At 43.3% G+C, this 72,089-nt stretch overlaps 1 protein-coding gene across 5 annotated transcripts; it reads right to left on the minus strand.

Annotated features, from left to right (window-relative positions):
• Window positions 1-15,730: 15,730 nt before the first annotated feature.
• Window positions 15,731-38,326, minus strand: INO80C (INO80 complex subunit C). 5 transcript variants are annotated; one of them, XM_075585999.1, is made up of 6 exons: window positions 38,241-38,326; window positions 36,820-36,983; window positions 34,497-34,607; window positions 29,253-29,364; window positions 25,666-25,733; window positions 15,731-16,088 (listed from the first exon to the last, which is right to left on the minus strand). In XM_075585999.1, the coding sequence occupies exons 3-6, from the start codon at window positions 34,587-34,589 to the stop codon at window positions 15,957-15,959; spliced, it is 405 nt and encodes a 134-aa protein (XP_075442114.1). In that variant the 5' UTR covers window positions 34,590-34,607; window positions 36,820-36,983; window positions 38,241-38,326; the 3' UTR covers window positions 15,731-15,956. The 5 variants fall into 5 exon arrangements, with proteins under 5 accessions (XP_075442114.1, XP_075442113.1, XP_075442115.1 ...); XM_075585998.1 differs by lacking the exon at window positions 36,820-36,983; XM_075586000.1 differs by lacking the exon at window positions 36,820-36,983 and having other exon boundaries at window positions 38,249-38,289.
• Between the last annotated feature and the right edge of the window lie 33,763 nt (window positions 38,327-72,089).

Raw genomic sequence — 72,089 nt, forward strand, 5'->3', positions numbered from 1 at the left:
CTTAGGTACATGCAAGCTTGCTGGAATCTGTACGCGAAATCCGGCTCAGGCTGCAGGTATCCGGGCGGGGAGACAGCAAGGGTTGCCGGTCACCAGGTTTTCACTGACGGTCGGACCATTATTGGAAGCCGGTGCTGGCGCATTGCTTGCCTGCGACTGACGTTTCTTAGATGGTTTTAACATGACCTTTCGCCATTTGAAGTCTCATGATCATAGATACAGGAAAAATCTGGTGATACACACCAATACCCTCCAATAACACCGGGATCAATACGAAAAAAACACGGATCGATACATAACTTTTTACTTATTGCACACTTCCACACATGAGCATCTGGTGAAAATTTGTAAAAGTCATAGTTTTTCATAAAAAAACTGATAAATTTGACCAACTGTTGCCATCTTATCATCTGTTGCATTAATCGCGGCCCAAGCGTACGTTCTGTCGGATTTTTGGAACACGGACTGCGGTGGTGCACTCATGTCGGGACTCTCAGGACAACAAAACACCAGACACTGTGCATGTATTTTTTAATATGAAAAGCCTAAATTGATACATTATTGTAACTTCTTCAGTACCAAGGCCAATTTACAATGGACCACTGTGGTATTCTTTTAAACACCTGCAAGTCGACACATAACTGAAGCGCATGCACATTACAATTCATGAATATCTGCCACCTGGCGGATACGCAAAGAATTGCAACCAATGAAATCTGAACCATTATCAATAAACACATCAATAAAACACATCAACAGCGGGTGACGCCGGCATAAATGCAACATGAATGCGGTATGAATGCGGCATGAACGTGGTAAAGTGCGGTGAAGTGCGTGGCATTCGGGGATGTTGGAGAATAAACGGGGCCGCGGCTGTATTCCTTTATATTTGTTTGTCCAACAAAGCAACAAATTGACTAATTATAGTAGTGCAGCTGGGCTACAGTCTCCTTTATGCCAAGTTCCCATTGGAAATGGAAAATATCCATTACTTTCTGCAGCTGTGGTGAATTATGTCAAATCATTACTGGTGGGTTTCCTTTTAATTTCTATTCCTCCATGCATGGTTGGCAAAGTCTAGAAGATGATGATTGAAAGACACAAATGACTTGGAACACCATGACATTCTTAAGGTGCTGATTCGTAAATTTCACTGAATAAGCACAGATTTGTTGTAGGTTGGGATATATTTAATTGACAGAGGTTTTTTTGAGGAATAAATTATAGTATACTGTACAGAGCTTTGAACCTTACAGACCACTTCTGTTAAAAGGATTGTCTCTAGGAATATAGAACTTAGAACACTAGATGTTAGTTATTGGTAAACTAGATTTTCTGGATCCCAATTATCAAATAACTGAGAACATCATACAAATATTATTTTGTTTTTTCAGCACAAAAAATAATAATAATCTCATAGCATAATCACAGGGACAGATTTAATTAACCTCATGGATTTTGCTAACTGTAGCACACATACAGATAAAGCACAATATACTGTCCCGGGGTCGCGGAATGAAAATGAAAAGGCCGCGGGGCTCTGGGGACAGTAAATGTCATGAATGCCAATGTGGAGGGGGCCTTGGATTGAAGTCTGTTCGTTCGAATGGGACCACCAGCGGAGAGATTTCTCACTGCCAGTAGATGCCACAATTAGGGTTTTGGCAGGAGAGTGAACTAGCTGGCTAGATCTGTAGCAATTGGCTTGGGTAAAGAGATTCTGTTGAAAACTTAGATATACCCAACAAGAGGATGCCATTATATATTTGAAAATTATATTGAAGAGATAGCATAAAATGACAACAAATATAAGATTTTCGGTTGGGCGTGGGTAGCAGCTGAACAGAGCGGACGCACGGTTACTGAGCTCTGGGCAAGATCGCATCATTTTGGGCCACTCACCCTTCTGAAAAATATTACAAAATAAAGGATTAAACTATCCCAACGACTGCAGTCCACCCCCGATGTTTTAACAACCTGCAACCTTACCTTAGTAAAGAGCTGAGGGCTAGGGTTGCATTCAACAGGACAAAAGGGTGCATAGCCTCACTTGAATTACAGTATCTTAGACTGCGAGGAGCGCTGTGGCAGAGAAGAGACATCCCTCACTGGAAAGGACGCTAATCACGCCTTCGGCCGGGCTGGAGAGACTTTGCCGAGACCGCCCCCTCATAGAAAGGAGCTGCCACGCGTTAGTGGGGGAACTGGGAGAAGCGAATGGCCATTTTGTTTTGGTGCAATGCCAAGGTGCTGCAGGAGCGATCGGGCCTGTTCTCCCCCTTGACCCAAAGATAGCTGCTCCCACTGTGCTGTGGGAAATCTGTGGTGACCCCCCATGTTGAGAGGCACTTGAAGTGGGTGGAGACACAAGTCGTTGCTGCGGGAAAGTGAGAGAGGAGTGGTCATTTTGCTTAGGCGCTATACCCCACAGTGCTGCCGGAGTGTGTGGGCCAGCTTCTCTCACACCCCCCCCCCCCCCGCTCCTCAGACCACCATACGGATCAGAGGGAGATCAAGATCCCGGTATCACTAAAAAACGACCTAGACAACTTACTAGACAGCCTAATACACAGAATGATGGGTACATTTCAAACTGAGCTGCAGAAAGCTGTGTCTAAGCTCAAACAAGAAATGGCAGTGATCAGTGCAAAAGCATCAGTGCTGAATGAAAGAAATGGAGGACGCAATGAAGGGGCAGACACATAAAAAGGAGACCTGGGCTGGGATGACAGAGGGCCTCTTGGAGCTACAGGAATCAGTAGAGGATCCGGAAAACAGAAAACGCACACAGAATCTGTGAATCAGAAACATACCAGAGACTGCGACCATTGAAGAGCTCCGGGAATACCTTAAGAGTCTTTTTAAATCACTAGTCCACAACCTAACAGAACAGGACATGCATAAGGATAGAGCTCACAAAGCAAACTGATCCTGGATAAAGAGACGTAATAATAAAATGCCACCATGTCACTACAAAAGTGCATATAATCAATGCAAGCAAAAACAAAGGAAGGGTAGGCTGCAATTATAGAGACGCAATTGCAAATCTTTCATGACCTCTCAAGATCTACCATTTTAAAAAGAAGGATAATGTAACCTCTGAGTGTAACCTCTGAGGGTCTGCTTAGGGAAAAGGGGATTAAATATAGAGAGGGATTTCCCTTCAAGCTATCAGCCCTTGACAATAGACAGATACACATAAAATCAACGGAGAAGCAGATCAATTCCTGAAGATACTTGGCTTGAGCTGGCCACAACAGAAAAGAGGATCTGGAGAAAAGGGAGGAAGGAATTCTGAACCCTGCTCGCGTGGGGAAGATGGAGGGACCCCATCGTTAGAACGTCAGCAGAAAAATTCACTTGGTGAATTTACTGACATTGAGATTCAGTCTGGCTCCCCCCCCCCCCTGTTTCCCTTTTCTTCTCCGCCCTCTCTCAGCAGGCCTATAAACTACTGCAGATACTGAGATCCAGAGGTTATTCTCCAAACAGACCTGTGGGGGAGAGGGAGAGCTAATTACAATGTCTAGTAAATGTCATGTGTCCACACACAGTAGAAGGGGAGTGGAGGGATCAATGTATACCTGAATCTATCATTGTGGGTTGGTGGGTGGGGATTGCACGGGGCATGGGGGGGGTGGTAGGAGGGGCGATGGGAGGGCTAAAAAGGGAGCTCTCTAGGGAGAACAGCTGGGAAAGGAGAGTAGGAGAAAAACAACTAATTCTAGGAAAAAGGCAGATGTTCCCCTGTGAACAAAAGGCTCCTGGGTTGTTTTAGACATTCATTATGTTCGATTAGTTAAATGGTTTTCAGGATTGTTTGGTTAATCTCCGACATACAGTACAGTAGGTCAATATAAGAGGGTAAATACCATTGTCAAAAATTAAAAGACTAGTTTAGCCGACAGGTCAACAGAAGAAAAGATGGTAAACCTCAAAAATGAAGAGACTAGTTTCCATGGCTAAAGGCTAAAACAAAGTTCATAAAAACAAAGTTTGGGTTAATAACAATTTAAATACAGATTAGATGATGAGAAGGGGGTGGGACTAGATATCGTTAGAACAAACATCACAAGGTTTAGAGTAGGACTGCTCGGGTCCCACCCCTTCCATGACAGACTTTATAAAAATTATAATAGGTGACATTGTCTCACAAATCCAGATCATACGGGTTGTGGAAGTTAATTGAAACTGGGGTGTCAAATCCAATACACCCCACTTCCTCCCCATTACCATCCACCCTAATTTATTATTTATCCCTAAGACCTGCACAAATGCACACAACACTTGGTACAGCTCAAACAAAGCTAAAAAAAAAAAAAAACAGCCCGAGCAAGCCCACCCAAAATCTCCAATGGCTAATCAAACACAAATAAGAATGGTATCCCTAAATGTGAAGAGATTACATGATATATATGAGAAAACTAGCCATGAAATAATTTAGGAAGCTAAAAAGAGATGTCTTTATACAAGAAACACACTACAGAAAACAAGACCCCCTGAAAACCTTTGTAAGGGAATACCCACAGGTGTATTACTCATCATAGAGTAAAAAAAAGAGGAGTAGTGATACCAATTAAAAAAGGAATTCCCTTCCAGGCACAGAAATAAATTAGAGACACCTTAGATTAGATTAGATTAGATACATTATATTACATACTGTACCAGGAAGGACAGCCACTCTAGTCAACATCTATGCCTCCAATGAACCGCAACTTGACTTCCTGAGAGAGATAATGGATAAACATGCCACTCTCCCACTGAATTCTATCATCTAGGGATAAGATTTTAACATAGTTCAATATCCAGATATTGATAAATCCAATTCACAGAGACAGCTACACCCGTTGGAAAGTAGCCAGAAATTTTAGAAATATGACAAAGATATCCTCTAATTGATGCAGGGAGAGTACTAAAAATAATACCAGAGACTATACTTTCTATTCGCCTCCCCATGAATCTTATTCAAGGATAGACTACTTTTTGGTAAGCCCCGAAATAATGGCAGATATGGTTTAGGCTACAGTTGGACCATGCTCCAGTTACAATAAAACTTAACATATCCCGTACGATTCTAAGGCTGTTGTGTTCAATGACTCAATGACTCAATGACTCGCTGCTAAACTGCCCAGAAACAAATTAAAGAATACAAAATACCATCTCAGAATATTTTTAAAATAAATACAGGTAGGGTAACTTTTCCATCCACCTTCTGGGAGGCACATAAAGCGACACTTAGGGGGACGCTCGTTTCGATCGCCTCCCACAGGAAAAAATAAAAAATAAGGAAAACAGAGGCACTAGAGAAGACAATAAAATTGTTAGATCACATAAAACTAATCCATCAAAACATATACATTTAAAAGGTACCAAACCAAAACGAATTAAAATCTATCCAAATAGAAGACTGTCAGGATCGGGGCTAGGGTTCGCCTCTCAGACGCATCACGCGCCGTCATGATAGAGGCGCGTGGACGTCCGTCTGCTTGCACACGCCACGCTGCCAGCAAGCGGATTTCTGGTAGGGATGTTTCAGGGTCCTCGCTCCCGTGGCGTAATCTCGGGGGACAGTCTCGCTGGCAATGCTGTCGCCGCGCGCCACATCCCACCTGCACGCGCACGCCGCACTGCAGGTAATGACAGGATAAATCTCAGCCGCTTCTCAGTTAGTACTTATTCAGGTTCCGCCTATAAGCTCACAGCCTACATTTAATCTTCTCACTCCCCGCTACCTTCCCATTGGTTCCTGCTCCCTTAAATACCCAGTTAGCCCTGTGCTGATTGCTGAGCATAAACTACTGTTTATGTACCGTGCTTGCTACAAGCTGCTGTGTTGTGCCATTGCCTTGTTCTCTTCGTTGTGACCTCAGCTCGTGCCCAGACCTGTCTTCTCGTACCTGGACTACTGCTCTCTCCTCGACCACGGCTACGGATTACAACTACTCTTCTCTCTCCAACCACCGACTATGGCAAGTACCTCGATCTACCCAAACTCTCCCACCCTTACCCAGCTACACGACCCTGACTCTGCAATCCGGACCTGGTCTCGTGGTTGTAGGTCGGCGGTTATCTGTATCCCCACCTCAGCCCGGCGGTTATCTGTATCCCCACCTCAGCCCTGCGGTTTAAGTTCTGTTTGTGGTGAGCACCGTTACAAATAAATTGAAAAATCGCTGAAATGGAACAAGCAATTATTCTATGAAAAAGGCAATAAGGCTGATAGGATACTAGCTAATAAACTAAAGGGAATGAGAAACAGATCCACCATCACAGCAATAAAATTGAAAAATGGACAAATAGCCTATGACCCAAAATTAATAGCAAGAGAATTTAAATATTTCTATAACACACTATATAATCTAAATGTTAACAGAATGTCAGGCAAAAATAAACAGATATCTGCACAAATGCAATCTTCCAAGGCTAGACCAAGAGGAGCTTAAAACCTTCAATGTAGCAATCACCAATACTGAGCTTACAGAGGTAGCCAGATCCCTAAAAACCTCAAAAGCACCAGGCCTTGATGGGCACATAAATTTATATTATGAAAAATACGTGGAAATTCTAGCTCCGACAATGCTTCTAATGTTCAACTCATTCCTAGAGGGTGCCCAAATTCCAGATCAAATGTCTAAGGTCTCAATAACGGTCATACACAAAGATGGGAAAGACCCGATGAGATGTGAAAGCTATAGGCCGATCTCGCTTCTAAATTCGGATATTAAAATATATAGTAAAATAATTGCCATTAGACTCCAAAAGGTACTTCACAAACTTATAAACGCAGACCAAGTGGGCTTCATAAACAAGAGACAAGCCTCAGACAATACCAGAAAGGTTATAAACATAGCAGAACAAATACATACAGGCATACCCCGCATTAAAGTACGCAATGGGCCCAGAGCATGTATGTAAAGCGAAAATGTACTTAAAGTGAAGCACTACCTTTTTTCCACTTATCGAAGCATGTACTGTACTGCAATCGTCATATACTGTACGTATGTGCATAACTGATTAAAATAACGCATGTATAACAGGCTCTATAGTCTCCCCGCTTCTGCACAGCTTTGGTACAGGTAGGGAGCCGGTATTGCTGTTCAGGACATGCTAACAGGCGCATGCGCGAGCTGCCGTTTGCCTATTGAGCGATATGTCCTTACTCGCGAGTGTACTTAAAGTGAGTGTCCTTAAACCGGGGTATGCCTGTACTATAAACAAGAAAAAGAAAGCGATGGTATTAAGTCTAGATCCAGAAAAAGCATTTGATCGGATTGATTGGCAATTTATGAGAGGAGCATTAAAAACATTTGGGTTCAGAGGACCGATTGAGGCTGGGATAAAGGCACTCTACCAATCCCCCACAGCAACTTTAAAACTTCCAGGTGGAGATGAAGAGACAATAAATAACAAATGGGACAAGACAGGAATGTCCGTTGTCCCTGTTGCTGTTTGCCCTAACAATTGAGCTCCTGGCATGTATTATTAGGCAAAATGTTAATATCAAGTGAATTAAAATAGGGGATGATACCTACAAGATTTCTCTCTTCGCAAATGATATCATACTGACGTTAGCAAACCCAATTACCACGCTCCCCAACCTGCAGGCTGCCCTCTCAGAATTTGGACACATTTCCAATTTTAAAATAAACACAGACAAATCCGAGGCCCTAAATATTTCCCTTCCTAAACACGAAGTCAAATTACTCCAACTAAATTTTAATTGCACGAACAAACAATGTTGCATGGTGCTCTAAGACAAAAAATACAGCAAAAATTGTAATAACAGCTAAGATTTAAAGTGGAGTACCCCTCCAAAGACAGCAATGAATAAGGCTAGGATATAATACTCCCACAGGCCTGAGTAGATGTGTAACTGGAAATAAAGTCCCACAGGCAATGAGGTAAGGACAATATACACCTGCTGGTGTCCAGCATCAGAACAACATCATGGCAATAACATGGGGCATTTGAACAATAATCCTTGCAGCCCCTTGCAGGAAAAGGAGAGTGGAAAGGACTCCATTGAAATGTAACTCACGTGGTTGAAGAGCCTTAAAGTCCACTTTTCCTGGGGTATACTGTGCCTCCGTTCATGTAGATCAATATGCAGGAAAGGAGAGAGAAACGAAGCACTGGTTCCACTATTAGCTTGAAACAACACAGAGGTGCGTTCCCATAATAAAAAAGTTTAATGGATCAAAAACATGAAGCAAACAGAACACCTACGCGTTTCGGGCTTGTGGCCCTTTATCAAGCTGAATAAAACAGCTTACCGGAGTGTATTTAAATACCTGATCCTCACGCTGCTGTAACCAATCCCCCGTCACTTCCTGGTTTGAAAAAAGCGACGCGGGACGTGTGACGTCAGCGCGTTGGAGCCGGTGCAATACAACAAACTTTAATAAAACAGGAAAAAATTGACACTCCGCAAATAAATAAGAAAACGTTGAATAGACATTAAAACAAAGTTAAAAAACAAATAAAGAACCAATAGAGCAACTACTTCAATGAATGAGAGCAAGTAAATGCCTAATTCGTAGGTTAAGCATGTTCTATATCTGTTGGACAACCACAGTAAGAGTTCAATTGGAATTGTATTAGTAAAATTGAAAAAACGGACATATACTGTACATATACAAATAACATTGCGAGAGCAATAATCATGAGTAATAAGTAAAACTAAATATGAAAATATACATTAGTCACTCAGTATAATTATAAATTGCCACTCACAATAGAATTAGTAATATCCAAATTTAAACAAATACTATCCACAACCATTTAAAGTATTCATAATGAAATGAGAAAAAATAATCCTCATCATAAAAATATAAAGTAATGTTTTTTAACGAAATGAAAGACAATCCCAACAACACATCTGACAGAAAGCCATTGATAATGGGTTAGAAATATATATTATTCAAAATTCAATTGAAATGTATATTTTCATATTTAGTTTTACTTATTACTCATGATTATTGCTCTCGCAATGTTATTTGTATATGTATATGTCCGTTTTTTTCAATTTTACTAATACAATTCCAATTGAACTCTAACTGTGGTTGTCCAACAGATATAGAACATGCTTAACCTACGAATTAGGCATTTACTTGCTCTCATTCATTGAAGTAGTTACTCTATTGTTTCTTTATTTGTTTTTTAACTTTGTTTTAATGTCTATTCAACGTTTTCTTATTTATTTGCGGAGTGTCAATTTTTTTCTATTTTAATAGTTTGTTGTATTGAACCGGGTCCAACACGCTGACGTCACACGTCCCGCGTCGCTTTTTTCAAACCAGGAAGTGACGGGGGATTGGTTACAGCAGTGCGAGGATCAGGTATTTAAATACACTCCGGTAAGCTGTTTTATTCACCTTGATAAAGGGCCACAAGCCCGAAACGCGTAGGTGTTCTGTTTGCTTCATGTTTTTGATCCATTAAACTTTTTTATTATGGGAACGCACCTCTGTGTTTTTTCAAGCTAATAGTGGAACCAGTGCTTCGTTTCTCTCTCCTTTCCTGCATAGATTTTAATTGCAAATGGAAAAAAAATTATATCAAATATTTAGGATTAATATTACAAAAACATACCAATCTCTTTATACCCATAACTACCCAAACTTAACAACACAAATCAAAAAGGAATTAACGTCATGGAATAGTAACAAGGTATCCTGGTTGGAACGTATGGCTTCGGTATAGATGAACATACTCCCGCGGCTGTTATAATATTTTCAGACACTGGCACTAGCAGCTCCACAACCAGTGATAAAAGAATTACAAAATAAAATATTCAGATTTATATGGCAACATAAAGTCCCAAGAGTTGCAAGATCAGTGCTGCTAGCACCAAGAGAAGGTGGAGGTCTAGCAGTACCAGATCTTAAAAAATACAACCAAGCAGCCCATAAAAAGGGGGTATACTATACAATTAAGAGGATGTATTTAAGCGACGGAACCTATTTATACTAATTGTTACATCTCTATAAAAATATGTAAAAATGATGTGTGCGGCGATGATGCTGTGTCTTCATCCTCCCCATCCTTTTATTTTCTGTAATCCCACGTTTCCCCCCTCCCCCCAAATCTGTATTTTCAAGGTACAAACCTAATAAAAACATTAGTGAGAAAAAAAAATAAGATTTTCATTAGTTAGATATTTAAATGTTGTCACTAAAGATATCTGTAATACATTACAGTGCCATGTGTTGCAGGCCACTCTCAACTGAAAACCTTTGCAGAACCATTAAAAAGTTAAGGTTTAGAATTGAAAATGGCATTGCCAGTGCAGGGTAGACCACAAAAATGAGGTAGATGTTGAAATTAATAATGTAATAACTTATATTATGTCAGTTATAGATTGATCAAGTTAGTACTGTAACCGATTATATCCCAAAAAAAAAAATTCTTAACGTTTATTGTCTACAAATAATGCATATTGATATATGAAAAATGTTTTCTAGGCATTTATTAAATATAGTATTCTTTTGCTAATAGACAGCTAGAGCATAGCACTACTCATCTATTAGACATTATGGGCCAAATGTACTTATGGGTTTATAAGGCACCTCAAGGTAATCTACAGTTTCGTAAGCACACAAATTTAACCGAGGTCAAGATTTCAATTGAATGGTCTTCAACTGAAGAATCATTATAGCAGAGGAAATAAATAAGTACAGCTAGCATTTGCTCATGCATTCCAGTGACAATACAATTTACATGATTTGTGGAGGCCATTTCTTTCAGATAAATACTCCAAGTTTTATAATAACCAAGCAGGTTTTGCTTAACACCCTTATCTTGGGAATGTGATAAACAATTCAAATAAAAATGTACATTTTGGAGTTAGTTTGAGTTCTTAGAATAATCATCTGAGTAGAGACGGCCTGACCAATCATTATCTTGTGTTCAAATTGACATTAATCTGTTGATTTTACCCATTAGTATTCATTGTCCTTGTAATTGTACGTTAATACATTATAAATAAATAGTAATATCACATCAATTGTAAATCATATAAACACCACATCACGTGACCCTGCTTCTAAATGAGAAAACCTTACCAGTCACGTTATTTGAATTAGACCATTATTGGACCAACGTGGTGATTGTTGACCAGTACTTCCCCAACCGAATATTGAACAACATATATAATTCCAATAGAGAAAATAAGCCAATACTCAAAAGTTTAATACTTAGGTCCAGATCACTAAAGCTCGGATATCAACTAAACATTATTTTATCGGATATGAGACACACACAAGACTGTAAAAAGTAATATATAATCTATATTCTATTTGCATGCAATTTAGGCCTGCATTTGGATACAGTATGTGTTTATTTTCGGAGTACTAAAAACTGTCCCTCATACGACTGCTTTACATTATTTTGCATGTTATATATATATGTTGCCAGGTAGTAATGTAATTTGAATACACCCAATGCTTGACCTTCCATAATATTAAAATGATCTCCTATTGTAGCTACATAGGAAGAGTCAATGTACTGTACACAGCAACATAGTTAAGAAGATAATGTGCATATATACCAAGTTCAAATACATCAATCTAGAAATCAACTCTCTTCAATGAATCTGTGGATTCAGTAATAATGCCCGCAATGTACAGTAAGCACAAGGAGAAACTGATTTAAATAAGTAAAGAGAAAACAGCCACTTGCTAGGTAATTATCAACAGAAATATATGTGAGCTTTTAAAAGGCCAATTTCAAATGTATTATTTATGAGTTTGCAAAGGGAATTGGTAATAAATGTCACAATCAAAAATGCTACTAGTAAAGTAGGACTGAATCTGTAATACATTTCCATCCTTCCTATTTGTTTAGACCACTCAGTCTAATATTTTTCCCCATTGTGCAGAGTCTTATATCAATATTCAGCATCAAGTAGGGAGTGCAGTGCTATATTTATCAGAAAATATAATATTGGGATAAATATGTAAAGATGGTCAAAAGTATTGTGATCAACAAGCAAAATTCAACTATACAGTATGTAATATACATAGATTTGCTACTATTCTGTACATATAAATGCATAAGCACTAGAGCAGAACATAACCAGCAACTAATCAAATATTGAATAAAAGTTTCCACTGAAATTAGTTTTAAAAAGAGCAGTTCTCTTTTTAGTATATACATTGTTTATATAAAGTTCCACTCCTACATTGTGTGTTGCTTATTATTAATGATCCAAAAACACCAACCTTTTATGAGAACATAATTAGCAACATAACCGACAATTATCACAGCCACATTCACATAATCCAATAATGATACAATACAAAAAAACGGTTCTCTTGTTAACATAAGAACAATATCTGAAGGATGCGAAATGTTTGCTAAAGGACTATTGATTAAATGTTATTTAGTTCCATTATTTATAACACGCTCACTTTATACATTAAAAATGACTGGATGCTGTTCTCCAACATCATGTTTGAGCATGCATCACACTAAAGTAAATGAATAGAAAAGGGAGACATATTGTTCGTTATACTTTTTGACTTGTGCTTCTGGTATTTCAGTTGTAATGTTTTACCACATTCTTGCCTATTGTTTAGATCCCCCCGTGTAGCAGCTCGTGTTTAAAGTCGCCCGTTTTATGTAGCATGCAGTGTGGAGTTTAAAAGGGAGTTGAGAAGAATATTGGATTATTGGATTACCGAACTGATCTTTTTTTTTTTGCTCAAGGATGTCTTCTCTCTACCCCTTTTGTATCTAAAGCCCTCACCCGCCTTAAACCTTTGTCACAGACTACCCCACACCTATGGAATGCCGTTGTGGGATTAATGTATGGGGTCTGGGTGGGTTCTAGGACATCTCCCAGACAACTCTTCATAGTCACCGCCAGACCACATTCCAACTAGGGGTTATTCATTGTTTGGCTCCCTCACTAATCATTTAAGTGGATTCATGCCCTGCAGCGCTGGTTAATTGAGGGGACCTCAAAACCTCAAAAAAAAATAATCTCAATCTACTATGTAACCTGAAGTTAATAGGCATTTTCACCTGGCCTTAGCAATAAAGGAATTCAACTTTTTTTTTAAAATATTTTATTCCAGAACAGAAAAATCTGTTTCCACTTGCTAAAATACTACGGTTGGCACCCAAGTCTTTAAAAAAACATTTCCCCAGAAACGTATAATTGAGCCTTCCTTAAACTTCCATGTGTTTTACATCAATAAAAATTATCTAGCAAGGAGAAAAAAAAAATTAAAGTATTACCTAGCACTGAAAAAAGCCTTTTCACTAGAAAATCCCAGCAATATTATTTATATGGTTATGGGTCTCACCGCTGTCGCTACTTCAACCTAAAATCTATAAATCGCTCAGGTTTCCATTTAGCCATCTAGTTAAATCAGGAAATTGAATTGAGGTCCCTGTCTTTAGCATACAGTACATAGCAGTCATCTTCAAGCCCCTTCCCATGCATCCTTTTTCATCTACATGAAATTGAAAGACTTTCTATTCTATTTCTATTGGATATTTTGCACAATTCTGTTAAACACCTACATACACATTGTAAGGAAAAGCATCCCAAACTGTGACATATTTTGGGTTATCTTGTTCTGGTTACTTCTATATAAGTTGTGACTTCTCGCTTGAGTATTATTATAGCATACTGTACAGTGCAGAAGGATGCGTTTTAAAAACAGAATAAAAATGGAAGGTTCTTTAAGCCAGATTTCCTTAATTGAAGAGTGTTCATGTGCATAGAGGTACTCTGTCGTAAAGTGCACCATGCTTAGTTTTTAAGAGGCGAGGTCTTTTCTTCATTGAACAGGAACTACTGCTCTAAGAAAAATAAAATATAATGTATGACCTCTGTAGGTGGATCTCACAACATATATTATTCTAAGGGAGTTATATATTAAGTAGAAATAATGCCAAGCAGGGCAAAATCACATGGAATCGCTCATTGACATCGATCACAGTATAATGAAGAACCTCCTACAGCTCTTATATTGTGATGAGCTCTGGCAAGCACAGTTTACTTAATGTCCCTTTTACATAATTAAACTAATGAGAAAAGTATGCAGGACTGTCCAAAGCATTATCAATTATCAGTCAATCAAATAAATTGAAATGTTCATAAAAAGTTGTCCAATTTTGTTAATGGGTTTCCAATTTATACTCCAACAACAGACAATCACATTTGTATTATAAAAAAGTGCACTATCTGTGGCCTACGTTTTTTCACAGGTACTTGACCAATATTCTACCAATCTTCCAAAACACAATCATTTTATAAATGCTTCGTATGGATTTTTCCCCAAACATATTTGCTGGATTCTGTTTAAAAATAAATATTTTTCTAAGTACTGAAACTAAGTAGTCGTATACTGTTAAAATTATGGAGAGTAAGGGCTTTGATTTAGACTAACCAAGGGCACCATACTCCTAGCAAACAGCAAAAAAATAAACATTTATGAAGAGTAACCCCTTACTATATGTGAACGAAATATCATGGCTGTGTACTCCAAGTGTGGTGGAAAATCACCTCAATTCCTGAATTAGTTGCTTATTCAGATCCTCTAGGAGCTCTGGGGTCCAACATACACGTACATGCCAAAGCCTGGAGCCTGTTTTATTTCTAAATAAGATGTTTACCTCAGAATTGACGAACATCCAATATGTGTTATAGCACCCTGATTCAGAGTTTTCTGCCATTGACCTGTAATCGAGGTTAGTGAAACCACTCCTTAGGGAGGAAGGTGAAGATGTAGCAGCAGCAACTTGTATAAAAGTTTTCCATTTTATGCAACAATATTAAGGTATTTGATGTAAAAGATTGCATGGACAATATTAATTGCTTTGACAAATTGCTTACAAATATCCTTGAAGCACCTTACGGTACCAATAAAATGTACAGAAGTTTGCTAATACGCAGGGGACAAAAATGAACATAAACTGAAGTTGGACATTTATGTAGATTCAAATCCTAGAAGCTTTTAATCATAAGACGTTCTGGTGTGACTTGTAAATGATAGTGATACCCGTTTTCATTCCTCATTCAACCAAAAGTATTGGGGACACCTAATAGCAATGTAACGGTTTTGAATTAACTCGATGGACATGTCTTTTTTCAACCTCATCTACTATATTGCTAGGCATCTTATACAGAATTTACATTGTGATTTTGCTCAAGGACGAAACGCTTTGGCCCATCTGTTTAGGCTAGGCTAATGTTAAGGATAGCGTAGCAGAGGGTATGTAAGGAGAAAGCCGTGGCAGAGAACCAGACCATCTAGTGGCTTGAGTCGGTGAAGCAAGGGCGGGCTTTTCAAAGTTGCTCTGTTGCGAATAGCAGAGCAACTGGCTTCATTTTTGGAGTTAAGAAAGCCTGCCAGCAGAGACTAAGTCAGACACGAGGACCAAGCTCTCAGAATAGAACGTAGTGGTCGCGGTCAGGTATTCTACCCGGAAAGAGAGTGCCAGGAAGCTCGGGACTAAATCCCGGTCAGGGTAAGCCTTCCGAAGCAGGCACCCTGCACCTTTTGAGGCTAAATTTTGACCTCAGACCCCCAGTAAGTGTGTATGTTACCTGTATTTTGTATATCATTGTGTGTACCTGAATAAACTACATTTTATTCCACTACCTTGTTTTGCCTAGTGAATTCATCCCAGGAGGTATAAAAGTGTTAAAAGTCCTAGTCTCCCATGACAATCAAATCCATGAGATAATGTAAAAAATCAAGCAAATTAAAAAAGGTAGAAAATAGACCATATTTATTTACACATAAATAATCCTTGTTGTGATAACAGTTGAGTAGGTGTTTATTCCAGCTAGTTATTGTTCCATAGATGCTGCGTTTCCTCACATACTGTAGACCCTTATTCAATATGCTGTGAAGCAGCTTTCCTATGCCCGAGGAGAGTTTAATCTAATTCTTATGAAAGGAACTGAACTCTTCTGTAGCACTGGAGGCCATGGTTTACTATTGTACTATGCTTGTTGCTTTCCTTAGGGTCAGATATCCAGTAACAACATCAGTGGGGAGCATCCTGATATAGTTGAACTCCTCAATTGTGCTGAATCTTAGCTTGCTTTGAGGGTCAGTATAATTTGCCTACAAAACAAACAAACAAACAAAAAAAAAATCAGATTTAGCAATGAAAAAAAAAAAAAAACCTGTTAATGAGATTGCTTGTTGAACCATCACAACAGTTTTGCACCCAGGAGTTTATAAAATTGTGTTAAATAGTAAAGGAAAAATAAGTTTCCATCCCATGACAAAGGAAAACTAACTTGTGATACAAATACAATGAAAAACTTTTGTTTTATTGCTTTAAACTTTCTATAGATCAGCAATGATTAATCTTAATGATGTGAAGACTATTTACCAAAGATTTGCAGCCAGAAAACAGAGATACTGTTGCACCACATTTAAGAAACAATTTTTTTTATTAAACGTGATGGGATTTCCTTAAATTGTTTAATGTTCCCACATGTGACTTAGTTTGACTCAGTTTTGCAAAACTGGATCTTTGATAAGCGACACTGAAATGTTTAACAAATAAAAAAAAAAAATCACAAAATATGTAAAAAAAAAAAAAAAATGTTTAAATAAATTGGTGTACAATATATCACATTGTTAAACTCAGCAACACAAATATTAGACAATACATAATGTTCACTGTCAGAAATATTAAACACACAAAAAGTAGAAACCACCAGCAGTAGCACCATTCTCTACGCTATCTAAAAAAAATAGTTACTGCAGGTACAGCTCAACCCCGTTATAGTGCGAAAATTTGCACACACTCATTGCACACTCACAGCACACTGCACACTGCACACTGCACATACTCATAGCACATACTCACAGCACACTGCACACCCTCACAGCACACTGCACACACTCACAGCACACTGCACACACTCACAGCACACTGCACACACTCACAGCACACAGTCTCACACAGTCAAATACACACACACACAGTCTCTTTAAGGGAGCTTGCTCTTGCAAGACGGAAGCAGAAGCAGGAAGCAGAGACAGGGAGAAGAGCTGCCAGATGCCGGGTAAGTGCTGTGTGCTGTTGCCGCTGCCCCACGGGGTCTGGGAACTCTGGGAGAGTTCTCAGCTTTCCCCCTCCAGCAGACACGGTACCACCACATAAATTTAAAAAAAAAAATAAATAAATAATAATAATTTTTTCGGCGGCCATTTTTTTCCGCGACCCCGTTTATAACGCGGTGGTTGCGGGCGGCCCCCGAGGACCGCGCTATAACGTGTTAAGCTGTAACAAGATTTTGTGTACTGATTTCTAAGGTTAGACAGAACAGTCTTGAAGTTTCAATTACATTTTTTGGTAGCAAGGGAAAAGAGAGGATGGGAAGGAGAGGGTTTACTCAGCTACAACCACAATATAAACAACTGTATATATAAACACCTTCAGCCCTTATCGAGTGACTGCTGGATGCAGGCTACCCCAATGATCTTCCAGGTACTGCGGTTGCAAGCATCTCTTCTTCCTTTCCATCCAACAAATGTTATGATTTCATCCTCCCATCTTACTTTTGGTTGTTGTCTTTGTCTCTTAATCTCTCTTGGAATTCAGTCGAGTACAATCTTTGTTCAATGATTGTCATTACTTCTAGCAATATGTCCAGCTCACTACCATTTTAATTTCTTCACCCGTGTGCTGTCAAGACTTTTGTTTGGTTTCAAACCCATTTATTCTTTTTGTGTGTCTCTCTTTGGGTAATATCCAGCATACATATGTCCATACTTCGAGTTGTCTGAAGCTTCTGAATTATCTTTTGCATTTGGGGTCCTAGTTTCACATCCATACGTGGGCATAGGCAGAATAAACTGGTCAGAAACTTTCCCCGAGGCACAGTGGAAGGTTCCCTTGAAAGATTGTCTTGTTTATTTCAAATGTGTTCCATCCCATCTTCATTCTTCTATTGGATTTAATTCAAAATATTCTCATCCATTGTTACTTGCCCACCAAGGTACTGTAGATATAGTCTTCAACTTTTACACCATTTATTTTGAACGTTGTAGAGTTGACACATTTGTTGAACATCACTTTCGTCTTGCAGAGATTCATATGGAGGCCCACGTTCTTACTTGCTTTGGCGAGATTTGTTGCTGGTGGTCTTCTGGACTTGTGCAAAAATGTTATCTGCAAATAGTAGGTATCTCAAGTATTCATCGTTGATTTAATTCCTTTTGTTTTTACACCCAATTAAACGTATTGAACAATAATTCAAGTGTTGCTATGAAAATCTTTGGTTACATGGTGTCTACCAGTCGCACTCCCTTGCTTATATCTTCATGTAATTTAATGGTTAATGTGGCATTCTTGTAAATGTTCCTTATAATATCAATAAATGTTTAATTAACACTGTCTTCTTAATGCATTTCAAAACCACTGGAGGTGTAGACTGAATCAAATGCTTTTTCGTAATCTACGAATCCTAAAGAGTGGTACATCATATTCATTACTTCAGGAAATCCCTTCTTGTATGACTTGGACATGATCCACAATATTGAAAGTGATTGGAAGTAGACAGATTGGTCTGTGGTTCTTGAGGTATTCTTTGTCTCATTTCTTGTGGAAGAGAGAACTACTGTATGGTATTTCTCCTTTATTCAGGAATTTCTGTTAAAGCATGGGTTTTGCAAGGATTTTCACTACTTCTTCCCCAGCTTTTCAAGATTTCAGTTGTAATTCTATTTTCCTTAGGAACCTTCCCATTAATCACAGATTTCATTGCCTTTCCCACTTCTTCTGGAAGGATGCATGGTACATTATTGGTGGTTTCTTCTCGCTCTTCCTCTTCTGTATTATGTCCTGACATGTGTCCATGTACAATTTCATGTAGAAGTCCTCAACTCCCTTTTATTATTGATCCATCATCTTGTTTGAGTGCAATGATTTGCTTCTTCCCAATCATAAATCGCTGCTTTAGATTCTTTAAGCTTTAATTCTCTTCAATAGTCTTCCTCACCATAATACAGTAAAAAGCTTACGTCTTCAATTATATGTTTGTGGGCCATTTTATACAGGTCTACATATTCAATTCTTGTTCTTGCTTCATTTTTTGTCTCCTCCTCAGTAAATGCTTTGTCTCATTTGATATTTCTTATTCAGTTTTTTTCCTAGTGAAATTTGTAGGAAGCCAAATTGCGGTTTGAATTACAACTTTTGTTTATGATCCAGGGAGTATTAACACCCTCTGCCTTCATCCATAACGCTGTCAAGCGCAGGGACAATCCAGCCTCCTGAGAATGAAGGCTGTTGCTTTTTAGTGTATTCCATATTTAGGGATTGAGGCCTTACTTGCTATGCCAGCTTCATTTGGATATTGGCAAGTACTTTTCCCACTTTAGCCAGGTATGTTATTCAAGCTTTCATAGTATGGTTGAATATACCAGCACAAGTGCCACTATATCTTCTTGAACACCCATAGCCCCCTTCCAGTCACTTTGAGGCCAACCCCAAAGTTGAATAAAACATTCAGTTTATTAGATTTTATGATTTAAGTGAGCAGAGATGATTTAATTTAAGCAACATCTGACCAGTTTGACTACTGGTGTCTTCTCTATAATAAACAGTCAGTTTCAGCTGGGATAACACCATTTCATAAAACAGGACAGTGTCGCTTGCTGTTGATGATTGGCAATCACTCACCAGGTTTTAATTATCTTTAGTAATAATTAACCACATCATCATAACTTTGCTGAATTGAATGTTTTCATCCAATTCAACACTTTCCCAAAATTCAAAACTAACAAACCCCCTCTAGGTAAATAAAATCAAATTACAAAAATAGTAAAGGAAGAACAACTTAAACCAAAACACCTGGGCCAGTAAATATCAGTCAGCATTTAGCCAAAACTTAGTTAACAATAAACACATGTTCATAAGGTTACAAACTCACCAAATGGCATTTTATTTTGGCCCTTAATACCCAAACCTCACGGCTTTCAGTTTTATTTTCAAGCCAAGTAAATTGTTTTTGTGCATTGAAAAAAATCCTGATTTTGTAAATGATATCTCAAAGGCATTTATATTGCAAATACATTTGAACCAAGGTGCGTTCCCATATAGTACTATAGCTTGGAATAATTTTTTTTAAGAAAAAGGTATTATCTCTTATGGCCACTAGGTGCATCCGGACTGCAGTAATTTTGCATGGACCAAGTTTGAGGTGCAATAACTTCCAAACCGATTGCTCCTTTAGTGTAGCACTGTTGTGTTTTTATAGTAGGAGAAAACCAGTAAAAATAATAACAATTCTTCGAGTATTTATGAAACTTTCTTATCTGTCCCCTTGGCATAGAAACAAAAGCACTATGGTTCTTATTCAAGCACAGTTTGCCACTATTATGCTCTGGTTGAGGTTGATATACCAAGATAAATCTTAAGTGATGATGCAAGATGGTGAGAAGAGTAATATCCCAGAGTTCAGTGTGGATGAGTAACAGCGGTCTATCAAGGTATATTACAATTATGTAGAACTAGTTATTTATGAGAGATGTACAGTTGTTTAATTTGTTTTTCACATGTGATGGTCAGTGTTTAGAGTTTCACTTGCATTAGCTGAACCAGGAAACTTTCAGATAATTAGAACAGCCGCGGGATTGATGTCATATTTACTATAAGTATAGATTTTGATGATATATTTAATGTATACATAAATTCAATTTTACATCCACTAGCTCAGAAAAATCGTTAGCAGAAGAAATTGTTCAATGCTATTGCACAAATATACATGCATATGCACACAGGCATATAAAATGGTAAGATGTGTATAGCAATAACATCTTAATGATTCTCAACATGACTAATTTTCTTATCAAATTATGACGGCTATGGATTCAAAAACAGTTGCATACTGCATTTAGCACAGTGAAGTTACGGATACATTAGCTAAATGCTCATATAATTACAAAATGGCAAATCTAAGAAATAAAATGCCCTTGGCTATAACTTGAAGAGACAGGTTCATTCCCAAAGGATATGTATTTTAGTGTCAGATTTGAAATAAATCATATTTACTTCTCATTAAAATGTCTGTGCAGTACAAACAGGATATATACAGCCTTCAAATGGATTTACACCATAACTTCACAACATTTTGATCTTCCTCTATGTTTGTTTATCTGAAGTCATAAGGGTTTAGAACCCATCTTTTGATGCTCACATAAATAATATTTTACTTATTCTGAAGCTTAAATAACTCCAACAGTCTTTCATTTCAGATTTTAATAAATCAGACAGAAGACCTGCAAAGTAATGTGCTGGCATTTGGTATGCTAAAAGAGGAACTTATTCCTTACAAAGGAAAATTGCGGTCGTGAAAGAATAGCATAGCCTCATCAGAATAAGAAAAGGGTAAATAAAATGCATTAGGCAAAAAGCAGCACTGCAAGCCAAAAAAAGTGGGAAGATGCATGTCATTATCTCACCTGGTTAATGAGAAAAGCAAAGAGGCCATGCCATTTGCCATGTGAAATGGCTGCAATTAGTTTTACTTTTCTTGCAAAACAATATTCGCTAAACTAAACAACTATTGAAGATGTGATGCCTTTCTTGAGATTGATAGTTAAGTAAAATGTTGAACTTATGGATGGCAAACCTGGAAAAGTATTTTTAAAATAATGACTTTATTAGAAACTCTTTGCACTACTTTGTGACAACGAGCAATAGGCAAAATTGCAATCAATTTGGTTCAGTTTTAATTAAATGTTGCTTGGTTTTAGTTTTATAATAAAATATTTTTTATTTTAATCTGTATCAAACTGTAGGCAGCGTGCAGAATCAGAACCAAAAGTGTCAGAAATACGTCGATTGGTTCATTTAGAATACACTTCAGTCAAGTTTGAGTAAAGAAAACAAAAAAAACTATAAAAACATTCACTGCATTAAATATACAGCTGAACACCGTTATAACGCGGCCTTGGGGGCCACAGAATCAGACCGTGTTATAACCGGAATCGCGTTAAAATTTCACCTTTAACCGGCATCTAGATCTCTCTCAACCATGTGCTCTCTTGTAGCGGATCGCGCTATAACGGGGCTGAGCTGTAATTTGCAAATGATGATAATAGCATAGCAAGGACACATTGAGGATAAAAAAATAAAAAAAACAACAACATTGCACCTTTCCCTTTTTAAGCCAGGGATATAGATATATATATATATACACAGGTAAACCCCGTTATAACGCGGTCCTCGGGGTCCACCCCGAGACCACGCGTTAGTAACGGGGTCGCGCAAAAAAAAAATGGCCGCCGTCATCATCCACCCCCCCGCAGCACCTTTCACCCCGCGGGGCAGGAGATGGGAGCGGGGATGTCCCTCCGGTCCCCGCTTCCCCCTGTCACCGCGTGACAGCCCGCGGGGCAGGAGATTGGAGCGGGGATGTCCCTCCGGTCCCCGCTTCCCCCTGTCACCGCGTGACAGCCCGCGGGGCAGGAGATGAGAGCGGGGATGTCCCTCAGTTCCCCGCTTACCTCTGAACCCCCCACGTGCCCGGTGCTCCCGCTGCCTGCATGGAGGTGGTAGCGGGGGGGTTTCTTCTCCCCACCGCTGTCCCCGGCGCTCCCGCTGCCTGCGCGGGAGGAGGGGGGGGGGCGGGTGGTGGTGCTGGTCACGGCCTTTCCTCTGTTCCGACCCCCCCCGTCTGTGTAGAGTGAGCAGTGTGTGCCGTAAGCAGTGTGTGCAGTGAGAGTGTGAGCAGTGAGTGCAGTGAGCAGTGAGTGCAGTGAGCAGTGAGTGCAGTGAGCAGTGTGTGCAGTGAGCAGTGTGTGCAGTGAGCAGTGTGTGCAGTGAGCAGTGTGTGCAGTGAGCAGTGTGTGCAGTGAGCAGTGTGTGCAGTGAGCAGTGTGTGCAGTGAGCAGTGTGTGCAGTGAGCAGTGTGTGCAGTGAGCAGTGTGTGCAGTGAGCAGTGTGTGCAGTGAGCAGTGTGTGCAGTGAGCAGTGTGAGCAGTGTGTGCAGGGAGTGTGTGCAGTGTGTGCAGTAAGAGTGTGTGCAGTAAGAGTGTGTGCAGTGAGAGTGTGTGCAGTGAGAGTGTGTGCAGTGAGCAGTGTGTGCAGTGAGAGTGTGTGCTGTGAGCAGTGTGTGCAGTGAGCAGTGTGTGCAGTGAGCAGTGTGTGCAGTGAGCGCTGTGAGCAGTGTGTGCAGTGAGCAGTATGTGCAGTGAGCGCTGTGAGCAGTGTGTGCAGTGAGCAGTATGTGCAGTGTGTGCAGTGAGCTGTGTGTGCAGTGAAAGTGTGTGATGTGTGCAGTGCGCAGTGTGTGCAGTGTGCAGTGTGTGCAGTGTGTGCAGTGAGCAGTGTGTGCAGTGAGCAGTGTGTGCAGTGAGCAGTGTGTGCAGTGTGTGCAGTGAGTGTGTGCAGTGAGCAGTGTGTGCAGTGGGCAGTGTGTGCAGTGTGCAAAAAAAATAAATAAGCGTTATAACCGATTCGCGTTATAACGGGTCGCACCTGTACACTGGCGACACACTTTATTCGAGCTCGGCTAGTCCCACGAATTCGCGTATACTCGGGTGTATTGAGGTTTGTGACTGTTTTCTGCCCGAGTGCATTGAGGTATTTTCCAGGCAGGGATTGAAGCATTTTATTCCCGCTGGCTGCAATACTGCACAGTATATATATATATATATATATATACACTGCATTACAATTCATGAATTTATGCCATCTGGTAGACACGCGAAGCATTGCAGCCTATTAAATCCTAATCATTATCATTTAACAGATCAGCCGCCCGTCAGTCAGGCATGAACCCAGGCTGGGAAGGCAAACGCAACGGGGCTGGTCAGAGGTGAGGAGCGGCGCATTCCAGGTATCTGCCAGGTACATACTGGGTATTTGCTCGAATAAAGTGTGTCGGTGCAGTATATCCTGGCTATAGACTGGAGAGATCTAGATAATAATGATCTATAGCTTAACATTTTATTTATTCCCTAATAGACTTTTGTATCTCTACTGACAAACAGATACTGGTTAATTTCGCCAGTGCCAATTAAAGTCAGTGCAAATAGATGAAAGTTGAGCTGACATAACAGAGTTCAAGAGTTGCTAGTATTGTACAAGCAGTTGTAAAAATAAATAAATATATATTTTAAAATGATCTACAGTTCTTACTGCATAATAGAAAATGTTTCTTTTGATGTGCTTCTTGAATATGCCATCTTCTTAATCAGTAATGAGATATTGGAAGCCAAAAGAAGGTGTGAGCTGTCTCGGTCAGTAAGACCCAGCAGGCCACTATGTGTAATATACAGTAGCAATTATGAATGAACAAAAAGGCATCAAACCCCAGTGGGCAATTTGCAGCTTTCAAGAGGTGAACCTATGGTCTTTGATTTTGTTTAAAATATTGTATCAAGTTTTAATACAGTTTCCTTTGTACAAATATCATCCGTTTTCTGTTATCTAAAATGTCTATTTAGCTGGCAGCTGGCTCTATAGCTTCCTCCTTCTCCCTTAATCGGCAATGATTTTCTACAAGATAATTAGGACTTCGACAGCATGGGTAAAAGTTAGGATTAGAGTTAAATGAAGGGTTAATATTGTATTTCCTCTGCTGCCAGTTCAACAATTATTTATCTAGCTGCTAGTTAAAAAGGCTAAACAAGTGCAATTTATTATCAATAACAATTATCAATTATTTATCTAGCTGCTAGTTAAAAAGGCTAAACAAGTGCAATTTATTTAAAGGTCCCCTCATCACATGGGTGACACCGGGTGATGTCACAGCTTGGCCCGCAAGGAACGGGAGCTTTTAAAAGTGGCCATTACGTGATTCATGTTAGCCGAGCAGCTACCGGCACCTACTTCAGAGGTAAGTATCTCTGGAAGCAAAGGTCCCCGAAGCGGAAATTAACGGGATTCGGCTCCAGAGAACTCCTGCTTCAATTCCCTTTTGGGGGGGAAGAGGGTGCTTTTCAATAAGCACCTGACATAAACCTGTCACATTATAGCCATTCACTGTACCGGAAGGAGTTTTATGGAACAGCACTGCTTAACAAAGTGGGCCACAATGCCAGCACTTAAGGAAGGAACTAAATGAATTGAAACACTAGGAAGGTCATTTTAAAATCTTTTTTTTTTTTTAATTAATTTTTAAGAAACAGTAATTGTAAGTGGTAACATCAATTTCATGTATCTACTTTGATGTTCTGTGAATAAGCTGCAGGAAGAGAAAAAGCTGGGCAATCCTTTGAGCCAAAGTTTTGAAATGGCAAGATAAAGGATCCCATGGTGCTTAAAAGTTGTGTAACAAATTTATACATGTCCTCGACTAATTTAAAGCAGTGCTGCGTTATCATATAGTATGCAAGTGAAGAGGACTCATCTCACTTTAGTAATTATCACTATATTGGTGGACTTCTTTTTGAAACTTAAATTAACTATCTTGTATATATTCTTGGAGCACAATACTGCTATGTCATGAATATTCTGAAATAGAATGGTAAATATGATTACAACAGTGTCCTAAATTCTAATAATCAATATTCAATATCAAATATTGTTCAGCTAGTGTGTTACATAGTCGAAAAGTGTAACCCTGGAAAAACAGACTATTTGGTTATGAGTAAGCTGGTCAACAACTGAAATACTGCGGAGGTCACTATTTCTGCCAACATGTGTGATAGTTACAAAACAATATGTACTTACGGGTAGTCCTGAAATGTCAGAGTATTTCTTTGCTGGTTTGCATGAAGGAGGCGCATCAATATTGAAATCTGTAATATGATTTAAAAAATGAACATGCAGGTTAGGTTTTTGTTGCTGAAAGCAGCTTATATGTAGTTTTGCAGACTGTCAAAATGATATGTTCTCCCAAAATAACTCCATTAGATAAAAGGTTTAAAATAAGTATTATAAAATTGCAAACCAAGCTTTTTTGATTTTTCTTTTTAACCATATCAGCAAAAAAATGACATTCCAGGTTTGTACTTGTACTATATGTTTAATATAAGATAAGTTGAGAAAGCAGTAATTCCTTTTATACGCTTGGAAGAAAATGATGGCATAAATGTAATCTTAACACCACTCATTAAAATATAAACATACATATACATATTTAAACAAAATGTGCGCAAGGGTCCAAATGAATAAAAAAATATGACAATTTATTAAAACAATTAATAAACACCCCTAGCAGAATAATCTATATATCGGATAAACGTATAACATAAAACACATTATTAAATAGTGCTTACAAACATGAAAATGAAACCACCACAAACAGCTGATAAGTAAAGGAGGATATCCTTGCTTGTAGTTTGCAACACAATATGGTTGGGGGACTAGCTCTGTATAAGGAAGACAGATAGGAGATAACTCTGACAATAGATCACATATAAAGTCCAAAGGAGTATACACATTGGTATTTTAAAGTTCTGGTGAAGCTGGGTAAATGCACAGTGCTCAATGTATATCTCACCCTTAACCACTTTTCCTTGATGATATTAGGATGTCCGTCGGCTATGTCTCTCACCACAGGGAGACCGCAATTGTGCCGATCAGATACAACTCCTAGAAAATTGCTGCAAGTGGTGCTGCCCCGATAGAGAGGGGGAAGGGTGGAAGGAGGGGGCAGGGGGGGAGGGGAAGGAAAGATCACGCAGCCAAACCCCAGTCCACCAGTGTACTTTAACTACACCAGGACTCCACACAGCCTTAGGTGATACAGATGATTCCACGAGCACTAACCTCCCAGCTTCAGCTCAGCACTCCATGTTACAAGCTGTGCAATAATGTAACTTTAAAACTTCTTGTGATCTCTGTCTTAGTCTCCCGTCCCACAGCAGGTACGCAAGGGATCCTCGCACAGCTGATGGGTGATTAGAGTGACAACAACCCTAAGCTTTTCGTCAGACCAGGTGCTGACTTCATCAGGGATGTGGTTTCAAAAGTAGCATACTTATATAGTGCTTAGTGAACCTTGATAGGATAACCTAGTGGCCAATTAACATGATATTAATAGCAGATGTGGCTAATACAACTCAGGACATACGTCCAAAAGATAAAAAAAAAAAAACATTTTTACAAACCCAATAGGAACAATGGAATCAAATGATAACACAATTTGTGATTTCAAATACAAAAAACAACTTTCAATATATCAATTGTACACATAAATAACTGCATATGTCCATGGATGTAATAATGGACAGACAAAAACAAACAGATCAATTCCATGGTGCATGCATGCACATACAGTATACACGTGTACACATTACACACATGTACATATGCAAACATACACACATAGCAACCTGCAAATTGATCCTCCGTATACAAATATAATCAGTGGTAAAAATACATAATTATTAACAATAATAACAATAATATTATTATAATACTAATTAAAAAATATATTTTTTAATTGAAATAAACTATTCAAAACAATGAATCCAATAATAATTAAAAAATATTATTTTTTGAAAAATATATATTGTTTATCAGAAGTTGAACAAGACAAAAGCAGACCCACAGAACAAGAAAAGATGGACACTAGACAATGGTACTAATGTCCAAGTTTTCGTTGAGACCTCCTGGAGCCAAGCTATTAAGCTTAAAGATCCAGGTCTCTCTACGTGATAGCACCTGCACCCCTTTCTCCCGCAAGAACCGAATTGGGTATATGCTCAAGGCCCATCACTTTAAGATCAACGGTATTTTATTGTGGCACAGGAGAAAATGCTTGGATAAGTAATGATTGGTAACCCCATGCAATATATTTCTCCTATGCTCCAAAAACCGGAGTTGAAAGTGGTCTAGTGGTGCGACCTACATATTGTAGGCCGTAGACACATGTGATGAGGTATACTACAAATGTAGTCTGACAATTAATGAAACCCTTAACTAGAAAGGTTTCACCATTGGAATATGATTTGAATTTCTTACTTGTATCAATCAAGGAACATGTTATACATCTTCCTCTATTGCATTTGAAGTTGCCTATTGGCCTTGAGCCATGCAGGGATGGTACATTTGAACGTAATTTAGAGGGGGCCAAAAGAGTTTTACGACTTTGAGCCTTTCTATATATAATAGATGGCTTTGGATCCAAATGATCCTTCAGAATAGGGTCATGAGTCAATACGGGCCAGTGTTTATTGAGGATAGCTTTAACTAACCTATGAGACGGACTATATTGCGTTGAAAAGACAGTCTTGTCTTGAGAGAATGTTCTTTTCTTAGAGGCTCGTAAGTGATGTTTCTCTCTAGAATTTTTTAATAACTCAATTCTGTCAAGACAAGTGGCCCTCTGGAAAGATTCATCTACTAGTGCTTCCCGGAAACCCTTCTCAAGAAACTTTGTCTTCATAAAGTTGCACTGTGCAACAAAATCCAAATCTGTGAAACAGTTCCGTCTAAGTCTACCAAACTGGCTAATGGAATATTACTTAGCCAGCCTTGGGTAGCCAACTCCTTGATGCGTACATCAGCCTGAATAATGCCGCCCAGATCAACCCTAAGACAGAGGTCCAAAAAGACGATGGAGGTGGGATGGATTGACACAGGAGGTAAATACCAGACCAATTGCGTTCTGAGAAAAGTATATACATATATATATATATATATATATATATAAATATATATATATATATATATATACATACATACATACATATACATATATATATATATATATATATATATCGTTGCACGTGAAACTGGCTGTTTCAAATGTAATAGTATGAAATGAATGCATACAGTTGTCAAAACCACCTTGTACAACATTTCAATTTTACAGACCAGATTTCTGCTGTCATATTTAGAGAAGTTCTCAGATATGGAATGCTGGCCTAAAATCTGCTTGACAAACATACACTTATAAAAAGATTTTTTCCTTATCCAGCAGACCTGAAAAGAATACATTTCAAAAGACTAGCTGGCATAATATTAGCCATGTTGCAAAATATTGGAGAATGCAGCTTTTGGTGCAGAAACCAAGAACAGCTTGCCTATAGTACGATAACATCAATCTAAACCATGCAAACAAAATAGCCATTAAGTAATCCTTTGTATTTTCAGGAAAAGCGGTCATAAATATAATAGTGCAGACTTGTTTTTGTCTGTCCTCAGCTGATCTTTCCAGGGCGCTCAACAAATTAAAACACCCAGAACCTTGGCTAATTTAGCAAGTCTAACAGCATAGAATGTTCTGTAAGTCAGGATTGCTTTATAATAAGTTATTTGTGTGGATTTTATTAATTTATAAATGCATGCAAAGCAACTAAGCAGCTTACAGCTCGGATCATTTAGTTGCCATGGCAATGCCCTTTCTAAAGCAAGAATTTGTTTCAGGTTCTTCCAGGTCCTGTTCTTCTTGCCAGCTGCTGCTCCTCCGATCCCTGAATGCTGGAGAGGAAAAATAAATAAAGTGTTACAAAATCAATTATGCTTAATACTGTGCACTGTGAAAGGTTGATGATTATTATTATTACTGCTCATATTACAGGGGGTCATGCCATTGTGTTTCTCTAACTATTTGGAAAAGGGAATGTTTTTATCACTGAAGTTGACCTTTTTTTTGTCACACCGGAGCTTTTTCTGCAGTGCTGACTATTTCAGAACAAGGCTAGAAAGTCAAACGTGAAAATTGAGAGATTGTTACATGCGTCCACAAAAGCAAGCCTCTACAAACTGAGCACAAAAAAAATAATGATGGGGTTAGAGTTACCTTGCAGAGGAGGATAACGAGCCCTATTTACTAAGTGGCGCTACTCCAGAACACACAGGAAGGTGTCAACTAGTGCCAGGTTTCTTATAAAGGAAACAAACTGCGACGTATATGTACAGCAGGGCCCAAGTCATGCGGCGGGTTCCGTTCTAAGGACCCGCCGCAAAGCGAAAAATTGTCGTAATGCGGAACCGGCGATTTTTGTTATGAGCGCAAGCGCAGACCATTAATGTGCCTCTCTACGCATGCGCATCATCATCAAAACACCTCATTCTGCGCATGCGCGACCCCGGACCGGTCCGTTCTGCGCATGCACTACATCGTAACAGCCCGTTCTGCGCATGCGGCCCCCTTCTCGGTACCACCGAAAAGCGGGGCCTTGCTGTACATAGCTAGAGGAAACATTAGGGTCTTGTATCAAGGCAAAGAAAGGTGTGCACTAATGCACTGCATTTTATTTTTCTCCTTGACTGTCACTTGGAAGAAACTTGATAATATAATGCTCACTGTTAGTCAAAAAATGGTTATGCCACCTCAGACCTCGCAAAATGTGATAAAAAATGAGTGGGAAAACCGTTGACAGTTGCAGAATCTGACATCACATTTTAGTGCGATGATTTCAAGGTGTGCAGGGTCATTGTTCTAAATCTGTATCACTTTTGAATTAGTCCACTAATTTTTCCTTGACATAATTTTAACAAATTATATCTATTATGCTGTTAAATGTAGAATATATTAGGCATTGTCACTAGGCACGCTCAATCTATGTTGGTGCCCGAGAGAAATGGACATTAACGGACTTGCCATAGATCACAACGCGCACAAACTGTATCAAACTACAGATATCGCACACTTTATTTTACCTACTGTTTATGCTAAATATGGCATTGTATTCAATGGCAGTGATAACACAGAATACCATAGCATATTCCATCATAACGCCAGAGCATAAAACCATTGCAATAGCTGTGTTTGTTCTGTGTATCCCTTGTTGTAAACATGATAGAAGTGTGTGAAGGCATTAGGGAATAACTTAGTCCACATTTATTCATGGGCTGCAGGAGTGGTTTACTGGTAAAAACACTGCCATTGAAACAGATTAACTTGCATCAAGCCTCAGTGTCAACTCTCCCTGTGACTTGGGCTAGTCACTTGCACTCCCTCTGGCCCATTAAACTAAAATTAGATTGTAAGCTCTATGGGGCTGGGAAATTCTATGTTCAGAACCCTGTCCACACTATATAAAAAAAAATATTCTACCATGAAAGTGATGGATAGAGAGAGTTTTGAGCCATGATGAAGGCAGGTAAAGGGAATATACAGAACATGTAAGCAATGTGGGATTTTTTGCGTATGTGTTATTTGGCCTATATGGCAAACAACATCATGGAAGTAATAAAGCTATGTATCTGATTGACAGGACACTACACATTTAACAGAACACAACTAAGAAAAAAAAAATATTTGAATAACCGAATATATCCTTTATACTAGAAAGAATAAAAAAAAAGAGCGCAAAAATCTCATAGTGAAGTATGTCATTGATAATAGATATAGTATGCATACTACATCTATTATCAATGACATACTTCACTATGAGATTTTTGCGCTGTTTCTTTTCTTTTTTGTACTAGCTTTACAGGATGTTGAGCCACCCTGAGTAAACCAACAGCAGCATCTCATTTATTCTAAAACACAGGTCTAATATTTTCTTGTTATATACACTGGTAGTCACTTTGTGTTATATTTTCAATCAATCACAATTGTATTTTATACACTTTATATGTAGAACGTTAATTCACAAATTATTGCTATATTTGTCACCATCACTTATTATCTGGTGCACTTTTGTTCATTTTTTTTTACTTAAGAGCTTAAATTTATTTTTCTTTTTTAAAGTATTGACTGGTAAACAACTACTGGCATGACAAAGATACTTCAAAAATCTTTCAATAGAATGTGGGACTGAAAGAAACACAGGAAAAAAAATTATTCAGTGGCAATAAAACAGAGATATTGTCAAACATAGTTCTCAACTTCAATGGTGCATGCAGTAACCATCAACACTTGTGACCCCCTCATGTGTTGCGACCCCAGAAGCTTTTTACTGAGCATGGGAGAAAAGAAAATCTCTCTGCTCATTTATCATGCTTCCCATTAGAAGCCCAGTAATGTGAACAATATTTCAAACTGATAGTATGTCCATGAAGCGCATTCAATTTATAACTAAAATGTTCTTACATCTGGCAAGGTGCAGCAGTCCCCAAGATAATTATCATACTTCATGTTGTATTTCATTAAGATGTATACACATGTTCCTCTAAAAAACAGCTTTTATTGACCAGATTTGTTTGAAACACAATGCATGTCAGCAATAAAACATACCAATTTCTTCAGTCTTAAATGCCATGTGTGTGATGGCTGACTGATTCATTGTGTTACTCAATTGTTTTTACCTATGCTGCAGTAAAGAAGTACAATGTTCAGCAAAGCATGTTTCACTTTGGAAAATGAATGTGCCGTTTTATAATTTTACATAATAATGTATCATGCTGACGATGTTTGCGCTATGATGCGGTGCAAGCAATTTATTTTAAATGAGATTATGCCTGTGTCAGATTTATAAAAGTTGCTAATTGGGTTAATTATCCAGCACAATTTTTGCTGATCTCTAAGCAAAGCAGTTAACGTCACTTCAAACTTAAATGGACTAAACTATCACACAAAAGAGATGGAAGCAGCATGGATTATAGACGCATACCTTGATACACCCCATTATTAGAGAATGGCGAATGTTTAACCAATCTTTGAGTTTGCCTCTAAAACAGCATTTTATTACATTTTTTAATATGCGTGAATTCGTTGGTGTTTAAAAAAAAAAAAGCCTGTTTTTTCTTTGGTTTATTTTGTATTCAAATATTATAAAAAGTGCCAAAAAAGTAACCTTCTGGGGGGAAATGTTAAAGTGTTAGAACATCTGGGGGGTGTGGGGGGGGAAATGTCCTCAAAAATAATTGAATTGACACATTTACACATCTCCACTCATAACAATATGCCTTGTAAACGACTCCCATGAGCACTGCACAAAGTCCCCACAAAAGTGCTCTCATACTGTATGTTGACAACAAGAGAAAGTATAGGAAATGGAGACTACTTATCTGCCAAACATTTATTTGCGGCCCTTTATGCATAGATTACTGAGCAATTATATATGTTTCTAACACCCATAAGCTTCCCCGTAAAGAAGGTAGGTCAAAGTAGCCCTAAAACAAAAACCCATTGTTACTGTATGTCATGTTGCTTGTGTGTGACGTCTCTTCTCTTGGCTATTGGCCTGTAGAAATCACCATAAGGAGAGAGCCTCCCCACAGTAGCACTTTGGTGAATGAATGGATTTTGAAATGAAACTGGGATCAGCAGCTGTGAATACGAAGAGTCCTAATCATTTTCTTCTGGGATGTTCAAAAATAACTGTTGATCACAGCGGTGTTGCTTTCTATTCATTCTCCTCTTATACCTTATCAAGTGTGTAAGGTGACAGGCTGCAATATTAGTGCAAACAACCAGCATCATTTTGCAGTCGGCCAAAACTTTGGTAATGCCAGAAATGCTAGGCTATACGCTGAAAACAAGACAACACAAGTACACCGATTTCTGTATTTTCTGCAATCAGCCTAATTTGTAGTTGTATCTTGAAAACCACATTCGTCATCATTCCCAATTTCTGCCAGTGATCGAATGTGAAGGATGTGTCAACATCTGCTGAGGTTAACCCTTTCGCTAACAATCCAGCAAAGTAATGTGCAGTAGTGCACTGGAGACTCCCTGGTAATGAACAGTTAATCCTCTTACACAAAGAACTTCTAAATCGAACCCCTAACCTGGCTGGGGGACCAGCAAAGGAATATGCTACAGAGGCCACTCTGTCAGTGAAAAGGCTAAAAGAGAAGTTGCGCAATGAGTGCCTAGTGTCAGCACAGTTACAAAAGCATTACTGCCAAAGTGGCCTGGCTCCAAAATGCTGCGTGTACCTAAGGCTCACTATTTTGCGTGTATTGTATGTCTTTATTTGTATAGTGCCATTAATGTACATAGCGCTTCACAGTAGTAATACACGTGGTAATCATATAAATAATAAATAAATATAAATAACAGATCATGGGAATATGGGCTTCAGACAAATGTAATATTTAGGAAGAGGAGTCCCTGCTCCGAGGAGCTTACAATCTAATTGGTTTGTAGGAGGAACGTACAGAAACAGTAGGAGGGCATTTTGGTAAGTGCATTTGGAGGGCATTTGGCAAGGGGCCAAGCTTTATGTATCATGTGTCTAGTAATATCTACGGTGCTACTCATATACTTCTTTAAGCAAGTGTGTCTTAAGGTGGGTCTTAAAGGTGGATAGAGTGGGTGCTAGTCGGGTATCGAGGGGAAGGGCATTCCAGAGGTGTGGGGCAGTCGGTGAGAAATGTTTAAGGCGGGAGAGGGCTTTAGATATGAAGGGGGTAGAGAGAAGACATCCTTGAGAAGAACGCAAGAATCGCGATGGTGCATAGCGAGAAATTATGGATGAGATGTACAGCAAGTAGGGGCAGAAGAGTGTAAAGCTTTAAAAGTGAGGAGGAGAATTGCATGTGTGATTCGGGATTTGATAGGAAGCCAGGAGAGTGATTTCAGCAGGGGAGACGCGGAGACAGATTTAGGAAAGAGTAGAGTGATTTAATTGTGAATGAATGTATGTCACCTGGCGAGAGGAGTTGGATTCCTCTATTCTTAAGCAAAGAATTATCGAGAGCAAGTTGGAACTTACAAGGAAGTTTGGTTGTTTAAACGGCAATGGTCTGACAGTTCCCTCTGTCTGGGTGGTTGTGGGGTCAGTGGTCAGAGCTTTATTTTCACTCATTGTTTCCTCAGCAGCGTTCTGAAAAGTAAATGCAAGAAAATACTAGGTTATTTGAACAGCTTTGAAGACGGTAGACTACTTGGGGCACTATCACAGTTTAATGAATAACCACCGCTAAAGTGGTTGATTGCGAGTGGTTGTGCGATTATAAACAAGCTGCTGATGGTGTCTGGTTATATGTCTCCAAAATGCAGACAGCCTTATTGAGATTCATATTTTATTTTCTCTAAACATCAAGTGAAGCTGGACTTTTGTAAATAAAACAAAGGAATGCTATTTCAAACCTCCTGTGATACATCAACTGCTAGCGTGTGATCATGTGCATTTTTAAAATGTGTCTGATCTGTTTGTGTGAATAAGTAACTGATTGTGACAGTATTCGTTAATGAGTGTCTGCTTGTAATGTTGTGTGCAGTGTGAACAACTGTTTCATTGCGTGACAATGTGTTTTATGTGACTGATAATTTGATGTGTGATTCTGTGTGCTTGTGAATAGGTGTGTGAAGCCATTGGAGTGAAGTGGCTGTCTGTCACTGAGCTTTGGTGAAGACCGCAAACATAAGGACGTAACTCTTTCGCTGCCAGACAGGCCCACAACATCACTTTGCAAGCAGTAAAGTGCCTGAAGATAATGCTGGGATGTCACACAATATTCAGGCATCTCCATCCAGTTACAATCAGACAGACATCATGGTCACTAAAAATGACCGCGGTTCACACATAGTGGGGGTTATTCATGAACGTGCGATAGTGCCGATCAGGCACTACGGCATGGAAACGCCCTTTGATTTTCTTTACACGGTCACACTTTATCCCACAATCGGGCACATTCATCAAATGCCGGGGCTGGTTACCGCACCCATTGCTACGATAACTCCCACTGACTTCAATGCTGAAACGCGTGGTATATTGCACCCGATCTGGCAGCGACCGCTATTCAATCCAATGGCCGTTACCGATAGATTAGGTGTGATATTTTGCATCACGTTTAATGACTGAGTGAAAATCTAAACAGAAAGTTAAATAAAGCACTGTATACAGTACATCGGGAAAAAAAAGAACTGTGAATATAGCGCTAAAGTATAAACACCTTCTTAGAGATACAACAGTGAAAAATATCCTTTAAATAAAGGTAGGCTGCCTAGTACAAACAGAATACAACATGAAAAAAAGAAAAAACCTGGCGCCAAATGTTTAATTGGTAAGTCCTGTGATCCTCAGAGAATCTGCACAAGTGCTTGACAGGTCATGAAACGAGAAAAGAGAAAACAAACACAAATCATAGCGTACAACTGCTGGGTAACTCAGTCTACCACTATACAACATACAACAATAAGACTAAAATTTATTATAAAATGAACTCTGAATTAAAAGACAGCATTGGAGCAGTAGAGGGCAGCTAGTCATCCGGAGATGGTAAAATCAAAACCCTACTTACTACTACTACTTGTCGTAAGTAGGGTTTTGATTTTACCATCTCCGGATGACTAGCTGCCCTCTACTGCTCCAATGCTGTCTTTTAATTCAGAGTTCATTTTATAATAAATTTTATTTTTAGTCTGTTCACTAGGAGTCTTATTGTTGTATGTTGTATAGTGGTAGACTGAGTTACCCAGCAGTTGTACGCTATGATTTGTGTTTGTTTTCTCTTTTCTCGTTTCATGGCCTGTCAAGCACTTGTGCAGATTCTCTGAGGATCACAGGACTTACCAATTGTATACAGTACATACTTTTCTAATTGAAAGCGGCATTATTTATGTATATGCAAATGAATGCTCTGAGCATTGGCTAATTTATCCAGCAGTTTCTTCTCTTGCTGTCAGCATATGGGTTAAATGGACAAACCTTTTCTTTCTTTTAAGTAGGCTGAACCTTCCCTTGGACCGATAAAGGAAAGTACTGAGGATAACAGTGTCACTTTGTCTCTTTCAAACTGTGTGCAAACTTCCAAATACCCCAATCATCATCCAAACCTGCAGCCAGCCCTGCTTAGCGCTAGCCAAGTTTAGTCATATCTTAGTGGTGGTTGAACGTCATCTTTAAAACCACTTGTTTTATCCTCTAAGCCATGAGGGTGGGTAGGGGGGGAAAGGATGGCCCAACGACATGTAAACATCAGGATTTATTACACCATTAGGTATTTAATAAAGTACTTGGTTCCCTTTGGTGGAGGAAAGAAATGTTGCTTTAATAAAGTTCAATTTAGACCCATGAGATCCAAGCCACTGACCTTTCCTTTCCATTAATCCGATTGCCTGGCCAGTACCAGCGACTGTTTGACACCCCTCCCAGAGTATAATCTGTACTTTTGGCTTGCATGCTAAACACTTCTCAAGTTGTTTTTGCCAAAGTAAACATCACAGCTCAGAAAAGGCAACGGTTTACGCTTCAGTTCTCATGATCCAAGAAAAAAAAGAAAAAAAAAGGGACCTTACTAAATATAAACTGCACTGAAAACACATAGCAAGGCCTCATACAGTATATTAGGTGCTACAATTAGAGCTGTGCTTGCAGCACCACACTTAGGGGGCAATACTATGTGCGCTGAAGCAACCGTTCACACATCCCTATAAACTGCAATTGGGATTTTCAGTTGAAAACGGCCACTTCACTATATCTACAGTATATCCTTTTTTTTTGGTTTAAAAAAAAAAAAATACATTTTTATATACAGTATAATGCCTCTTACCTTCTCCTCATCTCTATTCCATTGTCATGGCGTTGCCATGTGACGCAGAGTCGCCTTGCAAGAAATGAGGAGCAGCTACTGGTACATGTACATGTATGTGTATATATACACACACGTGTGTGTGTGTGATATATATATATATATATATATATATTCTACAGTTCTTCCATTTAGTCATGTGCTGCATTAATTTACATTTAGGACGTCTGATCCTGCTGCTTTAACCTTTTGAGTTCTCTATGACAGCCATTATGTTACAGACTTTGCTTACCCTTACCTTGTTTTCTAGGGGAGATCGCATTCTGCCCTCCTGTGGTGTTAAACTGAGTGCTGCATCCCCTCCCGCACCCAAAAGGTTAAAAAGCAATGATCAAACATATCTGAGTCCAAAATCACAAACCATGAGCAAGTATGTTGTTGTTAATGAAGTTACAGTACTACCCCGCTCACCAAGATGCTAAAAAAAAAAAATATGAGTTCAGTGGCTTTCATTCTGCCGTTTACCTTCGGTTTCGAGGGGATAATATAATTGGCAATAGTGGATATTTAACTTTTTCAAGACCCAATAATTATTTTACTTTCCTTGCCATATTTTTCATTCAATAATCCAAAGATGTTGTTTAATAAATAAGCGTGCGTGCGTGTCACCCCCCCTCCCCAGTGACAATAGACTGGGATTCCCCAATCACGATACATGTTTAAAGCAGCACTTCACCCCAGAAACATACAGTATAATATAACTCATCTAATGTTAGTATCTTGCACACTAAGCATATCCTGCTCTTATTATTATTTGCTAACATTTGTTTTCAGTGTTTGCAATCTAGCTCCTGAAGTTACAATTGTAACATTTATAAGAACAACAACATATAAGCTCTCAATTATTAATGCATGTAGTGATCTTGTCTATAAAACAGATTAAACCCCCAATCACTGATTAAAGGGAAGGAAGCCGCACTCACAGACTGACAGGAAGAAGCAGATCTCAGGCTGCTGCTCTGTGGGAAGCTTCCTCTATCACCAGCCTGATCATGTGACTACCCCAATGACTACGGAAAGCCAGAGGGACCAATAACTGAATGCATTCCACAGACATTTAGCAGTCTCCTCGCCCTCTCTGGCGCTCCCTCACTATCTCTCCCTCCCGCCCCCCGCTCTCTCCCTTCTCCCCCCTCTCTCTTTCCCTTTCTCCCCCCCTCTCTCTTTCCCTTTCCCTTTCTCCCCCCCTCTCTCTTTCCCTTTCTCCCCCTCTCTCTTTCCCTTCCCCCCTCTCTCTTTCCCTTTCTCCCCCCTCTCTCTTTCCCTTTCTCCCCCCTCTCTCTTCCCCTTTCTCCCCCCTCTCTCTTCCCCTTTCTCCCCCATCTCTCTCCCCCTATCTCTTTCCCTTCCCCCCCCTCTCTTCCCCTTTCTCCCCATCTCTCTCTTCCCCTTTCTCCCCATCTCTCTCTTCCCCTTTCTCCCCATCTCTCCCCCCCCCCTCTATCTCTCCCCCCCTCCAGCTCTCCCCCCCTCCAGCTCTCCCCCCCTCTCTCTCTTTCCCTTTCTCTCCCCCTCTCTCTTTCCCTTTCTCCCCCCTCTCGCTTTCCCTTTCTCCCCCCTCTCGCTTTCCCTTTCTCCCCCCCTCTCGCTTTCCCTTTCTCCCCCCCTCTCGCTTTCCCTTTCTCCCCCCCTCTCGCTTTCCCTTTCTCCCCCCCTCTCGCTTTCCCTTTCTCCCCCCCTCTCGCTTTCCCTTTCTCCCCCCCTCTCGCTTTCCCTTTCTCCCCTCCTCTCGCTTTCCCTCTCTCTTTCCCTCTCTATTTCCCTCTCTATTTCCCTCTCTATTTCCCTCTCTCTTTCCCTCTCTCTTTCTTTCCCTCTCTCCCCCCTCTCTTTCCCTCTCTCCCCCTCTCTCTCTCCCTTCCCCCCCTCTCTCTCCCTTCCCCCCCTCTCTCCCTCTCCCTTTCTTTTCCCCCCTCTCTACCCTTTTCTCCTCCTCTCACCAAGTGCATGCTACTTTACATTAAGAATAGACTGTAGTTGGAATTCAAATGATTATTTTCTATACATCATTTGAATAGGAGCTGGTTGGCCTCCAAAAAGATAATGCATAAACATGATCATAAATCCCATATAAACGCATAACAACCACAAAAGAATTAATATATGCATGGTAAGAAGAATTACAATAATAAAAGCATATTCACAAATAAACAGGAAAATAATAAAGATTAATGTAAAATCTGTTTGGGGTGTAGGTAAGTGAATAGATTAAATAAATACTGCTAACTCAATCAAGGGATGTACTGTAGGCCACATATTTACTGAGCACTGCTGTCATAAAACACTTTCTGGCACCTAAAGACACATTGCATCCATTTACATTAATGTCTTCCAGCACTGAAAGTTTTCAACTTGTGTATCCTAATGTAACCCTGTTTCCCACCTCCTCTGTGAACTACAATAGTTACTGCTTCTGTGTGATGCTGAAACCTACCTGTGGTGTCAGGAGAAGCTGAGCTGTGCGGTGGTATGGGCAAAGGGACAGACTTTAGGGACATATTTCTTACTCACTCTTGGTACAGCGCCTCCAGCCGTGATAGGATCCCAGGATGGGAGATACAGTATCAGTTCCCATCACTGTATATGTCTCCCTCCTGCCCGGTAACTGACAACTAGGCAGAGGTCTGGGTGAACAAGCAGCTTTTTTCAGGGCATCACACAGCATCTTCAGCAGCATAATCTTCTGCATACATCCCAGGACTTCTGGACGGTGCTTTGTCTCTCCACTTCTCTGCTCCAATTGGTCTTAGGCTAGCCAGCCCAAGTGAGCAAGCTTACCCCGCCATGGGGAAGACTCAGCTCCCACCATCACCTCCCCCTCCTTCACCCTAGCCAGGGATCAGAGAGGGACACACTCCCCTCCTTACTCTAGGAGGCGCTCAGAGGAACTCCATCCACCTCCTCACAACCTGAGGTGCAGAGGCAGACTCCTCTCTAGCCTACTCCCCCTAAGAAACTTCTGGAAGGGGTGGCTCATGCACTGTACCCACCTACAAGGGGCTGTTCACAGGCCATGAGGCACCACCTTCCTTCACTTTCTGGGGAAGCAGGAAGGGGGGTTGGGGGGCAAGGGCCCACAGATTAACCTGATAATGCCTGGATCTTAACAGGGCTTAAATAGAAGATGTACTATGTGGGGAGAAACATGTACATGTACAGCTGTACACTAATATCTCCTCTTCTTTTCCTTACAAATACTCCACGCCCTACAGTACAGTATTTTAAAAAACCACTGTATCCTTATGATGAACTACTAGAAAAAGCTGTGATACTGCATGTTTACGATCTCCTTTCGTAATATGTCTCCTATGTTCAGAGAATCTAATCCCAATGATTTTTTTCCTCTCCCTACTTAATGTCTCTTATGTACCCATGGCTGGGTGTGGCTACCATTCTGCCCTCACTGGCATGCAAGTCCTGGCAAGAACAGACAGTGCCAGGACTAATCATGGGTTTTCCCCACTCTGGCAGTACTCTTAAGTGACAGGGGAGGAGGTGGGGTCAGGTGTGTGTTCTACCCAATCCTAGGTTCAGACCTGGTAGCTTCCGCTTACTTTACTCAAGGGGATTGCATCTCCAAATTGTTAGTTGGTCTCTACCATTGAGAGAGACAATGTATCACACCTAGGCTGCCGTGCAATAGCAGGCCCAGGTTAACTTCCCTTCGAGGAAGTGAGTGATAACCTATACCCCTGGTCCTGCAAGAGGATCAAGGAAGAGCTAGGACTGCTGCGGGGGCCCTTGACCCGTAGTGAAGGTTCAGGGACCATCTGAAGTTTGAGACCAGAGCTGAGACTGCATTGGGCAGAGTTGCCAAGAGACTGCGCTGGGAGCAGAAGAATAAAACCATTCCTGTTATATATGCCTCCTGCCTGGTGTGTAATCATTCCAGAGGAGTCTGTTCTACTGTGGGAGATTACCTTCATATATCTGGTGCCTACAGCAGATGGAGGCGCTGAGTACCATGGAGTAAATATTTGGTATGTAACCCAGAAGCCTGTTCTGCAGTCCCCACACCTCAGCCTCATGTGACCCTACAGGTAGCATGCACCATACACCTGGTAACAGGGAAATCTCCCATAGGGTGAGGGAAGCACTGTTACATATACATGCACACTCGATTACATATACAGATGCAGCTACGAGTATTCTAAGGGCTGTTATATAGTGCCGTGTAGCGCGCGGAATTTTAGTTGGCTGATGTTAGTCAGTCTTTCCATAATGGCTCCGCGCGTGCGCACGGCAGGGAGCGGGGAGCCGACAGACAGCAGCGAAGACGGGGAAATTCATCTTTTCGCGCCGCTACCGGGGCTGAATGTATGTATATGTGTGTGTGTGTATATATGTATGCATGTGTATGTATGTATATATGTGTGTATGTGTGTATGTATTTGTGTGTCTACACAAATGTAATAAATATTTTATTTCTTCCAATGTTTTTTTTTTTTTTAATATTAAATTACACACACATACACATACATACACACATAAACACACACAAGCACACATAAACACACAAACACTGTACCTTCACAGCTTCTATAGTACACATACAAAAAGCATGCGGCACGTGCACGCGCGTTCGCATAGGCACACGCGGCCGCACGGCCGCATGCTGTATAGAACGGCCCTAACACTGCATTAAAAAATCTGGAGCATTCTCCCAGTAAGCTGCAACCTTTCTCTGACATTTCTGCAGAAAGAATAATGGCCCATCGGATTAACACAGCAAGGATCCCTGGTCAGTTTTAATGGGACTGCCAGGGACCCCCGCTGTGTTAATCCGATGGGCCATTAGTCTGTCTGCAGAAATGTCACAGAAATGTTGCAGCATTACTGGGAGATTGCCCCAGATTTTCCAAGGCAAGTGTTAGAATACTTGTGGCTGCACCTGTACATTACCATGTAGAAGGATATTTAGTTAATAAAATGATCATGAAAATATATTACCTTTATGATCAATGAGCTGATCCATTCCACATTTTAAACAGGCCAATGACTAACCTTGAGAGAATTGTTGGTGCTTCCTTCTCTTCCCCCCCCCTCAGGCCCATTACTTCCTAATACTCCCCCTGGGTCATTACCGCCTTATACCCTCCAGACCCATTACTCCCCCCGCCCCCCGGCACATTACCTTCTCACACTGCTTCCCATCTCCCCCATGCCAATACCTCCATTTAGCCCCCTCTCCCAGCACATTACCCCGGTGTACACCTCCCCTCCATATCCATACCTCCTCCCAAAGCTTATTACCTCAGTATAATCCCCTAGGCCCATTACCTCCATGTAACCCCCCAAACCAATTACCACATTATACCCCCTCCTCAGGTCCATTACCTCTTTGTAACCCTTTCCAGGCACTTTACCTCCTTATATACCCCTGCCTCCACTCCAAGCCCATAACTCTTCCCCAGGCTCATTGTCTCCTTATGCCCCTCTCCCCCATTCGCATACCTCCTTATAACACCTCCCAGATACATTACCTCTTTATAACCCCTACCACCTTTGCCCATGCCCATACCTCATTAAATCACACACCGTCAGGCCCATTACCCCCACCACAAGCCCATTACCTCCTTTTATCCCCTCCCCCAGCCCAGTACCTCCTTCCTACTTATCGCCTACAGCCTATTAACCTCATGCCCCCAAGGCCCATTACCACTTTATACCCCTCCCCAAGCCCATTACCTAATTTTACCACCCCCTCGGACCATTACCTCTTTATACTCCTCTTTAGTCCTCCTCCTCAAGGCCGTCAATGATGGAATAGTCTTTTGGCAGGCTGTGAATCAGCCTGCGACAGTCCTGTACCGACATCCTCTTCTTCCCATTGGTCAAACGTTCCCTGGCGAAAAGCAAAAAATCCTTGAAACAACACATTAGACGACAACTGGCTTTGATTGCGTCCTCTGTGTGTGTTCCCAAGAACAGTCCATGGAACATGGAATAGTACGTAATGTACTTCCTCGGTATACAGTCCCCTAGTTCAGCATCCAGAGCTCGCATCAAGACCCGTGCAACGGGGCAGTCCCAGAAGAGGTGAAAAAGAGTTTCCTCCACTGCTCTGCACATGGGGCAGGGCCTCACGAGGCTAAGTCTGCTTTCGTACTTGTCGGCTCTCGCGGGGATTCCTCCGTGTATGGCACGCCATGCAATGTCCTTGTGTTTGTTCGTAAGTCTTTTCGATGCCACATTCCTCCACACTGTTTCAAAAGTATGGGGTGGAGTCCTGGACCGACTATAATGTCCTTGTAACGGGTGCTCACCACAAACAGGACGGGATCACAAGGCTGAGTGGGGATGTTTGAACACACCGACCAACAACCGCGCAACCGCGTCCGGATTGCATAGTCGGAGTCATGTAGCCAGGTCAGGGTAGGAGAGGTTAGGATAGTCGTGATACTCACCGTGGTCTAGGGTTGGAGAAGTCGGATGGGTGTAGTCCATAGCCTGGGGTCCAGGAATATAGAAGGTCGGAGTCCAAATACAAGCTGAGGTGAAGGGTCAGAGAAGGCAGAAGTCCAGGAACAAGCAAGGGTCAGTGTGGCGATAGGGGGTTAATCAGGCCACTAATAAAGGCATTATACCCGGCTGATTAACCCTAAATCGTGTTGGGACAAAAGGGGTTAACTGTATGTTCACTACACTGACATGTTTTCCCCTATACCATCTTTATTGTCCCCATTTTGCTGCTCAGTCCATAGTTGCAGTGGTAGAAATGTATGTAAAATGTGCCAATTGTATTTGCGACACAAGGGGGAGCTGCTAGCACTAAACCAAGCGTTGATTGAAGAAGCGTGCCTATGAATGGGTGGCCGCTTTGAAGTATAGGGATCACTTTCTAAGCCCTAGACCTCTAAACCGCAAGGTCAATTGGATAAGTGGTTTGCGGTTTAGCTGAAGTGCTTTTCTGTCAAAATGTATCTACCGGTCTCGTTAGCCACTTAACTTGAAGAGGGAAAGTATATTGGCGTGGGAACTGGGTTAACCCGCAGACCACATCACAGCCCATCCAATTAAGTGACTAACTCGTCCTAGGAGTGAGCCAGCAATCTAATTTTTGGAGTGCAGCTAGGAAAAAAGAAACCATACACATACATATAAGGTTTATAATAGTTGCATAAGCAGAACATACTTTTCTAAATAAACTGTATTGTACTGGTGTTTTTAAATGTACAGGCAGGAAACTTTTTCTGTTAGCCCGGGAATAAATCCTTTAGCATGCAAATATGTTAAGGGTGCACGAGCTGAGGGATTTTTCATCTCCATACTTCAGAGGCACCCTGCAGAGTTGATGCCTCAATGTCTATGAGAAGTTCGAAGTTGAAAAGCCTCAGCAATCCTAGGTGTTAGGATGGCCGGGATATTGTAAGTACCAGATACCGGTGTAAAGTATGGGTACTTCCCACTTCGTGGCCAAACCCCAGACTTAGTGTCGCAAGGTAAGGGGTTGGACCCGGTATGCTAGGGAGCTGAGGTGTGAGGTTAGTGCCTGCTCCGTGCAAACCGGGAAGCAACTTCTGACCTTTTTGCAAAGTACTGGCAAGTCGGGGATAGGTGGGAGAAATGTTCCCACGGGCGGGATTGGTTCTGCATGTTAGGTATAGGACCCTCAACCCTATAAAAATGCCTGCTCGCCAGTCCCTAGCAGATTCATCTAAGATTTGACCAAGAAACGTCCAAGGTTTAGCGTCAGTGGTTCTGGAGTGTGAAGGGTTCACCAAAATCGTAATAAAGATTTGCACCCTCTTCTGGAATTCGTTAGAGCTAAGGGTTCTCGAACGAACCCTGTGAGGACTGAACGAAGTTTGTCCTTTTGGCGGAGATATAGGGGTGGCAACTTGTGCCCCTAGTCAGGAACTGTTACCCGGATCAATTTGCGCACCCACTTGCATGCGTGCAGTGGTGCCCAGAGACTTTGTTTCGTTCCAAGGACATTTGATTTCGTTTTCCCACCCCAGTAAGTGTTTTATTAAGTGTAAATTGTGAAGATTTGTGTGTTTGTCTGAAAAGAAATAAATTACAATTTATTTTACGCAACTTGTGTGCTCAGTCCAGAATCCCGGTATTAATGTGTAGATAAGACCTGGTCTATCGTGACAGTCAGGTACAACAAAAAGCAGCAGGCAGGAAACAAGCCAAGGTAAACAACAGGTTGCTTGAGGCATGCATGTGTCACAAACTATGTTCATGCTCACCCAACTTGGAGGAGGGCTGGCTGAGCATATGTGAGTGACAGCCAATAGCAAGGCTGCACCAGGCTGTGAGGGATGAATAATCAGACGTATTCTGTCCACTGATCAGAAAGGGCGGAGTGTACCGCAGGTGTGGAGTATTTGGAGGTAATCGTGTTAACCCCGTGCGTGTCCTTGGCAACAAAGCGCCGGCGCGCAAGGGAGATTCTCCGTGGCATCACGGGGGCGGGGCCTTAGGCCGATCCATGTGGTGACTTCACGCCTGGGCGCGCGTCACCTGTGTGCAACCTCAGTGCGAGGCGCATCACATGTCTCTTCACGGGGCGCATCACGGGGGCGTAAGGAATCGGGGAACATGTCCTTTGCGACGTTTTCCTTTCCTGTCATATCTCAGACATCGGCTCTGGCAACAGCGCGTGCGCATGCGCACACACGCGCAACTCTTCTAGTGTGCCACGGAGCTTAGTTCCGCCCCCTCAGACACGTTTTGGTTCTCTCACGCATGGCATGCACATGTGACGACGTTCACCACTCCCCAGCTACGTGGCAAGTCAGCGTTTAGCCCACTTGTCTCCTGCAGCCAATCCTTCCCTCCGTGGAGGCCGCGCCTCTGCTCTGCCTCCCTTGCTACTGGTTCCTGTTCCTGTTAAATACCCTGCAGTTCCTTTCCCACATTGCTGAGCATAACTTGCTGTAGCCTTGAGCTCCTGTGTTCTCTTGCAGTTAACTCTTCGTGTACCGACATGGCTTGACTTTGGAACCCCTCTGGATACTGACCCTGGCTTACCCTCGACTCTGCGGATATCTCCAACCCAGACCACGGCTATATGGACATCTACGATTCTAACCTCTCCAACCCCAGACCATGGCTAACGGACTTGACTATTCTGAACTCTCCATTCAAGACCTTGGCAAGTATCAACTAACCCACTCTCTCCAACCCAGACCCGGCTACGTTTGACAAACCGCCTTCCAGGCACACTTCCGCTGCTGTGGGTGCGTGGTTTACTATTTCCTCACCTCAGTACCAGGGTCCTGTCTTGCTCGTGGGCAGCGCAAGCGTTACAGTATGCTCAGCCAACGAACATGGACCCCCCTGAGGTGGACCAAGCCTTCTCTTCGATTTCTGAGCATTTCCAATACCTGGATAATCAGATTGCTTCCCTTACTCAAAACCTGGCCACGGTTTCTCTTAGCCAATCACAATTCAGAATAATTAGACCTGCTAATTTGTCTGTTTCTTCCCCTGAAGCCTCTCTCTCTACCTTGAGCCACGTCTCCCCACTCCCAATCGATATGCGGGAGATCCCCATGGAGGCAGAGGTTTCCTCAATCAATGTGACATACAGTTCGAGTAAACCCCTTCCCGCTTCTCTTCTGATATATCTAAGGTGACGTATATTATTGCTTTATTAACTGGAGACACATTGGCATGGGCATCCTCCATCTGGGAGCAGAGACTGGAGCTTATCCAAGACTTCCCACGCTTCAAGAATGAATTTAAGCAAGTCTTTGATACCCCTGGTTGTAAGATTACTGCTGCTTCTTCTTTATTTTACATTTCTCAGGGCCACAGACCGGCTGCAAAATACACTCTGGAATTTCAGACCATCGCAGCAGAGACAGGCTGGAACGATGAGGTGTTATCTGCAGATTTCTGGCAAGGTCTCTCCGAGACATTAAAGAATGAATTAGCTGCTCAAGAAAGAGCTACGGTGCTCGAGGATCTTATTGCCATTTGTATTAGGGTGGATCAACACCATCAAGAAAGGAGGCTTGAACACCATCACACGTTCTCTCACACCACCCGCTCTTGTTCCCTGTCTGCTTCCTTCTACTTTCATAGCTCTTGAGGCTCCAGAACCAATGCAGTTAGGAAGTCACCAGCTCTCCCCTTCAGAGAAATAACTTTGGAGAACTGGAAGATTATATCTTTACTGCAGACTGCCGGGTCACCTGGTGCTTCACATTCCCACGAAGCTGGGAAACACCAACACCCGATGAGGTATAAGGGGGTCTCATTGAGTACCATTTCTTCTTCCCCTCCTAGTAAGAGAGGTCTACCTATCAGGGTCATGCTGTCTATCTTACCTGAGGGTCCTGGCTTCCTAGTTCCTGCCTCTGCATTCATCGACTCCGGGCTTGGGGGAAATTTTGTGGATCAAGATTTCGCTACCAAACTGTAACGTGTAGCTCACTACAAACGAGGCATGACCGCGGGGTTGAGGTAGGGATTGGTATAGAACACCGACCACAACCGCGAGGGCGCGTCTAGAGTGTAGGATAATCTTGCAAACCGGGTCTGGGTTATAGAAGACAGCGTAAACGTGGTACTTGCCGGGTCTAGGAGTGGAGAGTAGCAGATCGTTGGGGTACATAGCCGGGGTCAGGATTGGAGAAAGCAGAGTCGTCGTAGAGCCAATGCCAGGGTCAGTGTAAGAGAGAGCAGTGTCGTCGTATTCCAATGCCAGGGTCAGTACAGGAGAGAGTAGAGTCGTCGTATCCGAAGCCAAGGTCAGCGCAGGAGAATATCACAAGGTACAAGTTCCAAGCAAGGTCAGGCAGCAAGATAAAGGCAGACAGGCACGGAGTAGTGAGGTTCAGTGTCACACACAAGAGTTTTGCTCGGCGAGACCGCATCAGAGTGTGCGTGCGCGCCACGTGCAAACCGTGCATCACGCTGGTGACCCGATCGCGTGCCGTCATCAACACGCCATGACACCCGCGCCAGTACGGGGGTGGAGACCAGAGACGGGACCCGCGGGAACAGAGGAGGGGCGTGGAGCACAGCCGCGCCATGTAGTCCTGACGTCAGGGCAATGGTGGGAATGAGGGGCGGAGACCGCAGACAGACGGGGAGACCGCTCACCATGCACGCACCGCCCATCAACATCAGAGGAACGGGAGCGCGCCCTGTGCCCAGAAACAGAAGAGACTGACGGAACCTGTGCAGTGCCCGCACACCACACGTAAGTACCACCATTAGGTTGCCTCTCTTGAGTGTCACAGGAATCAGATAAGGGTTACGGGGACAGAAGCACCAGAACGGCGAATCCTCACAATTGAATAGTATTGGTTGTTGTATTGTATTTTAATGTTTATTGTGGGAGGTGGGTGAAGGTGGTATTTGGCCCATAGTGGGTGTTTAGGTCAACCAGGTGGGTAACGGGAGGTGTTAACCCATTAATTACCTTAGAGGTAGTAACACCCGACCTGGGAAACTCCAACCTACACCCACCCACTCTACCCCCAACAAACTGGGCACTGGTATTTAGCCCCTTCATTACCGTAGCGGTATAAGGCATCTGTTTGATACCTAAGATGGCCACCGCCATGAAGTGACCTCATCCTCACTGAAGCAATCGTGACCATCTTGCTTCCTAGTAATTCCTGCCCTCAGTTCCTGACTGTAAGACCCCGAGGAACATCTCTACCCAAGAGGGTTCCCCCCCAGGCCACAACTCACCCGTTGCTCTCCGGCTCCTGCTCCACAGGATCTCCGCCACGAGCGGTCTTCTCCTTCCCCTTCCCTGGCTCCCGCGGCTGCCACTAGAGGCGCGCATATGCGTGCACGTTCGCGCACCTTTATATCTTCCCGCTAGCGGGCCTCTCCTTCCCCTTCCCTGGCCCCCGCGGCTGCCACTGGAAGCGCGCATGCGCGCACACGTTCGCGCGCCTCTATCTCCTCCCGCGAGAGGGACTCCCGGCCCCAGCCCAGGCCGCGCGCATCTCCATCACACGGGGCACACACCTGATGCGCGTGCACCGCTCACAAGCTGCGTGCCAGGCAAATCAGCTGGGGCAGTACTTCCTTCTATCCCTGTCTCCCATGGGATCACGCCTCCGTTCCTCCCCCTCTTCCCATTGGTCTCCCTTCTTATATATACCCTGCTCAGCCATTTCTTCGTTGGCTGAGCATAGTTCTGTATGACCAGTGTTAACCACGGTCGTGTTTGCCTTAGCTCTTGTCCCTTTGTCTTTTCTAGTGATCCTTTGTGTACCGAACCGGCTTGGCTGTGGATCCGCTCTGGACTTCGACCTTTTGGCTAGTGTCCTGACCTCCTGAACTCTCTGACCTCTTTCCTCTGCTTACGGATTCTGATCTACCTTCCGGCTCTGGACCCCAGGCTCTCGGTACCAACTATCTTCTGGAACCTCCCTTCTCGTCCGGCGAGTATCTTACTTTATCTTATACTCCTGTACGGTTCCAGACGCCTATTTTCCACTTTCCAGGCGTGTCCCGTAGCTGTGGGTGCAGGTGTTGCTCTTCTCACCTCAGTTTCGGGGTCTCGCCTTGTCCGTGGTGAGCACAGCGTTACATTATGCTCAGCCCCACAGACATGGACCCCGAAGAGGTGGAGCAACCAAGCCCCATGCAGCGACTTCTCCAGCTAGAGGCGCAGCTTGCCTCCATGACGCTGGAGCTTTCAAGACTCTCCTCATTGCAGCATACCCCAGGCCCCTCTGCCATGGCAGCTGCGGCGTTTCCCTCTCCGGGTTCCTCCATGGCGTTAGATCCTCGTCTCCCGGCCCCCAATCGCTATGGAGGGGACCCCCACGAGTGCAGAGGGTTTCTTAATCAGTGCGAGATTCAATTTGAATTATCCCCATCGCGCTTTCCTACCACCCGCTCAAGGGTGGCTTATATTATATCCCTTTTGAACGGAAAGGCCCTAGCCTGGGCATCCCCTATCTGGGAGCGGGATCCTGCCATGACGCGTGATTTCCCTCGCTTTCTTCAGGAATTCAGGCAAGTATTTGATACACCTGGTCGCCAGATTACGGCGGATTCCTCTCTTTTTCATATTTCATATTTCCCAGGGTACTCGTCCTGTCGCCGAGTACGCTTTGGACTTCCGGACCATCTCGGCGGAGACCTCCTGGAATGATAGCTCCCTCTCCGCAGCTTTTTAGCAGGGTCTGTCTGACGCCATTAAGGACCAGCTGGCCACCATGGAGAGACCCACCAGATTGGAGGAGCTCATTGCAGTTTGCATCCGCGTGGACCAGCGGCTATGAGAAAGAAGACTTGAATGTGCTCTTCCTCGTACAACTTCCCCTCGGTCTACCAGCCGCAACCTCGTCCCTTACGTTCCTCAACCCATGGATGAGCCCGAACCTATGCAGCTCGGAGGTCATCGGCTATCCACGTCTGAGAGACAGCGTCGACGAAATGGTGGGCTTTGCCATTATTGCGGTCATTCCGGTCATTTTCTGGCAAGCTGTCCTCTGCGTCAGGGAAACGCCAAAATCCAATAAGGTATGAGAGGGTCTCGTTGGGTGTAATCTCTTCCTCTCTTTCTTCTCCTAAAAAACTTCCCACTAGAATAATGCTGCCCATCTCTCTGGCCTGGAATAATTCCCTGATCCCCACCTCCGCATTCATAGATTCTGGGTCTCAGGGAAACTTTATTGATCAGGGTTTTGCCTACAGGAATAAGATTCCCTTCCGATCTAAAGCTGTTCCAGTTGGTCTGGAGGCTATAGATGGTCATCCACTCCAACCAGCTTTTATTTCCCTGGAGACTTGTTCTCTATCCCTCTCCACGGAGGACGGTCACCAAGAAAAAATTATCTTGGACGTGATCCATACTCCATCAGTAGATGTGATTTTGGGACTCCCCTGGTTACAACTACACAACCCACAACTGGATTGGGTTAATAAATAACCCATACGTTGGAGCCCTCAATGCCTTAAGAGTCCAAAACTTCTCTCCCAGCGGTCTACTGGGGCCTGGCGGATGTTTTTGATAAGGTGCGTTCCGAAGTGTTACCCCCCCATAGAGTCTTTGACTGTCCTATTGACCTTCTTCCCGGTGCTGCCCTACCCAAGAGCTGTTCTTCTCCCCTATCCATACCCGAGACCAAGGCCATGGCCGAGTATCTCCAGGATAACTTGAGGAAGGGTTTCATTCGCAATTCTTCATCACCAGCTGGAGCTGGATTTTTTTTTGTTAAGAAAAAGGATGGCTCCTTGCGTCCCTGTATTGACTACAGAGATCTTAACAAGATTACGATCAAGAACCGTTATCCCCTGCCACTCATTTCCGAACTCTTCGATCTTCTACAGGGGCAACAATTTTTTCCAAACTTGATCTCCGCAGAGCCTATAACCTTGTCCGCATCCGTCAGGGCGACGAGTGGAAGACCGCCTTTAACACCCGGGATGGGCATTATGAATATCTAGTTATGCCTTTCGGTCTGTGCAATGCCCCGGCGGTCTTCCAGGAGTTTGTCAACGAGATGTTCCGCGATCTCCTTGACAGCTTCATTATCGTATACCTTGACGATATCCTTATCTTTTCTAAATCTCTCTCTGACCACATTCAGCACACCAAATTAGTCTTGTCCCGCCTTCGGGAGAACCATCTCTATACTAAGCTAGAGAAATGTTCTTTTCATCTTTCTTCCATTCCCTTTCTTGGGTACATTATTTCTAGCACTGGCTTCTCTATGGATCCAGTCAAACTCAAAGCTGTCTTAGAATGGCCACAACCCACTTCCCTGAAAGCCATACAGCAATTCTTGGGATTTGCGAATTATTATCGTAAATTCATCAAGAATTTTTCTTCTATCGTGGCTCCCATTACTGCCCTTACCAAAAAGGGAGCTAACACAGCAGTTTGGTCTCCTGCAGCTCTCCAAGCTTTCGACTCTCTCAAAAAATCTTTCACTTCGGCTCCTATTTTGCTGACCCCGGGCTTCCCTTTACTTTAGAGGTAGACGCATCCGATGTCGGTGCTGGCGCCATTCTCTCTCAGAGACAGTCCCCACAGGCCAAACTTCATCCTGTGGGTTCTTTAAAAAAAAAAATTATTCGGCAGAACGGAACTATGACGTCAGAAACAGAGAGCTCCTGGCGATTAAACTCGCCCTTCAGGAATGGAGACATCTTTTGGAGGGAACATAGACCCCCATTTCAATCTTTACAGATCATAAAAAATTTGCTCTACATTGAGAGTGCACGTCGCTTTGGGGCACGTCAAGCTCGATGGTCTCTTTTCGAGATTTAATTATCTCATATCTTACATTCCTGGCTCAAAGAATCAAAAGGCAGATGCACTTTCACGTTAATGCCTGTCTGAGGACGATTCCGAAGTTATCTCCGAAACAATCTTACCATCCAAATATATAATTTCGGCCAACTCTTTCGATATTCTGGATCAGGTCATGGCAACACAATCTAACCTCCTGAGGGGCCTTAAGGTGCCAGTCGGCCGTCTGTATGCAGCTCCACGCTTCCTTAAGAAGATTCTTGAGTGTGGTCATTCTTCTAGGTCAGCCGGTCATCCAGGTATTGACAGGACATCTGACCTCATTGGTCGTACCTTTTGGTGGCCAACCATGTTACAGGACATTTCGGAGTACGTAAAAACCTGTCCAATTTGCGCCCAGGTTAAGACCATTCGTAAAAGGCTGTACGGCCTTCTACAAACCCTCCCGATACCAGAAGGCCAAGGAGTCATCTGTCCATGGACTTGAACTTCCAACCTCTAAAGGGATGAACACCATTTTGGTTGTCGTGGATCGTTTTTCCAAATAGGCTCATTTCGTTCCTCTCAAAGGCCTACCCAATTCCGCCACTTTGGCAGACATTTTTGTTAGGGAAATATTCCGCATCCACGGAGTTCCTCTTTCCATCGTATCTGATCGAGGTACACAATTTGTCTCAAAATTTTGGCGGGCCTTCGCTCGCAGGATATATATCACCCTCCATTTTTCTTCCGGGTATCATCCCCAAACTAATGGGCAAACCGAGAGAACGAATCAGACGCTGGAGCAATACCTCCAATGCTTCATCATGGACAGCCAGGATAATTGGGTAGATTTACTTCCGTGGGCAGAGTTCTCCCATAATTCTTTAAGGAACAGCTCCACGCTGAAATCCCCTTTTTTCATTAATTATGGTTTTCACCAAGGTCAGCTGCCCATCACCTCAGTTCCTTCCGGGGTTCCAGCGGCCGATGACCGAATTAAGGATCTTCAGGAATCCTGGAAAAAAATCCAAGAGGCTTTGAGAAAGGCAACCCACAGACAAAAGGCACAGGCGGATCTTCACCGTCGTCAGGCACCAGTCTTCAAGCCAGGGGATAAGGTCTGGCTCTCCTCCAAGAACATTAGACTGAAGACTCCCAGCCACAAGCTGGCTCCCAGATATTTGGGTCCATTCTCAGTAGTGGAACGGATCAATCCTGTGGCATATCGTCTGGAACTTCCTCCATCCATGAGGATACCCTCCGTGTTCCACGTGTCACTGCTAAAACCTCTGTCCCAGAGTCTGCGGTTCCACAGGACACCGATTGACCCTAAGCCGGTCATAGTTCAGGGGCAAGAGGAGTTTGAGGTCCAATCTATTCTGGATTCCAGGAGGACGAGGGGTTCGGTGCAGTACCTGGTTCACTGGAAGGGCTTTGGCCCAGAGGAAAGATCTTGGGTGCCCTACCATCAAATACATGCTCCCAGACTGCTGAGACTCTTTCACTCTAAATTTCCCCAAAAACCATATTGGAGTCGTCCTGAGGCCGCTCCTCAAGGGTACTGTAAGACCCCGAGGAACATCTCTCTCCAAGAGGGTTCCCACCAGGCCACAACTCACCCGGCGCTCTCCGGCTCCTGCTCCACAGGATCTCCGCCGCGTGCGGTCTTCTCCTTCCCCTTCCCTGGCTCCCGCGGCTGCCACTAGAGGCACACATGCACGCGCACGTTCGCTCACCTTTATATCTTCCCGCGAGCGGGCCTCTCCTTCCCCTTCCCAGGCCCCCGCGGCTGCCACTGGAAGCTCGCATGCACGCACACGTTTGTGTGCCTCTATCACCTCCCGCAAGAGGGATTCCCGGCCCCAGCCCAGGCCGCGCGCATCTCCACCACATGGGGCACACACCTGATGCACGTGCACCGCTCACAAGCTGCGTGCCAGGCAAATCAGCTGGGGCAGTACTTCCTCCTATCCCTGTCTCCCATGGGATCGCGCCTCCGTTCCTCCCCCTCTTCCCATTGGTCTTCCTTCTTATATATACCCTGCTCAGCCATTTCTTCGTTGGCTGAGCATAGTTCTGTATGACCAGTGTTAACCACGGTCGTGTTTGCCTTAGCTCTTGTCCCTTTGTCTTTTCTAGTGATCCTTTGTGTACCGAACCGGCTTGGCTGTGGATCCGCTCTGGACTTCGACCTTTTGGCTAGTGTCCACCTGACTTGACCCTGGAATTGGACCTGACCACCCCTGCCTGTCGCCTGCCTTGACCCCAGAATTGGACTTGACTATCCCTGCATCTTAGGCCACAGATCCCTGGCCAAGGTCGGTGTACCACTTCCTGCGTCTGCCCTGCAGGTCTGTATCCTGTCTTGCAGTCAGCAACGTTACAAGCGGTTAGCCACTATGATAATGAAGATGCCTATAAATGTAGGCTAGAAGAAGGCGGTCTCCGGAGCTGATATTAAAGCGTGTCAGCTCCGAAGACACCCGGCTTCCATCCGATGTAATAAAAATACATTTTTCTTCAGCATCACATTGCAGAACCCATATTGCCCCCCTTCAGGTGGCGATATCAGAATGTGCGAGTTGCAGCCGTGATGTGAATCTCGGAGCAACCTGAATAGCTTGATTTCTCAAAAAAAGCGAGTTTGAGCTTTTTTGGCGCTCCCGCTCTGTTTGTCTAAGCAGGAGTGCTATAGATCAGGAAGAAGTAGGTTTTGAGCGAGTTTGGCATGTTATCGGAGCTTTCTGAATAGCTATACATGTAATCTCGCTCGAGAAGTGCTCAAAACTGTCTAACTCACCTGTCGAAGCGACTACAATAGGCCCCTGAGGTGTGAAATATATCTTTATTTTCTGTTACACATTATCCAGAAACTTTAGCCCAGACCAATTAAAATGGTATAACCCTTACTTGGAAAGGAGAATAGAGATCTGTTTCATCCTAAGTATGCCAGGGTTTAGCATTGATAATTGGTTAGTAGGTTGCAAAATGGACAGACATGATTTGTGTAATAGAAAGGGTGACATACTTCTTCATTATATAAGTGATGAAATGAAACAGTTATTTATTGATGGTTTCATTTGCTGTGCATTCCCAGTTCAAGGTTAAGTTGTACAAGTTGTGACTTATAGTAAAATAAAACCTTTCAAAGTCCCTGAAAAGCTGTGCAAGAAGCAATGGGTGACCTCTCTGTAATGTATCTTCATTTGCAGGCTCATAGTCAGAATGATTACTTTCTGCAGCAGTTAACACACAGATCTGGAAAATGTTATTTGGGGGGTGTAGATGCTTCATAGAGAATTCATTTCCTCTATTTTTTTTTTTTATTATTATTATTATTATTCTCTAGGTTTTTTTTTTATCAACCCTTAGTTAATTTCACATGAAACTAAATACATTAAATAATTAGTAAAAAAAAAAAAAAAAGTAGGTTATGCGAATCTCAGCAAACCTGCGAATGCAAGTTTTTAAGCCTCACATTAATGTGTTGTCATGTTGCAGTATACAAACTCAGTGACATTAAACATTAATTTAAATATTGTATCTGAAGGATTCTGATAGTATAAGTTCACCATTCTGAGACAATACAGTGTTTATTTATCCCAGGTGCCTCAATACGCCTTAAGGAAATAATGTAACCTGTTTGTTTTGTTTTTCCATTTTTTTGTGCTTTGGAAACTTTCCAACAGAGCCCTTCATCTATAAAAGAAATGCTAATTAAGTAAAAATGCCAGGAAGAAGCGCATAATATGGTAACCTCTTGAAAATCCATTGCAATTAGCATACAAATATCAGACTCTATAAATAAATATGAAAACAGTATCATAATAGGTTAGGAACAATGGTGTATTGGATGTATTTTTAGGCTGAATTTTCCACACTCAGCAATACTTATATCTTCTAACATGTTAAAAGTTGTTTCTTTTTTCACAGTTTAATAAACAAAACAGCAACAAAGGGCAAAGAGGGCATCTCGTTTAAAATGTAAAAAATAGGGTATTATTATTTTCTCTGTGTAAGAGATGTGTGCAGAGGTACATATAATGGAGACCGATTTGGGTGCAATTATATTTTGGCTTTATTGAGCCTGTTCCTTTATGCAGGCAAAACATATAAAAACAACAAAATAACAAACCCATATCCCTTTGTAAGGGCTAACTTACTTCCCAAGACCCTATCTGCAGGACTGGAGGGATATTCTCATTACCAACCTATCACCCCAAAGTCTCAAGAAGTACCTTAAGCAGTTGGCCCTCCATGTCAGTCTCTGGCAGGTTCCTGGTTCCTCTGTGTCCAGGAAATATACTGTGTGTCTCTGGGTGTCTGGATGTCTCGATCTCAGCCCAGCCTTTGTGCTCAAGACAGTGTCTGTGTGCAGGCTTCTCTGCTCTCCTTCTGTCAGCCCAAATGTGAGCTAAGAAATCTCTCCTGTTTCTCACATCAGGCTTTTCTCGGAGTCCTAATCAGCCAAGTGGAGTCTGGTTGATTCCCTGTGTGCAATCAACCAGCTTGGTGCTGGATTTAGAGACAGTTTCTCTCAAACAGTGATAAGTCCCTGTTACACTCTGCCATTGGAAACCTGTCTTGATTATTTTGCTCCTACACTACAGTATGTGATATGTGCATGATTCCAATCTTATTTATATGAGCCAATGTTTGTCAATTGACATGTAATTAAAAAAAATGTACTTCAGTTTGATTAATGACAGTGGTAATTCAGTAAGCAACCAAAATCTTTATAAGGAAGCAAAGAGAACAGTACTGAAAACAGGCGGCACCCAAACCAGTAAAGTAATATAGTTATGGGTCATGAACTATGTTCATAACTCATTGGTTCAGAAGGAGAGTTATTCATATGAAAATAATATGTCTGTCCTGGAACTAGTTTCCACATTTCTCTGTCTCCATTTGCAGCTCATGGTATTCATATCTCCCTAGTTTAGCTGCCTGTTATTTTCCCTGTCCCATCAGCTAGCTGCATGTGAAAAGGCAACATTATTGTTACATGTTGTTTACACAGCCCTAGTCAGTGTTGGTTGCCTGCAATCTCCTATTCTCCTAGCTGAGAGTGGGTTATTCCTACCCCCCTGTCCTTGCTGACAGTTAGTATAGTCTCACTTCGCTTCTAGTTTGACCCTTGCCCCTCACTTTCTTTTCAACCTGGACTCTGAGTGAGTACCTGCTGCTATTTGCCCCAGCAATGCCTTTCTGTTTTACACTGCCTTATCTTTGATACCCTGCACTTCAGACAGAGAAGCACTCTCTACCCACACTACATCTGCAAGTACCTTTCTTCCTGTGATTTTCCCTCAATAAAACTAAGAAAGACAAAAGGACTTGTTATGCTTTGGAAGAGGGAAAGCATGAGTTAAGCTTACTGGAATTATTCATACATCATTCGTGACCCTGGTTCCAGGAAAATGTCGTTGTTGTTGGAAGAAGTCAAATTATTTGTAATATTTATAATATATTTGTTTTTCCTCCAGACATTTCTTTCTGTCCTACAAGATGAAGAAAATTTTGTGGGGAGGGCTATAGTACACTTTTATGTTTATAGCTTATAGTGAGAAGATGTTACTCCCAGCCTATACCTTGGTAATGAAAGACAACCAGGAAATCTTCAGGCCAAGCTGCCTACAGTGGCGACCAACTTTATTTGAACTCGGCTAGCTCCGCGAATTTCGGAATATCCCGGTGATGTGCGGTTTTGTATCGTTTTCGCCCAGGATGTATTGCGTTATTTTCGCGGCTGTGATTTAAACATTTTATTCCCGCTGTCTGCAATACTGCAATGCCGTGTAAAAATGCATGGGGGCGTTTGCGAGCTGTTGTCTTTGAAGTCTAATACCTTTGCAGTTCAACACAGTCTGTGCATGTGCGCGCAGTAATAGTAACATTGCATATTTAATTTATTTTACAGTACAGTACTGTACATGCTCGGACCCTGTTGGGGTGAAGTGAGGGGTTTCCTAACATCTGGGGGCACATTAAATTTTATTTCTATGTGCCCTAGAACAGAATTTCCCACGCCAATTGGCCGTGAACTTGACCGAGGCCCTAAGTAGTTCCCACGCCAATTGCACGAATATAATTTAAAATAACCCGTTCTGTGGGTCTGAGCGGGTTGAAATTCGCCTGGCCCTCATGCGGAAGGACCCTTGCCACCGTGGCAAAATATCAGCCATGCACGACCCCTGGAACCGGAGGTACCAAAAGACAGTTTAAAAGCACATTACCAAAGTGGCTTTTTTCTGCCATGCAAGTCAATGGCAGAAACCTGAACTTTAACATTACCCTGACTCCGTTTTGTTGCCACGAGAGGGTCGCAATTTGCCATGCAATCCTGCCACAACTAGGACTACATTCAACAGAACCGGAGTTATGGGTTCCAGGTTTCTGCTCATTCTGACTTAGCCGGTTCAAAGCTTTCTCCGCCATTTGCGCTCAATGGTAGGACCCTCCTCGCCGGCGTGACCCTTTCTCGCCACCATTACTGCTCGGACACTATTGAGGTGAAGTGAGGGGGTTCCTAACATCTAGGGGCAAAATGAATTTTATCTCTTGGTGCCCTAGAACAGAAGTTCCCACGCCAATTGACCTAGTTCCCACGCCAATTGCGCGCTCATTGCTCTTTTTTTACAATGTTGCCGAACTTGTGGCTTTGCGGTCAGGCAGTAAAAAAAACAGTGCAGCAATTCAACATGTTCTTTTATTGGTGGAGTCAGTACAAAAACATTTATTTACAAATACTGTACTACACTGGCGACACACTTTATTCGAGCTCGGCTAGTCCCACGAATTCGGGTATACCCGGGTGTATTGAGGTTTGTGACTGTTTTCTGCCCGAGTGCATTGAGGTATTTTCAAGGCAGGGATTGAAGCATTTTATTCCCGCTGGCTGCAATACTGCACAGTACATATATATATACTGCATTACAATTCATGAATTTATGCCATCTGGTAGACACGCGAAGCATTGCAGCCTATTAAATCCTAATCATTATCATTTAACAGATCAGCCGCCCATCAGCCAGGCATGAACCCAGGCTGGGAAGGCAAACGCAACGGGGCTTGTCAGAGGTGAGGAGCGGCGCATTCCAGGTATCTGCCAGGTACATACTGGGTATTTGCTCGAATAAAGTGTGTCGGTGCAGTATGTTGAAACATTTAAAGTGCACAGCAATTCTAACCATCCACACAGAATAATACATACTGCAGCCTGTGCATGGGGCACAGGGAGTTAAAGTGACTTGCTTTTTATGTACTGTATTTGGGGTTGTACACTGTATTTGGGGGTTTATTCATCAAATTATTATGATGAACTGCCTTTTGAAATGACAGTGCTGTTAACTATTTCAGCCACACACCTCCAGAGTTTTTAATCCCTCCCTAGCCAAGCGTCAATCGGCTGAGTCACCCTAGCCTACCATCCCCCTCTCTCCACTGGGTCGTTGATCTTCTGCATATTGCAATTGTGTTCTTAATCCGCCCATAGCCGAGCGACAAAGACTAAGTATGCCTGCGTCTAATCACACCTTCCCCCTCCCCCAACCCTTAGAGGCCTGTTTTGTTAACGGTAACGCTTTGGAAAATCCCCTCTCGAATTGGAAATGTAAATCTTATGTGCACAGCACAGTGAGAATTGAGAGTACAGTACACTGATATTGCATCAGGGTGTGAAAACATTTGACAGTCAGTATGGTTTACAGTCACATGTTTTAAATACAATAAAGTACATTCTTTAATATCTTTAAAATAAACATATATAAATATATAAATATTATTTAAAATAACCCGTTCTGTGGGTCTGAGCGGGTTGAAATTCGCCAGACCTTCATGCGGAAGGACCCTTGCCACAGTGGCAAAATATCAGCCTTGCACGACCCCCGCAACCGGAGGTACCAAAAGACAGTTTAAAAGCACATTACCAAAGTGGCTTTTTTTCTGCCATGCAAGTCAATGGCAGAAACCTGAACTTTAACATTACCCTGACTCCGTTCTGTTGCCACGAGAGGGTCGCAATTTGACATGCAATCCTGCCGCAACTAGGACTACATGGTGACCGAATCTGAGCCCTCTAGGTTGAACAGAACTGGAGTTATGGGTTCCAGGTTTCTGCTCATTCTGACTTAGCCGGTTCAAAGCTTTCTCCGCCATTACGCTCAATGTTAGGACCCTCCTCGCTGGCGTGACCCTTTCTCGCCGCCAGTACTGCTCGGACTCTGTTGGGGTCAATTGAGAGGGTTCCTATCATCTAGGGGCAAAATGAATTTTATCTCTAGGTGCCCTAGAACAGAAGTTCCCACGCCAATTGACCTAGTTCCCACGCCAATTGCGTGCTCATTGCTCTTTTTTTACAATGTTGCCGAGCTTGCGGCTTGCGGTTAGGCAGTAAAAAAACAGTGCAGCAATTCAACATGTTCTTTTATTGGTGGAGTCAGTACAAAAACATTTATTTACAAATACTGTACTATGTTAAAACATTTAAAGTGCACAGCAATTCTAACCATCAACACACAATAATACATACTGCAGCCTGTGCATGGGGCACAGGGAGTTAAAGTGACTTGCTTTTTATGTACTGTATTTGGGGGTTGTACACTGTATTTGGGGGTTTATTCATCAAATTATTATGATGAACTGCCTTTTGAAATGACAGTGCTGTTAACTATTTCAGCCACACACCTCCAGAGTTTTTAATCCCTCCCTAGCCAAGCGTCAATCGGCTGAGTCACCCTAGCCTACCATCCCCCTCTCTCCACTGGGTCGTTGATCTTCTGCATATTGCAATTGTGTTCTTAATCCGCCCATAGCCGACCGACAAAGACTAAGTACGCCTGCGTCTAATCACACCATCCCCCTCCCCCAACCCTTAGAGGCCTGTTTTGTTAACGGTAATGCTTTGGAAAATCCCCTCTCGAATTGGAAATGTAAATCTTATGTGCACAGCACAGTGAGAATTGAGAGTACACTGATATTGCACTGTAGGGGTGGTTGTCAATGATTATGATTCGCAGGAAAGTGAATAAATATTTATTTTATTTTATCAGGAACCAAAAAATACAAATATAAAAATAATAATCAGGAATAATACCTACAGTAATGCAGTCTTTATTAAGTTATTTTGGCAGATTGAAATTGGATAACCATTTGGAAAACATTTGTAAAACATGGGGAAACATGAGTAATGCACATTTATAAGAATATTATTTAATACTATATACAGTACTGCAATGTACTGTATAATATATACTGTACACTATATACTGTATACTGCAGTAATATTTTTTTCCGTCTTTATCTTTTCCTCATTCTGTCTGCAGTACAGTAGTTCATTGAGAGAGGAGAGGTTTTGTGTACATCATTACTGCTGTTTATAAACTGTACATTTGACTGTACAGTACAAGCAGATTAGACTGGACGCAACACCCCACCCCCCCCTAGGCCACCCTTTTTCCTGAAACTACAAGAAAACAAAAAATTAGTGCAGTTACTTTACTGTACTGTACTGTATGTGCGTACTGTACTGTATTATGGCAGAACTACTGTAGGTGGTTGGTGCAGCTTTCTCTCTGGAAAGAAAAAAATGGAGCAGTTAGTATGCAGTTACTGTAGTACTGTCAAACTAGTCTACTGTATACTGTAACTGCTGTATACTCTGACTACGGTTAAATTCTATGTACTGTACTTGAACCTGATGGCTGGTGCTGCTTTCTCTGGAAAGAATAAACTAACTATTGTAGTGTATACTCTTACTATCTGGAAAGAAAAATTCTGTACCATACTTACCTGTATCATACTGTACTTACAATACTATAGCACAGTACTACTTTCCTGATGCTTGCCCATTCCGTGCGATGACAATGGGCAACACAGTGGCAATATGGTCTATATATTTATTGCAGCGTTCCACGGTGAGTACATCGTTCCAAAAACTCATTATACCTTTCAACAACTCGTCCTTTTTGGAGGGTTTCGCCACTTTCCGGATATGGTCCTTCAGCTGATGCCAGACCATTTCGATCGGATTGAAGTCTGGCGATCTGTCATTGGAAAGAAAGGACAATTGGTTTAAGAGCTAAAAACAGTGGGGAACAAAAATGGGACACGTTCTACTGCACTTACTCCAATGGCGTCTTCACCCAGTTGATGCCGCGCTCAAGGATATGCGCGTTGACGCAGTGTGCTTGGGATCGTTGTCCTGGTAGAAGCGGTGACCATCGGGGAACTCGCGTGTGATGTATTGCACTATCTCGGGCACAATGTTGTCTTGGAAGAAAGCTTTATTCATGATTCCTATAGTAAGAAAAGAAAAGTGCTCATAAAACTGCACAATAGTATAGTACACCTGCTTCCATGGAGCATCTCCGTTTCTATGGATGCAAGAACCCACTCACCTCTGCCGTGCCTGTCATGCTGAAAAAGCGAAAGGCGGTTGCCGTTTCCACGCCAAGGGCAAAGCGACAGGCTAAGGCCAATAAAGAAAACCTTCTGCTGACCCCAAAGGTAAAGGGTTTCCTTAGACATAAGCCTCATTATGTGAAGAAGATATACGGTGATGTACTCTCGATGCAGAACGAATGGCAGCCAACCCATCGAATCCGCAGACCACTTCCTCCCATATGCTTCGACGACTCTGCTGTAGCTGTCCCGGAAAACTTCAGCCCGTCTTCTCCACCCCCATCTTCTCCGGTTCCATCTGACAACGCTGCCGCCTCTGAAATCCATGGGTCACTGTCTCCTCTGCTCTTGGACGACTCTGCTTCTCGACCGGAAATCCAAAGGTCACTTTCTCCATCCCTCTTCGACGACGCTGCCGCTTCTCCTCTTCCGGGTATCCACAGGTCACCTCCTCCACTCTCCATCGATGCCGCTTCTGTCCATGGAACCCCTATCTCAGCCTCCGTTGCACCCATCCCCCCAGATGTCCAGACGCCATGCACAAGAAGCAGCTCGTTAGAGCGGATGCTGTTGGGATAAGTGTGGATCTCCCCGGAAATTCTATTGTGCTGGCAAAGATAGATCTGCTTCTGGAGACAATGCTAAATGTGGAGCAACGGATGCTACAAATGGAGCAACGGATGGATCAACGGATGGAGAAGATAGAGGCTGACATTGCGGGCATACATTATTTGCTCGGTGCTAATGCCCCTGTTTCCCTGCCCCCGGAGCAGGGGGGTGACATGGATGTGACCCCCTTCGACCCCCTTCCATCAGCAAGCGCACCCCCTCCACCAGAAGATGTAGTGTACATGTATGCCGTTGAGGAGGACATGACAACCCCGTCAAGACCACGCCAGGAGCCAACATGACGACCACGACCGGAGGAAAGCTTCCTCCCAGACAACCTACCATCGCCCGTCGCCTCAAGCACACCCGTTCCCAAAAGACCTACACCCGCTCGCATCGAAACGGTGCCAGACATCACCCTGTGCGATCTGCCACCGACGCCCAGGGAGAATTATAGGGTGTGGAGTGCTGGTGTACCCCACAAGTATGCCTTGATCATTTTTAAGCACCATGTTCCCTACTCGTTGTACTGCGACTGGGCCTTCAAAGTGAACTACGATGGGAATCACGCAAAAAAGGCCCTTCCTGTCAATTTAAGGAAAAACATTGTGGAAGAAATGCGGCGCTTTTATGCAGTTACAGATCCTGTAATGAAAGGCGTTAGAGACTGCATTAATGGCGTTTTGCGCCATGCAAGGAATCGGCCATGGACGCACAATGTGGAGGACTTTGAGTGAGACCATACTGTTGTGCTGAACTGTATTGTACTGTACATTTTTTGAACTAATGTTACTTAAAATGCTTCAACATTGTATTTGTAAATAAATGTTTTTGAACTTACTGCACCAATAAAAGAACATGTTGATTTGTATTACTGTACTGTACATTGTTTCCATTTGCTCCTTTGATAGTACTGCAAGCTCGCAACATTGTATAAAAAGAGCAATGAGCGCGCAATTGGCGTGGGAACTAGGTCAATTGGCATGGGAACTTCTGTTCTAGGGCACCTAGAGATATAAATTCATTTTGCCCCTAGATGTTAGAACCCCCTCACTTCACCCCAACAGGGTCGGAGCAGTACTGGCGGCGAGAAAGGGTCACGCCAGCGAGGAGGGTCCTAACATTGAGCGTAATGGCGGAGAAAGCTTTGAACCGGCTAAGTCAGAATGAGCAGAAACCTGGAACCCATAACTCCGGTTCTGTTGAACCTAGAGGGCTCAGATTCGGTCACCATGTAGTCCTAGTTGCGGCAGGATTGCATGTCAAATTGCGACCCTCTCGTGGCAACAGAACGGAGTCAGGGTGATGTTAAATTTCAGGTTTCTGCCTTGCATGGCAGAAAAAAAGCCACTTTGGTAATGTGCTTTTAAACTGTCTTTTGGTACCTCCGGTTCCGGGGTCATGCAAGGCTGATATTTTGCCACTGTGGCAAGGGTCCTTCCGCATGAGGGCCAGGCGAATTTCAACCCGCTCAGACCGACAGAAAGGGTTATTTTATATTATATTCGCGCAATTGGCGTGGGAACTACTTAGTGCCTCGGTCAAGTTCACGGGCAATTGGCGTGGGAACTTCTGTTCTAGGGCACCTAGAGATAAAATTATTTTTGCCCATTGATGTTAGGCACTGTATACCACTGTACAGTATACTGTAGAAGACACATAATGAAACGATACTGAACAAGTAGAATAAATGCATAGTTTTATTTATTCGGGTTTATTACACAGTATACTGTACGGCCGGAAAACATCAGCATACATTACAATATTATCCATCGAAATCCCCCCATTAGCCATTTTCTTTTCTGAGGAAAAACAAAAAGAAAAGTTTTAATGTACAGTTATGGTCAGCCCCCTAAAAAAGTACCCAGCCAGTCCCACCAAAATAATACGGCAGCTCACCATAGAATTTCCCATTCAGCTGGCGCCGGCGCCGGTCCACTGCCGGTCCAGCTTTCTTGATCATCCACGTCGATAGTTTGCAGCGGGACTAGTCCACCTGTAGTCAGCAGGTGAGGCTGGAAATCGCTTAGGTACATGCAAGCTTCATCAAAACTGCACGCCAAATCCGACTCAGGCTCAGGGTTGTCACTGACAGTGGGACCGTCATTGGAAGCCAGTGCTGGTGCTGGTGCAGTGCTTGGCAGTGACTGTCGATTCTTAGTTGGTTTTAACACGACCCTTCGCCTTTTGCCGCCTCCATGATCATAGATACGGGAAAAATCCGGTGATACACACCAATATCCTCCAAGAAATTGGGGCTCAATACGGTGAAAACAGGGATCACTACATAACCTTTTCCTTACTGCACGCTTCCACTTATGAGGAGTTGGTTTCGATAAAATACTGATAAATTTGAGCAACTGTTGCCATCTTATCATCTTTTGCATTAATCGCGGCCCATATCAAATACGCGTAACTTCAGGTTTTTGGAAAGCGGGCTGCACTTGAACACTCATGGCGGGAGGGTCTCTGGAGAATACTGTAACTGAAACTGGTCTTTGTCTTTCTTTAATACTGTATGTATGAAAAGCCTAAATTGATACATTTTTGCAACCTCTTCCTTCAGTCTCAAGGCCAAGGCCAAGTTACAATAGCACACTGTGGTACAGTATCTTTTTTAAACGAAACACCTGCAAGCCGACACATTACTGATTCGGCGCATTACATTCATGAGTTTCTGCCATCTGGCGGACACGCGAAGCATTGCAGCCTACTTAAATCCGAACCATTATCAATAAACCCATCAACCGCGCGTCAGCCGGGCATGACCCCTGGCTGGGAACGCAAAAGGAGCGCGACATGCTCCAGGTGAACAGCGTGGCATTCCAGGAACAAGCCAGGTAAGAGCTGGTGATTTGTTAGAATAAAAGCTGCCGCAGCAGTATATGAAAGTTAGTGCTGCAGAATACATCAGTGGACCTTACCTGTCTTCCAATTGTAGAACATGATAGACAAATATGGAATGTTACAACTCACAAAATAGAGAAACAATTGTGTATGTTGACATTAAGAGGTCTTGTTCTTTATGAGTATGTGATAGTGTAACACGTACTATGCGTACACTTTGACCTTTATTCTATAATCTGTCATAGGGCAGAATCAGTGCTATCTCAGTGTATAAAATAAGGGCTTTTGAATGTTAAAGTTTTTTTTTTGTAGGCAATTGCTGTCTGCTTTTACCTGAAAAGAGAATGCATAGTGTCACATGAGACCAGAACTTATTCACGCGATTAAGCACCAACAGGAGTTGGAGATCAAATGATAGGGTATTTATTCTGGCTGGAGCCCGCAAACACAACACAATGTCAAAACAGAGCTATACTCACAAACGCAGAGCAGTACTGTGGGAATCCTAGCAGTTCTAGGTGCCTGCACCACCGTAATGGCTTACTCGGGTAGCGATCTCATAGCTCCTGCTTCCCATGGGTCCGATTGCATCACCTCCTGTTCCGGTTATGGCCACCTGGAACTGAAGGAGAGGCTTCTCCTAATCCTCTCTGTCTTCTGAATCACTGGTAAGGCTCTGAGACTCTACGCGTTTTTCTGGACTTGCAGACGGCATTCGGGAGTCACTGTTTATTCTACTTCTATGCTTTAAAGAACTTATCTTCTGTAAGCCTTTAATTTGAAGAGTTCATATTATAAAATTAATATTTTTATTATCAATTCCATCTGTACTATTGTTGTGTTTCTATTCCTCTTTCTCCTGAGATCACCGACACAACACCAACTACAGCCGCGGCCCCAACATCTCCGAATTTTTCCGGGGATTTTTTCCGAATGCCATGCACTTCACCGCACTTCACCGCACTTCACCACGTTCATGCCGCATTCTGACCCCATTCTGACCGCATTCATGTTGCATTCACACCCGCGGTTGATGTGTTTATTGATAATGGTTCGGATTTAATTGGTTGCAATTCTTCGCGTATCTGCCAGATGGCAGATATTCATGAATTGTAATGCACATGCACTACAGTAATGTGTCGACTTGCAGGTGTTTAAAAAAAAAAGCTGTGTGTGCTGTGCACGCGCATAGTAAGTGAAACTTCTTTGACTTTTGTCACAGAAATTGTATTTGTATTGGTGATGTTTTAATTAAAAATCAAAATACAATTTCATTGACAAAACGCAAATAAATTTGACTTAGAACATGCGTACACATCCCTTGTATTTGCACTAAGCGTGAATTCCTCGTGTGTGCGTGACTGTGTGTGTGTGCGTGACTGTGTGTGTGTGCGTGTGACTGTGTGTGTGCGTGTGACTGTGTGACTGTGCGACTGTGCGTGTGACTGTGCGACTGTGCGTGTGACTGTGCGACTGTGCGTGTGACTGTGCGTGTTACTGTGTGCGTGACAGTGCGTGTACGCGTGACAGTGCACGTGACAGTGCACGTGACAGTGCGTGTGCACGCGACTGACTGTGCGCGCGACTGACTGTGCGTGTGACTGTGTGTGTGTGCGTGTGACTGTGTGTGTGTGCGTGACCATGTGCGTGTGTGTGTGACCGTGTGCGTGCGTGTGACCGTGTGACGTATGCGCAGCCCCCCTGCACCTCACACATCCCCCTAACCTATTCACAGTCAGTGTGTGTATGTCAGTCAGTGTGTGTGTATGTCAGTCAGTGTGTGTGTATGTGTCAGTGTGTGTGCATGTGTGTCAGTCAGTGTGTGTGTATGTGTCAGTGTGTGTTCATGTGTGTCAGTCAGTGTGTGTGTGTATGTGTGTCAGTCAGTGTGTGTGTGTGTATGTGTGTCAGTCAGTGTGTGTGTCTGTGTGTGTATATATGTATGTGTGTGTGTCTGTCACTGTATGTGTGTCTCTCTTTCTGTGTCCTGCCCCCTCTCTCCTGACTCCTCCCCCCCCCTCACAGACAGGCAGAGCTGCGGACTCGCGGCGGCTCTGCCTGAGACTCTCCTCCCTCCCCTCCCCCCCTCACAGACAGGCAGAGCTGCGGACCCGCGGCGGCTCTGCCTGAGACTCTCCTCCCTCCCCCCCCCCCCCTCACAGACAGGCAGAGCTGCGGACCCGCGGCGGCTCTGCCTGAGACTCTCCTCCCCCCCCCCCCCCTCACAGACAGGCAGAGCTGCGGACCCACGGCGGCTCTGCCTGAGACTCCTACTCCCCTCACAGACAGGCAGAGCTGCGGACCCGCGGCGGCTCTGCCTGAGTCTCTCCTCGCCCCCCCCCACCCCCCGGCGAGACGCGGCCACACCGGGCACCGGGCAGATACCTAATAAAGGCCCCCCCCCTCCGGAAGTGCTGCGTGGGCAGAGGCAGTGTCGGCGGGGAAGGGGGGCAGCGTGTCATCGTCAGCGGGAGCTGGCTTGGTGCTGTGGGGAACGCAGCTCACTCTACCCCCCCCCCCCGTTCCATGCCTCGGCCGAGGGAGGTCAGCAGGAGTGGCGGCAATTAAATTTTGAGGGCTGCCGCCGCCGCATGTCACCGGGTGGGGGGAGCAGAGCTCGTTATGAGCTGCGGCGGCGGATACCCTCCATGATCCCTGGGCTCCTCTCCTCGACCCCGGCGGCGCTGAGTCAGCGGGACGCAGGAAAGCGGAGGTAGGGAGGAGAGAGGCTGCGCAGCATGTCAGCGGCCGTTAGGAGCGGCGGCTATCGCCGCCGCATATGTCATGGTGTGTGGGGGGTGTGGGGCTGGGTGGGGGGTGGGGGGATGATTAGGAGCGGCGCCGGCGGCTATCGCCGCCGCCGCCGCATCTGATTTGTGGAGCGGGTGTGATGTCAGTGTTGGGGTCGGGCTGAGCCAGAACACAGCCCGGCCTCAACTGCCAGCACTGACGTCACATCCGTTTCATTTCTGTCTCCACAATTCTTTTTTGCCCCATCACGAATGAGGCGCCACTAAGGAAGTTTCACTTCAAAATACCACAGTGGTCTATTGTAAATTGACCTTGGTACTGAAGAAGTTACAAAATGTATCAATTTAGGCTTTCCATATTAAAAACTAAATGCGCGAATTGGCGCATGCGCGATGGCAAGGAGTATGGCAGCATAGCCTACTTGCTCCGTGCCTCGCTCCATATATTAATATATACAAAAACGGACAAAAAAACGTTACACGCTAGGAAACATAGCAAACACAAGCTACAACCACAGAGATGTTGAAAAATCGCACCAAAACCCCCAAGAAAAAGGGTTTGTCCGAGTATTTTGGTGGGGGAAGATCCAGCAGGATGGCCACGGCAATGGCGCCCACCTCCCGCACGGGATCGGAGGACGAGGGTGAGGGGGACCCGGGGGAAGATCAGGGACTGCTGCCTGTGAGACGCTGTGACTTCGAGCGCCTGTATACTGACTTAAAATCCCTCTTACAAGCAGAAATTAAAGAACTGCGCAAGGAAGTGGGGAGCCTGGGCGCACGAACAAACGAACTAGAGGGGAAGGTGGATGCCAACACTAAAACGGGACAGAAAAATGCCAAAAAAACGGCAGATTTACAGATAAATGAGCTCCGGGAGAGACAAGAAGACGCGGAGAATCGCGACCGCCACAACAATGTCCACCTTAGAGGGATACCGGAAAACATCGGGGACTGTGAGGAGTATGTGGCGCAGTGGCTGGAGCATCTATGCCCGGACACCCCAAAAGACAAGCTCATAATGGACAGATGCCACCGAGCACTGCGCTCCAGGCCACAAAAAAATGAACAGCCGTGGGACATTATTGTGCGGCTCCATTATTACACGGCAAGAGAGGCGGTCCTGCAAAAAGCCAGGAATGCCGCCAACATGGAGTTTGAAGGGGCAAAAGTACTGGTCTTTCAAGACCTATCGCCGTCCACCCTGTCCCACGCAGAAGTCCCTGGCCCATTACAAAGGTACTAAGGGACAAAGCGATTCGTTATCGCTGGACATTTCCATTCAGGCTGCTGGTGGTCCGAAACAGATGTCCAATATCCATGAAGTCCCAATAAGAAGGAGCCGTGTTCCTTAAAAAACTCGGGCTGTGGGAAAAACCCCCAGTCACAGGATAGGAGGAAACCGCCCCGGGACCCTCGTGGACAACGGTGGGGAACCCGGCCACTGACGGAGCCGAGCAGGGGTGAAGAAACCCATAACAACGTTTACAAACCTGTGTGACATTGCTAAGACACAGTTTAAAAGTTTAAAAGTTTTCGGTTAAAAAGTTACGAGTTGCTCCTACGCTGAAGTCTAGCCGGAGATGCACCAGCAGATAGCTTAAGTTTCCCCTGCAAGCTACCGCTGAGGTTTGCAATATCCTTCAGACACCATACCATGGACAGTGGAAACCTGTTAAAAATAAATTTGACTTACCTCGTGGCGGCGGCATGGCGGCCAAGATGGCGGAGACAGCACATCCAGCGTGGCACGCAGAACCAGGAAGGCGGGAGCGAGCGGGAAGATCAGGTCAGGTGGGAAGAGCTGCTGACGATACGTCCGCCTAGGTGAGCTGCTCATTCCAAAATGGCGGCCACTGGAAATACGTCACTGGAAGGGGCGGGACCTGGGGCGGTCATCTTGGAGGTGGCGGGGGATGCTGGAAATACCGGCAACCACGTCATCAAGAAGAGCCAGAAGCCGCAGCATCAACATTCAGAAGACCGAGTGTCGGAGGAGGGACACCGCCTGGAGCCGGCACAACAACAGAAACGGAGCTGCACCGGACGGGTCACGCGATGGAGAGTGGCCAGCAAGGAAGACACATGGGGTGAATGGCGCGGACTATACCTGAGACATTAAAAGAAAGAGTGTGGATGTGCTTCTTAACGGAATGCAGGGGGCGGCTAAGAGAGAGAAAGAAAGGTTGAGAGGCAGCAAAAGAGTGGCGTAGGTAGGTAGCTCTGAAAAGGAGTCGGAAGACAGAAGAGAGAACGGGGAAGTTTGCTGATAAGCAGGGAGGGGGAAGTGAAATATAGCGAGGGGTGATAGAGCAAGTGGAACAAGAAGGTGGAATAGGGTAGACGGTAAGAAAGAGAGAGGAAGTAGATAGAAGGGGTGGAGGATAGACAAGAGAAACGAAGGGAGGGGAGGCGAGGGAGAGAAGGGAAAGCAAGAAGATGGGAAGGAAGGGGAAAGTGACAAGTTAGAAGGCAAGGGTAGGTTAGCAAAGGGAAGGAACCAGCATAGGTGATAGGGAGATCATAGAGAAGAAGGGGAGAATAGACAGGAGAAGGAGTAAGGGGAGGATGCTGTAGCAAATGAAGAAGCTAGAAAGGGTTGGGCGGGATCAGGAGGGAAGCAAAAGGGACGCATGCATCCAAGACATATATAACTCAGGTATAGACAAGGATCCAGAAACAAAACAGCAACACACGCAGTAACTCCGATCACAAATGACACTTGATTAATAGGTCCCTGCGGCACGCCTAGCCATACACCACGCAGAGGAAGCTGGTTCCACACATGGAAGTACGTCAGGGGAAAAACAGTCGCAGAGAAGGGGTGCTAGGACCGGTAGCAGTCAAGAAGGCATTCAAGGTGAGGGGAACTCAGCATAGGAAAGTTTTTGTTTCTAGCAACTAATAGAGCGGGGCCGGACAACAGGGGTTAGGGCCTGCTCCGGAATCCGCATGGGCCGATCTCCGGGACACGAGATGAACTCAATCAAGGT

This window comes from Ascaphus truei, chromosome 2, assembly GCF_040206685.1.
Source record: "Ascaphus truei isolate aAscTru1 chromosome 2, aAscTru1.hap1, whole genome shotgun sequence".
In the NCBI taxonomy this organism is placed as follows: Eukaryota; Metazoa; Chordata; class Amphibia; order Anura; family Ascaphidae; genus Ascaphus; species Ascaphus truei.

Coding starts and splice junctions, on each gene's coding strand:
- INO80C (XM_075585997.1), bottom strand. CDS start 37,579: ATGCGATCTCCCCTAGAAAACAAG. Junction 34,608..37,555: donor GATCTCCCCTAGAAAACAAG/GTAAGGGTAAGC, acceptor TTTACTTTTCAG/AACGCTGCTGAGGAAACAAT. Junction 25,734..29,252: donor GCAACTAAATGATCCGAGCT/GTAAGCTGCTTA, acceptor ATCATATTACAG/ATTTCAATATTGATGCGCCT.